Source organism: Aquarana catesbeiana, linkage group LG02, assembly GCF_042186555.1.
Source record: "Aquarana catesbeiana isolate 2022-GZ linkage group LG02, ASM4218655v1, whole genome shotgun sequence".
In the NCBI taxonomy this organism is placed as follows: domain Eukaryota; kingdom Metazoa; phylum Chordata; class Amphibia; order Anura; family Ranidae; genus Aquarana; species Aquarana catesbeiana.
Window position 1 is genome coordinate 566,899,251 of NC_133325.1, and position 72,089 is coordinate 566,971,339.

Consider the following 72,089-nt stretch of genomic DNA (forward strand, 5'->3'; position numbering starts at 1 on the left):
CGTGGGGTTCCCCCTAAATTCCATACCAGACCCTTCAGGTCTGGTATGGATTTTAAGGGGAACCCCGCGCCAAAAAAAAAAAAAAACAGCGTGGGGTCCTCCCAAAAATCCATACCAGACCCTTATCCGAGCACGCAACCTGGCAGGCCGCAGGAAAAGAGGGGGGGACGAGAGTGCGGCCCCCCCCCTCCTGAACCGTACCAGGCCACATGCCCTCAACATTGGGAGGGTGCTTTGGGGTAGCCCCCCAAAACACCTTGTCCCCATGTTGATGAGGACAAGGGCCTCATCCCCACAACCCTGGCCGGTGGTTGTGGGGGTCTGCGGGCGGGGGGCTTATCGGAATCTGGAAGCCCCCTTTAACAAGGGGACCCCCAGATCCCGGCCCCCCCCCTGTGTGAAATGGTAAGGGGGTACAAAAGTACCCCTACCATTTCACTAAAAAACTGTCAAAAATGTTAAAAATGACAAGAGACAGTTTTTGACAATTCCTTTATTTAAATACTTCTTCTTTCTTCTATCTTCCTTCATCTTCTGGTTCTACTGGTTCTTCTGGCTCTTCTGGTTCTTCCTCCGGCGTTCTCATCCAGCATCTCCTCCGCGGCGTCTTCTAGCTTCTTCTCCTCGGGCCGCTCCGCACCCATGGCATGGGGGGAGGCTCCCGCTCCCCCTTACCATTTCACACAGGGGGGGGCCGGGATCTGGGGGTCCCCTTGTTAAAGGGGGCTTCCAGATTCCGATAAGCCCCCCGCCCGCAGACCCCCACAACCACCGGCCAGGGTTGTGAAGATGAGGCCCTTGTCCTCATCAACATGGGGACAAGGTGTTTTGGGGGGCTACCCCAAAGCACCCTCCCAATGTTGAGGGCATGTGGCCTGGTACGGTTCAGGAGGGGGGGCCGCACTCTCGTCCCCCCCTCTTTTCCTGCGGCCTGCCAGGTTGCGTGCTCGGATAAGGGTCTGGTATGGATTTTTGGGGGGACCCCACGTCGTTTTTTTTTTTTGTTTTTTTTTGGCACGGGGTTCCCCTTAAAATCCATACCAGACCTGAAGGGTCTGGTATGGAATTTAGGGGGAACCCCACGTCATTTTTTTTTTTTTTTTTTTGGCCGGGGTTCCCCTTAATATCCATACCAGACCTGAAGGGCCTGGTATGGAATTTAGGGGGACTCCCACGTCATTTTTTTTAAATTTTGGTTCGGGGTTCCCCTTTGGGGAATTCCCATGACGTTTTTATCAATGAACTTCTGTGTATTGTCGGCAATGCAATAGCCGCGGGTAGTTTTAAATGAGTTTTTTCCTTCAAAATGTCATTTTGCTGTCAGACTGTTCTAAACACAGGAAACATGCGCCCCTTTACAGGCATACTATAGACACCCCCCAGGTACGAAATTTAAAGGGATATTACACTTTTATTGTTTGACTTTAAGCATTATTAAAATCACTGCTCCTGAAAAAACGGCCGTTTTTAAAACTTTTTTTTGCATTGATCCATGTCCCCTGGGGCAGGACCCAGGTCCCCAAACACTTTTTATGACAATAACTTGCATATTAGCCTTTAAAATTAGCACTTTTGATTATTCATGTTCGTGTCCCATAGACTTTAACGGTGTTCACATGTTCGAACAAACTTTTTTCCTGTTCGCATGTTCTGGTGCGAACCGAACAGGGGGGTGTTCGGCTCATCCCTAATCCCTAGTAAAGAACCTGACCATTTCCCCATCCACCACCAGTTTGTCCAGGTATAGGATACTGTATTTGATGCCTTTTTTCAATCATGGCAGCCTTGACTGAGTCAAATGATTGGTGCATCCTCTGGGTCTCCACAGTGTAATCCAGAACCACGGGAATCTTCCATTTTGATAGTTGAGTTCATGGGGTCACCGGGTGGCCCCGCCCTCCATTATTTAAGAACCGTCAGAAGACGAGAAATGTCACACAGCGGGAGCCTCCCATCATGGTGGATGTGGAGCGGCCCAAGAGGAAGGCGGCAAGAAGACGCCGCAGAGGAAGATGCCGGATGAGAACACTGGAGGAAGAACCAGAAGAACCAGAAGAAGAAGTAGATGGAAGAAGAAACCGAAGGAAGATAGAAGATAGAAGAAAAAAGATAGAAGAAAGAAGAAGCATTTAAATAAAGGAATTGTCAAAAACTGTCTCGTCATTTTTAAAATTTTTGACACTTTTTTTGTGAAATGGTAGGGGTACCATTTCACACAGGGGGAGGGCCGGGATCTGGGGGTCCCCTTGTTAAAGGGGGCTTCCAGATTCCAATAAGCCCCCCGCCCGCAGACCCCCACAACCACCGGGCAAGGGTTGTGGGGATGAGGCCCTTGTCCCCATCAACATGGGGACAAGGTGTTTTGGGGGCCAATGTTGAGGGCATATGGCCTGGTAAGGTTCAGGAGGGGGGCCGCTCTTGTCCCCCCTCTTTTCCTGCAGCCTGCCAGGTTACGTGCTCAGATAAGGGTCTGGTATGGATTTTTGGGGGGACCCCGCGCCATTAAAAAAAAAAATTTTGGTCGGGGTTCCCCTTAATATCCATGCAAGACCTGAAGGGTCTGGTATGGAATTTAGGGGGACCCTCCACGCCATTTTTTAAAAAAAATTCTGGTTCGGGGTTCCCCTGTGGGGAATTCCCATGCCGTTTTTATCAATGAACTTTTATGTGTATTGTCGGAACGGCAATTCATTAATAGCCGCGAGTAGTTTTAAATGACTTTTTTTCCTTTGAAATGTCATTTTGCTGTCAGACTGTTCTTAACACGGGAAACATGCACCCCATTACAGGCATACTATAGACACCCCCCAGGTACGAAATTTAAAGGAATATTACACTTTTATTGTTTCACTTTAAGCATTATTAAAATCACTGCTCTTGAAAAAATGGCCGTTTTTAAAACTTTTTTTGCATTGATTCTTGTCTCCTGGGGCAGGACCCAGGTCCCCAAACACTTTTTATGACAATACCATGCATATAAGCCTTTAAAATTAGCACTTTTGATTTATCCCATAGACTTTTAAAAGGTGTTCCGCGGCTTTCGAATTTGCCGCGAACACCCCAAATTGTTCGCTGTTCAGTGAACTGGCGAACAGCTGATGTTCGAGTCGAACATGAGTTTGACTCGAACTCGAAGCTCATCCCTAATGTCAAATCTTTTCTCTCTATGTCAAATCTTTCTCTCTATGTCGAATCTTTTCTCTCTATGTAGAATAATCTTGGACTAATAGAGCTAAGGTTAGGCACATTCGACCACAGGTTCGATGGACACAGATTGCTATTGTCAGTGTCATGTTGAATCTCCTATCTATATCGAACTGTTGTCGCAATGAAAATGAAAATAAAGCATTTGTTTATGTTGGATCTTTCGGTTTTCGGATTCTGCACGTTCGTTACTGTTTGTTAAAACGATAACGAAAATACCTGAAATTCGGACGAAAATGCATTCGGACAAAAACAAATGCACATGTCTAAGAGGTACTCTTGAAAAAAGCAAGAATTGCCCTTGCTGTCAAAAATTGCGATGATATGCACCTGTCAAACAGGTGTGAAAAAAATGGTCTTTGGGTGTTAATTGTGCCCATGAAACCTACACCAAAAAAATTCTTCCAGATGAGGTCAACACCCACAACGCCAGGCAGCCTAGAAGTCCTGCAGAGATTCCACATCCCAAAAACACTTAAAGTGGGGTTCCACCCAAAAAACAAAATACCTGGAAAAATTCTAAAAAAAAAAAAACAAGAAAACATTTGGATATTTTTTTTTTTCACTTACCTCTAAATGCCTGTTGCTAGGTGGTCCCTCGTAGTCTGCCTGTTCCTTTGCCTGGGCTGGTGACATCACTTCCCCCCAGGCACAGGAAGGGCTCCGCTCTGCACCCTCCCTCCTGTCAATCATCTGGGACCCATTACAGGTCCCAGGTGATTGAGCGGCCAATCACGGCGCACGGCGCCGCTCGCGCATGCGCAGTGGGTGCCAGGCTGTGAAGCCACAGCCCGGTGCCCACAGTTGAAATGCCGGCACCGACGAGCGGGGCTTCGATCCCCCGCATCGCTGGACCCAGGGACAGGTGAGTGCCCAATTAAAAGTCAGCAGCTGCAGTATTTGTAGCTGCTGACTTTTAATTTTTTTTTTTTTTTGACGGCCCCCCTGGGTGGAACTCCTCTTTAATAAGCGACATCGGCATCAGGGGCTTCATAGCTGCCAGTAATCCAGGACTGATTCATTTTGATAAATGTCAGACAGTCCACAGAGTTTATGGACAGTCGTGTTCTACTATTAGTAACAAAACCTCCAGCACCACTGAATGCCTGTTCGGAAAGCACACTGGATGCAGGACAGGCCAGCAGCTCAGTTGCATACTGTCAAATTTTGGCCAGTGTCTATTTTCATGACCCAGTAAACCAATGGATCATCGACTGGAAAGCTCTCCATATCTCTTTTCCCCCTAGATAATCATCCACCATGTGATGCAGACACTGCAGATGGGATGTGGAAGCTGACAGCCCTGGGTGGCGAGGACTAAAAAAATTGTGAAACGCATCACTTAGGTGGTTGCCTTCTCCACCGCTCCTCTTTTGACCAACAGAAGCCTCAAAACTACATTTTCCATGACATTGTAACCTACCAGAGTCAGGAAAAGCATTAGATAAACTCCTCTTTAAGGTGTCCTCAAGAGATTTCATCTTCTGCACTCTCTGCGGGGACGGGACGAGTTCTGAGACTTTCCCCTTGTAACGGTGGTCAAGGAGGATTGCCAACCTATAGTGATCCTTCTCCTTTACGCCACACATTCTCTGGCCCTATAGTGCATTAAACGGAAGGTAATGCACATTAATATACTGCTTTAAACGGCACATAACGCGCTGAAATATAGGCTGTTAAAATTGCATTAACGCACTAAACTATACTGCGTTAAACAGCACATAATGCACTGAAATATACAGTGTTAAAGTTGCAATAATGCACTGAACTATACATTAAACAGCACATAATGCACTGAAATGTACGGCATTAAACTTGCACTAACGCACAGAAATATACTGCATTAAACGGCATGTAATGCACTAAAATATACAGCGATAAACTTACAGTAATGCACTGAATATTACTGCTTTAAACTTTCAGTAACACACTGAAATATACAGCATTAAACTTGCAGCAAAGCACTGAACTATACTGTGTTAAATGGAAGGTAATGCACAGAAACATACTGCATTAAATGTGCACTAACGTACTGAAATATACAGCTTTAAACTTGCAGTAATGCACTGAAATATACTCCGTTAAACGTGCAATAACGCAGCAGAAATATAATGCATTAAACGGCATGTAATGCACTGAAATAAACTGTGTTATTCTCTCCCATTTCCGCCTTGGAACGGTTGCCTCCTCGGCAAGGAACATCTCTGACAACACAGTGGGGAACAAGATGTAGCTGACACAACATGAGGAGGATTTCAGTGAGGACTCCCAGTCAGCTTCTGAGGATGCAAGTAGGGGAATGTCCCATACAGATCCCATACAGATCATCCCCTTACATATGCTGCAGACATTAACATCCCTGGCGGTATTCCCGAGTCTGGCTCGGGGTGAGATTTCAGTACCAAAATCGGTAACTCCGAGCCAGACTCGGGATTGCATCGCAGAATCCAAAGTAACTTACCTTGTCCCCTGAATCCTGCGATGTCTCCCCGCTGTGTCTGCAAGCTGTTATCTCACTCGATTCACAGTGCTGAGCTCCGTTCCCTGCGAGCGCTGCAATGCATGGGGACGGAGTTCGGTGCCAAATTAAAAAAATTAAAACCACACAATACATACAGTACACTGTAATCTTACAGATTACAGTACTGTATAAAATAATTACACATCCCCTTTTTCCCTAGTTGTTTGTCCAGTGCCCTGCATGCACTTTTATATTATAAGTACTGTACTTTCTGCCTGGAAACTGGAGATTGTCCATAGCAACCAAAAAGTGTCCCTTTACGTCAAAAGTGGTTTTAGACCAGCAAGAAAATAGCAATAATAAAATAGAATCACTTGCAGAATTGAGCGATAGTGATTTGTGGGGAAATTCATCATCAAACACTGAAAATAATGACAGTGACAATTCTGCAACTGAGCAAATTTCAGTGTTTTTGATTTGATTACATTATTGAATAATTTTTAATATTATTATTTGTTATAATTATTTATAGTTATTTATTATATTATAATTTATGATTTTGTGATTCAAACTTTATCATACCCGGGATGTCTACTAGACTCCTGTTTGGACAGATTTAAGTGTGTTATTCCTAAGAATTACAGGCCTGCAATATAAAATGCCAAATTTCCATGCAAAATAATTGTACCACTTTCAGCACCTAAAATCTGAAATGATCATACCGCCAGGGAGGTTAAGGCTACATTATCAGCGGCCATTACAGATTTAAAAACTAACTTTATAAGATCTTTCTCAAATCACATTGAAAAATTGCAGGGCACTACGCCCCCCCTCCTGGATAAGCTGAGAGAAAAAGATATAAAATACATGTGGCATTTCCCATTTGCGCTGATTGTCACTCATAACTCAACATTCTACGCACCCCAGCAGACCTGCCAGACTTCTGCAATGCTTTAAAACCTGGGCCCTGTGGATCTCCCGGAGTGGTACAATGAATTTACACTGCTCCCAATGGAGAAGAGTCCCTCAAGGTCCCCTTTTGCCTTGCCTGAGAAACGACATTCAAAAAAGTTGAAACACAACCGTAATGGAGGTTAAAAAGCTGGGACCCCCAATCCGAGACCCGCTTCTTCGAGGGATACGGAGGACAGGTAACTACATGACTTACACCTCCACATTCATCACTCACACTATATTTTATCCTGTGTGCATTAGACAACCTCATAGACATTTGCTTAACTCGAGAAATCAGGGATGATGACTGTTCTACGTTCTACTCCTACTGATTTTTAATTTCCCAGTGGCAGAGTTTAGTTCTCACTGACTGAGGTTCCTAAGATCTATATAGAGGCCCAAGCATTACTATAAAGTAGAAGTTATTTTTCAGAAAATTCAGGAGATCCATCAACGGTTATTGCTGCCACCTCTCTGTATAGTGACAAGACTGGCTTGTTTTAACCACAAATCCATTGAATAAGTGCACAACTTTGAGATCCTTCCTACTCACCTATATAATAGATCATGCTGAGGCCTAGTCATGTCTATAGCCTGTTCCTCTGGTAGCCGCCACGGCTCTCTGTCCTTAAGGGTGCCGAGACAGTGGCGGTTATGGAGACGGACATGAGTGCTTCAGCAAGTCTGTGTTAGCACCCCCTTGCCCACATACAAGTTATATCATTTCAATATTTCTTTGGGTTATTTTAGTTATGAATCACTTAAGATTGCCTTCTGTGCTGTGTGTATTGTTGTTATGTTTCTCTGAATTGTATATATATTTTCTCATTTAATATACTGATTACAGCTGGTAATCATTGGTTCAGGGCGCACTAACTCCAAACTTTTAAGATAATGTTTACTATCTAAAAGTGTATCATTATATCTCCCCTCCTTTCTGACTACCTTCTCTCCTTTTTATTTCACGTGTGTCTCTGATTAGCAGCACTATCTTCTTACCAGTCTATTTCTACCTAATTGGATATCAATAAGAGCTTGAAAATTTATTTTGTAGAGTGAATATCAGTGCCTGTCCTCCTGAGTCTTCCAGATGGCCTACTCCTCCTTGGGACGTTGCCCTACTGTGATTTAACACAATGTAAGGGAACTGAATATTCCCGAAAAGTGCTCCACTCTCTTGAGGGAACTCAAGAAAAGTAGGTCTCACTTTGTGTTCCTACAGGAAACCCATTTCAAAACTCACCACATGCCTAAACGTACCGGTTTATTCTTCACCAGGGCTTACCATGCTACTAATGACACCTCTAAGTCAAAAGGTGTTTCAATCTTAGTGAACAAAGAGGCCCCCTCCTTTGAAGTGACAGACCAATTGATAGATACAGGTGGGGGATTTTTTTTTTCTAAAGGGAACGTACGCTGGCTCCCGATCACTTTGGCGAACGTCTACTTCCCAAACACGACTCACTTAATGTTCTGTAAGTGTATTGTACAGGAATTACAGGGATTTGCGTCAAGGTGCCTTATTCTAGGTGGGGACTTTAACATCCCCTTGAATCCACTGGTTGAAACCTTGACCAGTAAAACAAGCATAACATATAAAGTAAAAAAACTCAAAACCCTCTTAAATCCCTTCAGCTGATAGATTCTTGGCTTTTTATCAACCCAGAGGGTCGTGATTTTACATTCTACTCTAATCCGCACAACCACTACTCACACATCTCTTCATCACTCAGAGAGACCTACGTGTACTATCAGGAGCTCACATAGGAATTCAATCAATCTCAGATCACTCCTCCATTTCATTGACAAAAGATTTGACAGCTGCCACATCCAGGCCACCAACCTGTAGACTCAATTCCGCCTTGCTAACTGACCCATCTTTGCTCCCAAAAATCACTACGCCACACAGACTTTTTTCAATACAACGTCACCCCTGACATGGACCCCTCAATGATTTGGGAAGCACATAAATGCTCTCTCAGGGGAGAGCTAATCAAATTAGGATTCCCCCGTAAAAAAAATGAAATGTCTCTATCTCTAGCTTAGAAACCCTTCTCAAACATTAATTGACCATACAAATTGCAAAAGATCTCCTAGAAACTAGGAAAATGTTACAACAGACACTAAGCTAAACCAAAATGTTTATTGTTCTCTAAGAAGAAAATATATTACAAATCTGGAGATAAGACAGGTAGACTACTAGCTAGGGCCTTTAAAGATCCCACCTCCAACGGGAATGTTATGGGCATCAAGAAGCAAGATGGTACTTTAGATGTTACCACCGAGACGATTGTGAAACATTTTCACAGATTTTACACTAATCTATACAACCTGACACCACAACACAGACCAGCAGTGAAGCAGGGGGATAGAGCACAAATTATTTGGGAATATCTAGATAGGAGTGGTTTCCCCACCTTAAAAGATCTAGATGCAACCCTCTTAGAGGGACTGGTCGAGGCTTCAGAAATCAGACAAGCAATTAAAGACTTAAAATCAGGGAAAAGTCCTGGCCCAGACAGGTTCACCTCCATTTATTATAAAACATTTCTGAATATCTTCACAGACCCATTTGCTAAAGCTTTGAACTCTCTGTCTCAACCAAGAGAGGTAACGCCAGATTTCCTCTCAGCATTCATTACAGTAATTCCTAAACCCAACAAAGATCCAACAGACTTCTAGCTATCGCCCTATATCCTTTCTGAATCTGGACATAAAATTGTTTGTGAAGATCCTGGCCACGAGATTGAGAACTCTCCTGCAGGGAATTATCAGTTCTGAACAAGCAGGGTTCATACCAGGAAGAGAAGCAAAAGACAATGTAACCAAGTCGCTTATTGTGATCCATACAGCCTGCTCACAGAGTATCAAGGGCCTTCTCCTGTCCACGGATGCAGAGAAGGCCTTTGCTTGTGTAGCATGGGATGCATGCTGGCTATATGTGAATATATTGGACTAGGATCTCATATGCTGACCTGGATCTTGGCCCTTTACCGAAATCCGTTGGCGAGATTAAAGATCAACGGTTCCCCGTCTGAGAAGGTACTTATAACTAATGGTAACAGACAAGGATGTCCACTATCCCCCCTGCTGTTCATTCTCTTTGGAACCATTTATTAGAACAGTTAATGCTGATTCCGCAATCAGTGGCTATAAGGTGTTGGACAGAGAGTTCAAAACAGCCACCTATGTGGAGGATTTATTATTTTTTCTGACAAATCCACAAATTACACTACCCAACCTAATAAAAGCATTCACACGCTATGGCTATGTGTCAAATTTAAAGATATACTACTCTAAGTCAGAAGCACTGAATGTATCCCTACCTGACAATATCCTCAATATGATCAAAAGAGAGAAAAGTGGGATCCTTTAAGTGGGATCCCCGGGCGCTCAAATATTTAGGAGTTTGGTTAACCCCCCTTACCTTTTTCACGCCCAGAACTGCCCACTGTTGATCAAAATAATTGAGACGGATTTGAAGAACTGGCACTCAGGATATTTTTCCTGGTTTGGCTGAGCAGCCATAATTAAAATGACAATCCTACCCAAGCTGCTTTACCTTTTGCGTACATTTCTAATTAAGATACCTCAAAACTTTTTCAAATCACTACATTCCATTCTACTGAAATTTCTTTGTAGTCACAAAAAATCCAGAATTAAATTCTCACTCTTGACCAGACCTAAAGAACATGGTGGGATGGGCTTACTTCAAGAATTACTACTTTGTCTTGCATCTCACAAGAATGATTGACTGACACTGTCATGAGGACCTTAAAGACTGGGTTTCTTTGAAGTCAGGTTTGAGACCTATCCCCCTGCGCTTCTCCCCATGGATTCCTTGGGTTAGTTACCGCCCGGCCTAAAATGTCATCCTCTGACAGGGACCACCCTAGATGTTTTCCACATGATAGCAAGGTGAAAACCGGTTACCTCCTCACTCGGCCCTATCACACCATTAAAAGACAACCCTGATTTCATGCCTGGAATTGGGAACCCATCATTTCAACCATCGCACTCTAATAAGCCACTTCTAGCAGGAGAGTGCTTTCAGAAGGGCAGAATCAAAGAACTCTCCATTTTAAAAAAAGACAACAACCTTATTCAACTGCCTTATTGGTCCTACTTTCAGGTCCGTAGCTATCTCCCAGGCAGTGGCGGCTGGTGAAGTTTTAGGATGGGGGGGCGCCAGACCCCGCCCTTCCTTTTTGACCCCTCACACTTGGTGAAAATGGGCGTGGTTTCAGCGAAATAGTGGGCGTGGCTCTAAGGTGGTGTGGTTAGCGTCTGAGATGAATGAGGGATGGAGGGAGAGGGAGAGGGAGAGGGAGAGGGAGAGAGGGACAGCAGGCCTAGATCCTACACAACAAAAGAAATGTGTATTCTACAAAGTTTAACAATCAGAAGATAAAGATACTCCAAAAACCTGGTGTTAGCACTTCAATCATTACGGCACCATGGTTGTTATGGTGTCAGGATGATTGAAGCTCATTATTACTATTATTACATTGTAATATAAAATGAAATTGTTCAACTCACCATAATGCAGAATCAGTGGGAGCCCCGAGTGTGTCACTAGCCACGCCGCCTACAACCAGATGCCATCAGGTGTCCCCAGCAGTCCCTTCTTACATGCAGCCTCTGTCACATCAAATGCAGCCTCTGTCACATAAAATGCAGCCTCTGTCTCCCCCCCAAATCCAAATGCAGCCTCTGTCCCCCCCAAAATGCAGCCTCTGCCCCCCCCAAATACAGCCTCTGTCCCCTTACATCAGAGTTGCCATCCATCAGTGTCCCCCCGCAGCATGTGTCCCCATTAGAGCCCCCCACAGCAGGTGTCCCCCACAGCAGGGTGTCTCCATCAGAGCCCCCCCACAGCATGTGTCCCCATCAGAGCCCCCACAGCAGGGTGTCTCCATCAGAGCCCCCCCACAGCAGGTGTCTCCATCAGAGTCCCCCCACAGCAGGTGTCTCCATCAGAGTCCCCCCACAGCAGGCGTCCCCATCAGAGTCCCCCCACAGCAGGTGTCCCCATCAGAGTCCCCCCACAGCACGTGTCCCCATCAGAGTCCCCGCACAGCAGGTGTCTCCATCAGAGTCCCCCCACAGCAGGTGTCCCCATCAGAGTCCCCCCACAGCAGGTGTCCCCATCAGAGTCCCCCATCAGAGCCCCCCACCAGAGCCTCCCACAGCAGGTGTCCCCTATCAAAGCCCCCACAGCAGGTGTCCCCATCAGAGTCCCCCCACAGCACGTGTCCCCATCAGAGTCCCTGCACAGCAGGTGTCTCCATCAGAGTCCCCCCACAGCAGGTGTCCCCATCAGAGTCCCCCCACAGCAGGTGTCCCCATCAGAGTCCCCCATCAGAGCCCCCCACCAGAGCCCCCCACAGCAGGTGTCCCCTATCAAAGCCCCCACAGCAGGTGTCCCCTATCAAAGCCCCCCACAGCAGGTGTCCCCATCAGAGTCCCCCCACAGCAGGTGTCCCCCATCAGAGCCCCCCCACAGCAGGTGTCCCCCATCAGAGCCCCCCCACAGCAGGTGTCCCCCATCAAAGCCCCCCACAGCAGGTGTCCCCCACCAGAGTCCCCCCACAGCAGGTGTCCCCCATCAGAGCCCCCCCACAGCAGGTGTCCCCCATCAGAGCCCCCCACAGCAGGTGTCCCCATCAGAGCCCCCCACAGCAGGTGTCCCCTATCAAAGCCCCCCCCACAGCAGGTGTCCCCTATCAAAGCCCCCCACAGCAGGTGTCCCCTATCAAAGCCCCCCACAGCAGGTGTCCCCCATCAGAGCCCCCCACAGCAGGTGTCCCCCATCAGAGTCCCCCCACAGCAGGTGTCCCCCATTAGAGTCCCCCCACAGCAGGTGTCCCCCATCAGAGCCCCCCACAGCAGGTGTCCCCCACAGCAGGTGTCCCCATCAGAGTCCCCCCAAAACAGGAGTCGCCCATCAGAGCCCCCCACAGCAGGTGTCCCCCATCAGAGCCCCCCAACAGCAGGTGTCCCCATCAGGGTCCCCCAACAGCAGGTGTCCCCCATCCGAGCCCCCCAACAGCAGTTGTCCCCCATCAGAGTCCCCCATCAGAGCCCCCCACCAGAGCCCCCCACAGCAGGTGTCCCCTATCAAAGCCCCCCACAGCAGGTGTCCCCCATCAGAGTCCCCGCACAGCAGGTGTCCCCATCAGAGTCCCCCATCAGAGCCCCCCACAGCAGGTGTCCCCATCAGAGCCCCCAACAGCAGGTGTCACCTTTAGAGCCCCCACAGCAGGTGTCCCCTTTAGAGCCCCCCACAGCAGGTGTCCCCATAAGAGTCCCCCCACAGCAGGTGTCCCCATCAAAGTCCCCCCACAGCAGGTGTCCCCCATCAGAGCCCCCCACAGCAGGTGTCCCCTATTAAAGCCCCCCACAGCAGGTGTCCCCCATCAGAGCCCCCCACAGCAGGTGTCCCCCATAAGAGCCCCCCACATCAGGTGTCCCCCATCAGAGTCCCCCCACAGCAGGTGTCCCCCATTAGAGTCCCCCCACAGCAGGTGTCCCCCATCAGAGCCCCCCAACAGCAGGTGTCCCCCATCAGAGTCCCCCATCAGAGCCCCCCACCAGAGCCCCCCACAGCAGGTGTCCCCATCAGAGTCCCCCCAAAAGAGGAGTCGCCCATCAGAGCCCCCCACAGCAGGTGTCCCCCATCAGAGCCCCCCAACAGCAAGTGTCCCCATCAGGGTCCCCCAACAGCAGGTGTCCCCCATCAGAGCCCCCCCAACAGCAGGTGTCCCCCATCAGAGTCCCCCATCAGAGCCCCCCACCAGAGCCCCCCACAGCAGGTGTCCCCTATCAAAGCCCCCCACAGCAGGTGTCCCCCATCAGAGTCCCCCCACAGCAGGTGTCCCCATCAAAGCCCCCCACAGCAGGTGTCCCCATCAGAGTCCCCCATCAGAGCCCCCCACAGCAGGTGTCCCCCATCAAAGCCCCCCACAGCAGGTGTCCCCCATCAGAGTCCCCCCACAGCAGGTGTCCCCCATCAGAGTCCCCCCACAGCAGGTGTCCCCCATCAGAGCCCCCCCACAGCAGGTGTCCCCCCATCAGAGCCCCCCACAGCAGGTGTCCCCATCAGAGCCCCCCACAGCAGGTGTCCCCATCAGAGCCCCCCAACAGGTGTCCCCATCAGAGTCCCCCCACAGCAGGTGTCCCCTTTAGAGCCCCCCACAGCAGGTGTCCCCTTTAGAGCCCCCCACAGCAGGTGTCCCCTTTAGAGCCCCCCACAGCAGGTGTCCCCCACAGCAGGGAGTCTCCATCAGAGTCCCCCCAAAGCAGGTGTCCCCATCAGAGTCCACCCACAGCAGGTGTCCCCATCAAAGTCCCCCCACAGCAGGTGTCCCCCATCAGAGCCCCCCACAGCAGGTGTCCCCCATCAGAGCCCCCCACAGCAGGTGTCCCCCATCAGAGCCCCCCACAGCAGGTGTCCCCCATCAGAGCCCCCCACAGCAGGTGTCCCCCATCAGAGCCCCCCACAGCAGGTGTCCCCCATCAGAGCCCCCCACAGCAGTTGTCCCCATCAGAGCCCCCACAGCAGGTGTCCCCCATCAGAGCCCCCCACAGCAGGTGTCCCCCATCAGAGCCCCCCACAGCAGTTGTCCCCATCAGAGCCCCCCACAGCAGTTGTCCCCATCAGACACCCCCACAGCAGGTGTCCCCCCATTCTCCACACAGAGGTACTTACCTTGGGTCTCCTGCGGTGTCCTCCTCACACTGGCACCAGCATTCTTCCTGCTTCCTCTCTCGGGCGCAATGAGAGAGAACCAGGAAGTGACATCTGACTCAGGGCAGATGTCAATCAAATCTGAAGTGCCAAGTAGCTTCCGCCCGGCGCCTGTAGTATGTATTACTATGGCCGGGCGGAAGCTACTTGGCGCTTCAGAAAACGCCCCAAGGCGGGCTAAACGCCCGCAAATGCAGCGCTACGTCTGCAATCTCGTGATTGCATAGACGTGGCGCTTCCTATAAGTGCACTGTGTCCGGCGTTGCACTGTATCCGGCGTCTGAACACAGTGCACTTAAGGACCTTTTTTTTCCTTTTTTTTTTTTTTTAAAGGGCCAGTATTAAAATTTTTTTTTTTTTTTTGACTTTTTTTTTTGCTGCCTGGAGGGGGGGGGGGGGGGGCGGCGCCCAGGCACCCCCTATGGACGGGCCGCCACTGCTCCCTGGCAAATCATGGAAAGAGGACTTCATTAGACTTTTAACAGACTCAGGAGGAAATGGTTGGAGGCCTTGCAGATGAGCATAAAGGTAAACAATGGAGGAATGCATGCATCCTGTCACATAAATGTTGTATTAACACTAAACTACAGGAAACTACCTACAAGCTCCTAACTCACTGGTATGTCACTCCACAGATGGAGTCCACAAATGTTGGATACCTACTGGAGATGCCAGAGAGAGATAGGTACTCTGATACAAGAAAGCTGAAGAGAATTAAAGTGCACTTACACAATGCAAGTGGGTATCCAGCTCAGTATATGGAGGGTCAGTGGAGGGGAGATCTGTCCCAGTCAGTCCATCGATGTATCCCTCCGTGGGGATGTATCATCCAATATTCGGCCACATCAATGGACTGACTGGGACAAATCTCCCCTCCACTGACCCTCCATCTACTGAGCTGGATACCCACTTGCATTGTGTAAGTGCACTTTAATTTACAAATAAATGGATTGCTAAACCTCTGCACTGAGCTGGTGCTTCCTTCTCTTCCACGTTCTTGTTTCCTACCCAGAGCTGGCTTACTCTGAGGATAGCTGCCACTTAAATCTACAGTCATCAACTTCTCCACATGAACATCTATCATTGGAGTGTCCTTATATAGTATCTCACAAAAGTGAGTACACCCCTCACATTTTTGTAAATATTTTATTATATCTTTTTATGTGACAACACTGAAGAAATGACACTTTGCTACAATGTAAAGTAGGGAGTGTACAGCTTGTATAACAGTGTAAATTTGCTGTCCCCTCAAAATAACTCAACACACAGCCGTTAATGTCTAAAACGCTGGCAACAAAGGTGAGTACACCCTTAAGTGAAAATGTCCAAATTGGGCCCCAAGTGTCAATATTTTGTTTAGCCACCATTATTTTTTTAGCACTGCCTTAACCCTCTTGGGTATGGAGTTCACCAAAGCTTCACAGGTTGCTGCTGGAGTCCTCTTCCACTCCTCCATGATGACATCACAGAGCTGGTGGATGTTAGAGACCTTGTGCTCCTCCACCTTCCATTTGAGAATGCCCCACAGATGCTCAATAGGGTTTAGGTCTGGAGACATGCTTGGCCAGTCCATCACCTTTACCCTCAGCTTCTTTAGCAAGGCAGTGGTTGTCTTGGAGGTGTGTTTGGGGTCATTATGTTGTAATACTGCCCTGCGGCCCAGTCTCCGAAGAGAGAGGGGATCATGCTCTGCTTCAGTATGTCACAGTACATGTTGGCATTCATGGTTCCCTCAATGAACCGTAGCTCCCCAGTGCCGGCAGCACTCATGCAGCCCCAGACCATGACACTCCCACCACCATGCTTGACTATAGGCAAGACACACTTGTCTTTGTACTCCTCACCGGGTTGCTGACACACATGCTTGACACCATCTGAACCAAATATATTTATCTTGGTCTCATCAGACCACAGGGCATGGTTCCAGTAATCCATGTCCTTAGTCTGTTTGTCTTCAGCAAACTGTTTGCAGGCTTTCTTGTGCATCATCTTTAGAAGAGACTTCTTTCTGGGACAACAGCCATGCAGATCAATTTGATGCAGTGTGTGGCACAGGGTTTGAGCACTGACAGGCTGACCCCCCACCCCTTCAACCTCTGCAGTAATGCTGGCAACACTCATAGGTCTATTTTCCAAAGACAACCTCTGGATATAATGCTGAGCATGTGCTCTAAAACTTCTTTGGTCGACCATGGCGAGGCCAGTTCTGAGTGGAACCCGTCCTGTTAAACCGCTGTATGGTCTTGGCCACCATGCTGCAGCTCAGTTTCAGGGTCTTGGCAATCTTCTTATAGCCTAGGCCATCTTTATGTAGAGCAACAATTAATTTTTTTGGATCCTCAGAGTTCTTTGCCATGAGGTGCCATGTTGAACTTCTAGTGATCAGTATGTGAGAGTGAGAGTGATAACACCAAATTTAACACACCTGACTAATGAGTCACATGACACCTGGGAGGGAAAATGGCCAATTGGGTCATTTTCACTTAGGGGTGTACTCACTTTTGTTGCCAGCGGTTTATACATTGATGGCTGTGTGTTGAGTTATTTTGAGGGGAGAGCAAATTTACACTGTCATACAAGCTGTACACTCCCTATTTTACATTGTAGCAAAGTGTCATTTTTTCAGTGTTGTCACATAAAAAGATATAATAAAATATTTACAAAAATGTGAAGGGTGTACTCACTTTTGTGAGATACTGTGTGTGTATATATATATATATATATATATATATATATATATATATATATATATATATATATATATATATATATATATATATATATATATATTAAAATATATACATATATATACACCACATAAACTAAGTGTCATTTTTTATTCGTCATTTGTCATTTTTTTAATGGGACTTCCTGTATGTTCACACAGCTACTGATCTTGCGCCAGAATACTACCTCTTTTTTTCCTAGGTACTCTGATACACATATGGTGGCATTGTCCATTACTAGCGCTCTTCTGGAATAAGGTTAGGGAAACAATTATTCAAATCACAGAAACCAAACTCACTCTCAATGCAGCATGCTGCTTACTTCACATAACACATTTTCCACTCAAAAAATATAAAAACTTCCTGTCCTTTTTAATGCAGCCAAATCCTTGATTCCAACCCTCTGGAACTGTCCTAGGGTTCCATTAATACAAGACTGACTGCAAAGTAACTGACATGTTGGAAATGGAAGAAACCTTAGCACAATCCTGTGAGAAGATTGAAAAATCCATAAAACATGGCAACCATGGTTTACTTTCAAATTCTCACAGGACTACATGTCCATAAAAGCCTGCCAAATCTGAAACTGTTCAGGTTGAAATATGAATCCCCTAAGCTAGATATATTCTGTATATATGCAGTAATTTGGTGACATTTATGCTCCACCTTGTGAAACTACACAATTATATCCAACCCTCATTGCATTATATTAATTATGCCATTTACTGAATACTCCTACTTCCTTCTTCTCAATCATACTATCCCTTTTTCTTCCTGATAAGGTGGATGACCCTTCTCATTTTAACTATGGTATTGTATAAAGTTCGTAAGATACAATTGTTCTGCATAGAGATTCTGATCAACACATATGAATCACGGAATTATTTCCAATAGAGCAGAATGATATCCTGGTTTACTATTTGAATTATCTTTGACATCAGGATATACCATACTCAGGTTTTATCTCTGTTAGCCACATTACCATCATCTGATGTTATATCTGCCTTTACTCTGACTTGTACTTATTTTTTTGTTTACAATAAACAGTAATATTTAAAAAAATATTTTTAAAACCTTTTCACTGAATATAGGGGGAGATTTAGCTCCTGGGTTTTATTGTCAAAGCCTAATTGAACAAGCTGAAGCTGATTGGCTACAATGCACAGCTGCACCAGATTTTTCACTCTCCAGTTTTAGCAAATCCCCCCATAGCTTACTTATATAAGTAATAGCGTGTAGTTTTTAACATTACGGCTGATTGTCAATGTACATAGTTGTCTTATACATTTGTGATTACATGCTATATCACAAATGAAGACTATGTTCATGATAGCTTTGTTTTGTTTTTTTTCTAGATACCTACCTGTGACAGACTCACCCAGGACAGAGGCTTTTGGAGGGGACTGAACGCTAGCTTCTTGCCAGTGGAAGCGCTGGCACCCGGACAGAGGGTCCAGGGCCTCTGCCCCACATGTGTGGCAGTTCCAGAGGCTCAGGGTGAGCAGGTGGTGGTCACATCGTCAACTTTTGATGGGGGAGAAATGCGACAGACTCACCCGGGACAGAGGCTTTTGGAGGGGACTGAATGCTAGCCTCTTGCCTACCGACTATGGGCCCTGGCATTTGAGGGAGCTACAAGCATTTAGGAAGTTATTCTGTTATGTAATGCAAAAGCACATTATTAAGGAGGCCATGATGGTCTCTGCATGCTTGGGACTCATATAGCAGATGTATGTGAAAGGAATGCTGATTAATGAGATCTGGAAAGCCCTGGGTTTTCTGTTGTCTACTAGTGCGGCTTCCAAGAGTATTTCACCCATTGTTTATGCTAATAAACCTTGCTATTGTGAGAAGGTGTCCTGTGTTTATACTTATGATAATGTAGTGAAATCCTGATTAATCATAACAATGCTCAGGAGGGCACGGAGTCACATCGGCTGCTTTAAGGGATTAGTTAATTAGTTCATGTTAATTAGGTTTCTGGTTACAGGTGTATTGTTAGAGTAATATGAGCAGGAGGGGGGACCTCCTCTTCTACTGTATATAAGACTTGTATTTTGCTTCTAATAAACAGTCCATGTTCAGCAACTAAACAAGTATTGTCTTGTTTTGTGCTTGTGAGCGGTTGGAATATCTGATATCTATATTCAGACTGGGAGGAAGCAGTATACGACAAAAGCACTCAAGAGGAGTGTGGGATGTTTTGTTGCATTGGTAGGACGCTTCCTGCAGTCTGGGACTTCCAAACTTCTACCTGGATCCAAGGTCCGCATAGCAGGAGAGGAGAGGTACAGATACCAGCTACCATGGAAGAGGAATTTAGAAGGAGGTTGCAGATACAGCACAGAGGGCCAGTATCAGAGCAGGTCCTGCTGGGATGGTTTGATTCTATCCGCTGCCAACTCTGGAAGGAAGTGCTAGCCCATGAGCAGCAACACTAGGGAAAAGTTCTCCCCTCCATCCAGGAAAGGTACTGGTCACGGTATGGATTGCGGGTGCTGTTTTTGGGAGAAAAACCACAAAAAGAGTAGACAGCTGAATTAAACAGGCTGGTCTGGGCAGAGATGCAGCTGGATGAGAGCTACAGAGCCCTCTGGTGGCATGTATCCCAAGCATGCCCTTGGATAGCAGGTGACAGCCCAACGGAAGGCTTTGGCTACGGTGGCCTGGGACAGTTGTATGTGAAGCTGACAGGGAACCCTAACTTTAGGAGTGATTTGGTGTGGCGGTTGGATGAAATCAAGGATTTCAGAGAAGGGCTACTGAATGTCTCGGGAGTGCACTGGGCACTGGAAGATATAGAGTTTCTGGCCATTCAGGAATGGGAGCTCCCTTTGCCTTCGGACTATCAGGAAATACCAGTTGACAACTCTGAAATCCTGGCTGAAGAGTCAGCAATGTGGCAGAGTAACAGTGTGCTTTGCCAACCTGCCCCCGCAGCTATGGATGCGGAGGTCTTATGGCGGATGCAGCAAGTGCTGACTGACCTTGATGGTCCTGTTTCTGCATGGGATGATCTTGGATGGAGGAATGTGCCTGTCCAACAGCATGCCAGAGAATCGGCAGAGGAAAATCTGAAGATCACCATCCCCAAAGCTGAAGTGCTGACAACAGGGCAGAGCTCTGCTAACCTCTGCCCAGCACCAATAGCATCTTCTTGGTTCCATGGACAGGAGATGGTGAACCTCTATCCCCAGGCACCAGTTGCAGAGACAGGGGATTTGATAGACTATTCTGCTGAGGAAGAACAATCTGGTGAGCCCCCAGCAGAAGGGGGTAGCAGTTGGTATTAGGGCCAAACTTCACTGTGCTCTGCCCAGCACCAACAGCAGTATTTGTGGAGTTACAAGGAACTTCCCCAGTGGAAGCGCTGGCACCCAGACAGAGGGTCCAGGGACTCTGCCCCACATCTGTGGCAGTTCCAGAGGCTCAGGGTGAGCAGGTGGTGGTCACATCGTCAACTTTTGATGGGGGAGAAATGTGACAGACTCACCCGGGACAGAGGCTTTTGGAGGGGACTGAATGCTAGCCTCTTGCCTACCGACTATGGGCCCTGGCATTTGAGAGAGCTACAAGCATTTAGGAAGATATTCTGTTATGTAATGCAAAAGGACATTATTAAGGAGGCCATGATGGTCTCTGCATGCTTGGGACTCATATAGCAGATGTATGTGAGAGGAATGCTGATTAATGAGATCTGGAAAGCCCTGGGTCTCCTGTTGTCTACTAGTGTGGCTTCTAAGAGTATTTCACCCATTGTTGTTTGTGCTAATTAACCTTGCTATTGTGAGAAGGTGTCCTGTGTTTATACTTATGATAATGTATAATCTGCTGTGTGAAGCTTGGTGACAACAAGTCTGACCTGTAGTGAAATCCTGATTAATCATAGCAATGCTCAGGAGGGCACGGAGTCACATCAGCTTTAAGGAATTAGTTAATTAGCTCATGTTAATTAGGTTTCTGGTTACAGGTGTATTGTTAAAGTAATATGAGCAGGAGGGGGGCCTCCTTTTCTACTGTATATAAGACTTGTATTTTGGTTCTAATAAACAGTCCATGTTCAGCAACTAATCAAGTATTGTCTTGTTTTGTGCTTGTGAGCAGTTGGAATATCTGATATCTATATTCAGACTGGGAGGAAGTAGTATATGACGAAAGCACTCAAGAGGAGTGTGGGACGTTTCATTACACTACAATATACTTACACTTTTATGAAGGAGTGAATGCTTTTCATGCAACATGTAGACAGTTGCCACATTTCTAGTAAATGAATACACAATGCATGCAGTTTGAAATGTCATTAGCATGTTGAATATTAGATGTGTGGTAAATAGTATGCAATCCATTTTCTGTGACAGATATTACCAGACTTACAATGTATCTATGTTTTTATATGGATCATTTTTATTCAAGATAAATAATAGATTTTTGATTTTACAAGATTAGAATGTGTAAATCTCTAGCCCAACAATCTGCAAATATATATTTGTTAAAGTAGCAGAAGTAATGGTAAAACCCCATGACAGGAATTGGCCATGAGCCCCATTTATTAAATCTATGTTATTTTGTATGTAAATCTTGTAAGTTAAGTTTTCAAGGCTAGTTAGAATTTTTCATCAGACATACTATTCAATTAGCACGTAAAGGTTGAATCCAGTCTTATTCACTCAGCCAAGATATCAAATGAATGCCAGCAATCAATTCAACCTGTCTCCTTTAATCAATAGCTAACATATCTAAACTCTCTAACACACATGCTGCACATTTTAAACATTTAGTAGTTTTTTTAACTCTATTGTAGTCTATAATCAAATTTTGAGGTTGAAAATGCAAAAACTTGTAATTTGATATGTTTACCAAAGTTCTTATGGTAATGGGTTTGGTAATTTTGTAATCTTCGCAATCCTAAACAAAACACCCATGCAATCCAACACTCTCTCACGCTGTATGTTCATGTCTTTCATGTCTTATTTGCACTTATCACAGCTATAGGACTTTATAATTGTAAACTCTCATTTTCTAATGTCCTACACTGTATGTGTTTATCAAATCTAAACACAAATGATAGGTTTAAATCAGAAATATTTTATTTGATTCTGTTAGGTGGCCAGTATGGAAAATAATTTTTTTAAGTACACTCTTATGCCCTGTACACACGATCGGACATTGATCAGACATTCCGACAACAAAATCCTTGGATTTTTTCTGACGGATGTTGGCTCAAACTTGTTTTGCATACACATGTTCGCACAAAGTTGTCGGAATTTCCGAATGACAAGAACGCGGTGACGTACACCACGTACGACAAGACTATAAAAGGGCAGTTCAGTACCAAGTGCGGCACCCTTTGGGCTCCTTTTGCTAATCTCGTGTTAGTAAAAGTTTAATGAGAGACGATTTGCGCTTTATCAGACTTGTGGTTTTCAGTTTGTTTTTCTGGTGTTCAGTTTGTGGTTGTGGGTTTGTATCTGTTCCTCAGTGAGTGCAGCGAGTTACCATTGTGTTCTTGTTCGTTCGTTACTGATTTTCAGGTCGCTCTTCACAGGCCTTGCTGTTCTTCAGTGCGTTCTGTTACTTCGTTCTGAGCAGCTGACCGTTTTCTAGCCATGTTGCTTGTACGTACTCATTGTAGAGTTTGTGCTGTGATGGGGGCTTGGTGTTGGGGTTCTTACTTTGACACAAGCCTAGTCCATGAACAGGGCAAGGAGGAGTTCATGGACCAAGAATTGGTTGCTCCAGCGTGACCAGTTCTGTCACATGCCTTTGCTCCGTAAGGTCCGTGAGAATAATCCTGACGATTTCAGGAACTTTCTCAGGATGATGGACCCCGTTTTTCACCATTTGTTGGCTTTGCTGACCCCTTATATCAGCAGGCAGGATACCTGCATGAGGCAAGCCATCACTCCGGAGCAGAGGCTAGTCGCCACCCTGTTATTTTATTGTCCTTCATACATATTTGCCTTTACTTACCTCCCCACCATGCTCTCCTGGGCCTATATTCACCTTGTGCAGTCACTTAACAATGTATTTTGTCAGCTCCATAGAAGTGCTTCACCCTAAACACCCCCTAAAATGTGTAAAATTGTGATTTGTGCTTTAAATTCTGGCAGAGTGCCAGAGGTTTTTTTTGGGTCCCAAAATCATTTGGAACACTCCCTCCCCCCAACTGCTAACTCAGCTGATACCAGTCCTCTATCCTCAATCCTCTATCTGCTGACTTTGCCAAACCCATACACACTATAGAAAATATAAATGACACTGCGCTAACCCAATGTGAAAAGCAGCTACATAAAACATGACCAATATTGTAAACAGAAGTAAAAGTGAAATGCAGCACTAAAAATGATAACCAATGGTAAAAGGCACATCAGACATGGTGACCATTACCAATATATACATAGCTGAAACACATGAAGCATAATACCAAAAAATTCAATATTAGACGGGATATAGTAAAGTCCCAATGTATGGCTATGAATCTGATACAAGAGAGTCCCAAACATAGGCTAAATACGAATGTTGGACTGATGTAGAAATCTTCTCTTGTATATCATGAGTTGTACGATCATGGGAAGTGAATAGATGGAATACGCTTACCAGCAGGAGTGGATTCGGATGCCGGTGACACTGAATCAAACAGGCTCTGAGATCCTTAATGGACGATGGTTGGACGATGGTTGGTCCTGGAAATCCCGGATCTCGAGGGGGATCTATCCTCTATGGTCCACATCACGACTGTCCATTCAGAAGCCCGAGGGGGAATTCTCCGCCACAAACAAATCTCCAGAGCATGGATGGTTCCCAAAAAGATAGATAGGACGCCAATAGTGCAGATCAAATGACGTATTTTATTGGATATAACCAATAATCAACAAACGATATAAAAACGGGATCACGTGTAAAACAATAAAATCAAGTGTAGGAAAGAGTAAGGCTCACCCGACGCGTTTGGTCCACATGGACTTCAACAGGGGCATCAAACTCCTCTCCTACACTGTACAAATTTATATAAAAGCTATGACAATCATATGGCCAATCAAACGCCAGCAATGGAGTCATGTGACAAATCGACCCCTGATAGGCCAAAGAGGAATCAGCTGACTGCCTGGGACTGTCCAATGAGGCCCCCCACTAATGGGGAAGGAAGGTATCACTTGACCAATGGGGAATTAATAAGAATAAAGATAATAACAATCAAGATGATAGGGAGAGAACCCAAATGATCATGATTTCCGCAGTGCTGTAATCATCTGTGCCCACTCAGAGAGTTCTACAATGCATCAGTACATTTGTCATAAAAGCATATACATAATGCCTAAATCCAGATTGTAAATGTGGGTATCCCGGGAAACATTATGCAGGTTATTAATGAAAGCCCCCTGTGGGTCACATGACTGCATCATTCCTAGCATGGCCAATCGTATTGCATACTGCACGATCCTTCTTATTGGATCTGTGTAGTAAACAGGAAGAACCACAGGGAAATGATCACGTGACATGTCTGCTGACATAGTCACATGATCTCAAGAGACGAATCACGTCTCAATCACTAGAAGCCTGAGAGTCATGTGGCAACAAAGGAAGTCACATGCTCTCCTGTGGCCAATAGAACAGTCTTATATCTCCCACTCGTCCGGACTGTAAGCAGGGAAGGTAATTCCATCCACTACAGCCCTGAAGTGTGGGTCACATGACCGCATCATTCCTAGCATGGCCAATCGTATTGCATACTGCACGATCCTTCTTATTGGATCTGTGCAGTAAACAGGAAGAACCGTAGAATGGGATATTAAACGTAGAATTGGATATTAATTCCTTCATTAACCAAGCCTGATTGTTCTGTACACTGTAAGGGGTTAATATTTATCTTATTGGTCTTTAAAACTATTCTCACGGCAGTCCAGTTCCCTTTATTTATCCATAATGTTCTGTCAAGTTTTAGTTGTATTCACTTACATTCACCTATTCACATTGCATATTTTCATTATCATTTTTTAAGATTATAGGTCCATAGATTTAAATATTACTGGATGGACACACATTTCCATATCATTTTTTATTTTTATTTTTTCACTTTCTCACATTATTATTATTTTTTAGTCATGTCCCTATGGGATAGTGACCATGTACGAGGGGAAATTTTCTCCTTCTTTCTAGCGCATTTGGGGATTTAAGCCCCCACGCTTTTTCAGAATTTTATTCAATTCCATCCTCACTTATTTATGCAGTGGGGAGGATGCTATTTTCCCTGTCTGCTGCTTTTGAGCTTTGTTTATTGCACATTTACATTTGCTGACTAAATAGTCTTACACATTATGCACTCACATTTTTACATTGCTACATATCCTAAATTTAACATATCATTTATTATTTTATTACGGCACACGTATATATATCTACACATGTTAGTGGAAGCACATACACTTCTCATCCTTATTGTTCAACATATTGTTCAGCCATTTACATTTAACATGGAGCAGCTCTTCGGAGCATGACACCAGGAGATAGAGAGATTTTTCTCTCTTCTGTCTTTCTGGTTGTCCCCACCACTACATCCGTCATTTCCGGGCTGTAGTGGATGGAATTACCTTCCCTGCTTACAGCTCGGATGAGTGGGAGATATAAGACTGTTCTATTGGCCACAGACGAGCATGTGACTTCCTTTGTTGCCACATGACTCTCAGGCTTCTAGTGATTGAGACGTGATTCGTCTCCCGAGATCATGTGACTATGTCAGCAGACATGTCACATGACCATTTCCCTGTGGTTCTTCCTGTTTACTGCACAGATCCAATAAGAAGGATCGTGCAGTATGCAATACGATTGGCCATGCTAGGAATGATGCGGTCATGTGACCCACACTTCCGGGCTGTAGTGGATGGAATTACCTTCCCTGCTTACAGTCCGGACGAGTGGGAGATATAAGACTGTTATATCGGCCACGGTAGAGCATGTGACTTCCTTTGTTGCCACATGACTCTCAGGCTTCTAGTGATTGAGACGTGATTTGTCTCTTGAGATCATGTGACTATGTCAGCAGACATGTCACGTGATCATTTCCCTGTGGTTCTTCCTGTTTACCACACAGATCCAATAAGAAGGATCGTGCAGTATGCAATACGATTGGCCATGCTAGGAATGATGCGGTCATGTGACCCACAGGGGGCTTTCATTAATAACCTGCATAATGTTTCCCAGGATACCCATATTTACAATCTGGATTTAGGCATTATGTATATGCTTTTATGACAAATGTACTGATGCATTGTAGAACTCTCTGAGTGGGCACAGATGATTACAGCACTGTGGAAATCATGATCATTTGGGTTCTCTCCCTATCGTCTTGATTGTTATTATCTTTATTCTTATTAATTCCCCATTGGTCAAGGGATACGTTCCTTCCCCATTAGTGGGTGGCCTCATTGGACAGTCCCAGGCAGTCAGCTGATTCCTCTTTGGCCTATCAGGGGTCGATTTGTCACATGACTCTATTGCTGGCATTTGATTGGCCATATGATTGGCATAGTTTTTATATAAATTTGTACAGTGTAGGAGAGGAGTTTGATGCCCCTGTTGAAGTCCATGTGGACGAAATGCGTCGGGTGAGCCTTTACTCTTTCCTACACTTGATTTTATTGTTTTACACGTGATCACGTTTTTATATCGTTTGTTGATTATTGGTTATATCCAATAAAATACGTCATTTGATCTGCACTATTGGCATCCTATCTATCTTTTTGGGAACAATCCATGCTCTGGAGACTTGTTTGTGGCGGAGAATTCCCCCTCGGACTTCTGAATGGACACTCGTGACATGGACCATAGAGGATAGATCCCCCTCGAGATCCGGGATTTCCAGGACCAACCATCGTCCATTAAGGATCTCAGAGCCTGTTTGATTCGGTGTCACCGGCATCCGAATCCACTCCTGCTGGTAAGCGTATTCCATCTATTCACTTCCCATGATCGTACAACTCATGATATACAAGAGAAGATTTCTACATCAGTCCAACATTCGTATTTAGCCTATGTTTGGGACTCTCTTGTATCAGATTCATAGCCATACATTGGGACTTTACTATATCCCGTCTAATATTGAATTTTTTGGTATTATGCTTCATGTGTTTCAGCTATGTATATATTGGTAATGGTCACCATGTCTGATGTGCCTTTTACCATTGGTTATCATTTTTAGCGCTGCATTTCACTTTTACTTCTCCATACACACTATACCCACCTCTTTTGTGGTCAGATTTATGGATGAATTCCCCAAAGCATGTAGTGCAAGGGCCTGCCTGAATACTTTCAAATGGTAATGTTCAAAGTTTTTGTATCCTATTATTATCTTGATAGGTAATAGCAGAATGTAAAAATGTGCTAAAATGTGTACAGTGTGTATTTATATCTTTGTATTATGATACTTCTTACCTGTCCAGTGGGCTGCCAATAGTGTAAGTAAGGAGGGCCTGGCCAAAGTAATACACATTATATATGCATTCAGCTCTCAATGAAGTGGAGAGGGTTACCTGTCCAAAACATCTCCCCCCCCATAAAATTTCTAAAATGGCCCATGAGAGGGGGGAGGAATCTGATATGTGGACCTTATACCTTTGTCTTTAAATACTCCCTAAAATAAATGTTATACTGATGTTGGCCAAGAATGTTTGTGTCTAATCTGCTTTCCATTTTTATGTGCAAAATGATTAATTTTTTTTTCTTGTTTGACTCCACAGCTTTCATACAACCCACAGGAATGGCAGACTGTGGCCTCCCACTTTGCCCAGCGGTGAGACTTTCCTAACTGCGGAGGGACAATTGATGGGAAACACGTCCACATCGTCCCACCACCCAGCTCGGGGTCATACTACCCTGTTTCCCCGAAAATAAGACCTAGCGTGATTGTCAGTGATGGCTGAAATATAAGCCCTAACCCCCAAATAAGCCCTTCCCTGTTTCCCCCGAAAATAAGCCCTACCCTGAAAATAAGACCTACAAGGACTTTAAATAGGGCTTATTTGGGGGGTAGGGCTTATATTGCAGCCATCACCGACAATCACGCTAGGTCTTATTTTCGGGGAAACAGGGTATTACAACTACAAGGGGTTCAATAGTATTGTGATGTTGGTGGTGGTGTCGGCTACTTACAAGTTCCTGTATATGGACATGGGGAAGAATGGCCGGATGTCAGATGGTGGTGTCATCGCCCACACGGAGTTCTACAGGCGTCTCCAGAATGGCAGCTTGGACAATGCGGAAGGACTCCCATTTGTCTTCGTTGCAGATGAAGCGTTTGCGCTGGGGGACCATCTTATGAGGCCATTCCCTATGAGGACCCTTACCCCGGACCAGAGGGTTTTTAATTACCGGCTGGCCAGAGCCAGAAGAGTGGTGGAGAACACGTTTGGAATATTGGCCAGCCATTTCCGCCTATTTCTTACACCGATACACATGGCGGAATATACACTCAATCACATCATCCTGGCTTGCTGTGTTCTCCACAACTTTTTAAGGAGAAATTTTGTGAACTATGCTGGATCAGTTGGGCCAGAAGCCAGAATTAATCTCAATGAACCAACCCTGATGGCGCTTAAAGCTGGCCGTCCTGCCTTGCCCCCCCAGAGTGCCCGCGAGGTCCGTCTAAGATACATGGAATACCTTGCGGGTAGGGGGGCCATCAATATGCCAGACAATGTCTGAGACATTTTTTAAATAAAATTTTTTTTTAAACTGAACAAATATTTGCTTAGATTTACTGCTTGTCTTTCTTTTAGCTGACCCTGACTGAAATTTGGGGAGTCCTGAAAATGGCGTGATTGTGTAAAATTAAAAAGCACTGTTGGGTGTTATTTACTAAAGGCAAAGACACTTTGCACTACAAGTGCACTTGAGACTGCACAGAAACTGCACTTGTAGTGCAAAGTGGATTTGCCTTTAGTAAATAACCCCCATTGTCACTGAAAACACCAACTTTACTACCCAAAAATGCTTTTGAGCATTGAAAGAAGAAGCCACACATTGTGCTTTGATTAAAAAGATTGAGAATCAACAATCACATGTGCATTTATAAAAGGTTTTTAAAACAAACCAACATGTTTGTTGTATAACAATTTTTTAGGTGACATTAAAAGTAGAAATGTCTTTTTAAGGTAAAACAGGCATGTTTAAAACCAACAAGAAATACACAACTCTGGAACTTACAAAGATCAACTTTTGTAGAAATTGAAGGCAATATCAGACATGAGTATTTATAAACTGTTTGATATTGTGTTCAGATGGGGTGAAGTCACCCCTGGAAAAGCCAAATTTTAAATTTGCACACAAATTGCTGAATGTCAACATGCGCTAGCTGCCATCAAGGGGGATCAATGGACATGTTTTGTGGGTGAAACCCCTTCCTCTCAGCTACTTTATTATTGAGGAAGGGGTTGCACCCCCAAAACGCGTACATTGATCTCCTATGATGGCAGATAGCACATGTTGACACACCGCGTGCATCTTCAAAATTTGGCTTTTCTAGAATATGTCAAAAAAAGTGCAAAAAGATTGTCAAAAAAATAAAGCAGAAAGAAGTAAGGGATTTTGAGGGGTTTTAAATTCTCCTTAAAACATCAATGATGTTCTTCATATTGTTTTGAACATCATTGATGTTTTGCTTGCAAAAGTTCAGAATCTGGGCACTTTCACTGGTGAAATTACCTTCTTCCACAACATCATGATCACCTAAAAATATAGGAAAAAAAACACACCATGTATTATAAATATGCCGGCATCCATCTCTTACCTGAGCCTGTGGTCGCAGACACTCACCTGTTGTGGTGACAATTTCCACCACATCTCCCTCCTCTTCCTCTGCTTGGCTTTGGGGGATTTCCACTTCTTCCTGAGGTGGGGGGTCTGTGGTCTCCTCTGATGAGTGGTGTCCTCCGAGTCTTTTCTCCCCTATTTAAAAAAAAAATAGATATACTTAGCACACAGATATTTGATGGCAGAAATAGGAATATGAAACATTGATTGGAAGTAGGGTACAATTGTCTATTTTGGCAGAGTTCCAAGATGAAGAAATATTGTTTTCCTTTGTCAAGCTTGAATACTTACCTGTTTTGTACAAGCTTCACAGATGAAGACATCCCTATAGTATACACTGGTGCACCTGTGTGGGACCCCCTAATAAAAAGGGTGTTCTGGTGTCCCACACTAGTGCTCCAGCGTCCAGATGTGTAAACAGCTGCTGAGTGCCCTCTCCTTACACAGAATCTAGTTTGCAGTTAATTCTAGCTACAAACCCATCTAGACACCAAAATTATTTTAAGAGAAGTAGGCCAGAAAAAATGTATTGAAATGCATCTGGACAAAACATGGTGTTTTATTGGCCGAATGAACAATGTTTCCTACGAACAAATAATGTGTCCATGAACATGAAAGATGCCATTTTAAACTGTACAACAGTAAAGAAAAGCACATGGAGCAGCACGAACATTATAAAAATAATGAATAGGAACACAGGACAACTACTTACTTTTTTGAAGCACTCTCCTGATCCTTCTATACTGATTGTGCTCCCTTAATTTGAGGTCCGACCACCGCTTCCTGAGTTGATCCTTGGATCGCCCTACCCGAAAATTTCGGTGCAGACTCTTCACAACTTTCGCCATGATCTTGGCCTTTCTCACATTTGGGTTGGGGTAAGGTGGTAAGGTCCATACTTCCTGTCAGTCAGCCCTCTTCAGTATGTCGACCATCTCAACAAAGGATATATTTGATGCCTTTAATCATCTCCTCCTGCATTGTGATGTTTCTGGCTCCGGCCTTTCCTCCTCCTCCTGGTTGTTGTAATTAGCACGCACCTGCTCTGTCTCCGCCATGTGCTCTTACCCACTGCGCCAAACGAGAAGGGGTGAGGAATAGACTAGAAAGAACATCAGGGGCGGGCGGAGTTTCACGCATGCGCAGTGTATATAAAGCGTAACATGCGTGCGTAGTACGTACGATCTGTGAGCGGAGGAAGGAGTATCGGAAGCGCCGATCGTGATAACGAAGGTAACATTTAAACTTGGGCCTATACTGCTTATAGATTGAGGCCTATATTGGGACAACATTAGGAGACTTTAGCCTGACATTAAGGTTTGTCTTGTGTATTGCAGATAAAATGGATGGCTTCAATGACCACAACTTCCTCCCCCTGTTCATAGAAAAGTACAGGGAGCTGCCCTGTCTGTGGCAAGTCAAACACCCACAATATAATCATAAACAAAAGAGGCAGGCAGCGCTGGAGAAACTGCTGGAGTTGGTGAAGCCGGTGGTCCCTACAGCAACCATCCCCTATTTAAAAGCCAAAACTGGTGGCCTGGGGAGCACTTATCTTAGGGAGCACAAGAAGGTCCAGGATTCCCAGAGATCTGGAGCTGCAGCAGATGACGTTTATGTCCCCAGGCTCTGGTACTATGAGAGACTGCGATTTCTGACAGACTAGACTGAAGTCAGGGAATCCCTCTCAACCCTTCCTTCGACCCTTCCTTCCATCCTATCTTCCACCCCAGCTGAGGCTTCCGATGTCCAACCTGGAACTTCCAGCCAGGAAGAAGTGGAGGAGCCCAGCTGGAGTCAGGTATAGCATTGTTCTACAGATTTCTTGTCAATAAATGATGTTTACTAGATTTTATTATTGATCACTAATTGCTGATTTAATAAAGTGTTTTACATATCAATAGACAGTAGTGGGCAAAAATAATTGGGACAAGAATGAAAAATGCTGGGCTCAGAATGATAGTCTGTTATATTTGTTAACATTCAATTTGCAACAGTCATGAGATGTAAGAGTAAATTGTGTGTGATTGAAGAAAAAACTAAAACTAAGTCCCTTTTTCATACACAAGAAGACCTCAGCCAGGAGGAGGCTGTGGAATGTGGCACACAGGAGGAGGCTGTGGAATATGGCAGCCAGGAGGAGGCGGGGGTTAGTGGCAACCAGGAGGAGGCGGGGGTTAGTGGCAGCCAGGAGGAGGCCTTGGTTAGTGGCAGCCAGGAGAAAGCCAGGCCCAGTAGGAGCCTCACAAAATCCCAGGTCCCTCCCCTCTGCCTTCCAAACAAAAGACCCAGGAAGCGGAGTAACGTGGAGGATTCAGCACTCAGGCAGATTCAGGAGGCTTCTGTGTCCCTCAGAGCCACCCCCACTCGTGAAGTGGCCTTTGCCTCCATGGCTGCCACAAAACTGCAGGACATGCAGGAGGGCCAACACCTCATGTGTGAGGAAAGCATTTATAAAACATTAAATAAGGGGTTGAGGGGCGAAATCACACCCAATACCCACCTGAGTGAGTTGCATCATCCTCCTCCTCCTCCTGACACAACTCCACCACCACAGACACAGCGTGGAAGGAAGCGTGGAAGGAAGACAAGAGAGTGAAGGCCTGGGTTCAGTCTGGTCTGACGAAAGATGCAGGCTCTTGTATGACCACAGCCTGGAGACATGTATGTCATCTGCTGCTGTTCATTATCTCTTGGACTTCAGAACCAAATTGTACTCCCTTATATATGGACTCCTCAGGCAACCAATTTTGCTTGGAAATAATTGATGTGTGCCCTGGGGGGCCAAAGGCTTCGCCAATTTCTGCTGTTTCTCCAGCGTTGCCTCCCTCTTTGTTTGGTTATGACCCCTTAATAAATTTTTGGTTTGATTTATTATACTCACCTATGTGTGTTTTCCTTCAAAAAGGACAGTTTGTTTGTGAGGAGGCAGGTACATTTCAAAAATACAATGTGAAATTAACAAGAGACACCAACAACAACCAACCTCCTTGAGATTAAATAATACAAGATAATAATGGTGTAGTGGTAACTTGACACACAAAACACACACAAAACTATTCTGGAGTAAAAAAAAATAAAAATAAAACACAAGATCAGGCTTTAAAAAAATCCAAAAAAACACATTTAATATAAAAACATCCAAAAAATAATATTTTTTCGGTAGATGTGACAAATAAAAATATATTGATGAAATCACGATAAATAATAAAGAAAGAAGTTTGTGAGAAGTCTGTGTGAATATGAGCAGCAAAACAACTTCATTCTTCTAGCATTATAAAGAAGAAGAGAGTGCGCTGCATTAAACATTTTAAAACATTGCAGCGTGACGAAAGTGCTATATACATTCCGAATGCTAATTTTACCAGACCGAGCAGTTCCATCTCAGAATTTATTCTGAGCATGCGTGGCACTTTGTGCGTTGGAATGGTCTACATACGGTCGGAATTCAAGAGATCAGATTTTGTTGTCGGAAAATTTTATAGCCTGCTCTCAAACTTTGTGTGTCGGAAAATCCGATGGAAAAAAGTCAGATGGAGCCCACACATGGTTGGAATTTCCGATAACATGCTCCGATCGCACATTTTCCGTCTGAAAATCCGACCGTGTGTACAGGGCATTATACTTTTTAGGCCCTGGTTTCTGTGTTATCTGGGAGAAATCCAGTATCCCAATAAATCCAGAATCCAGAAATCCAGAATCCCAATAGGCAAAGCTACTGCCCAAAAAGGCCATCTGCGTTCCCAGCTACAATTGTAAACTCCATTAAATTTATCTTGGACAGTGGTACAAGTACACTTGCAATCCTACATTTATAATAATATCCAACCTTTAATGTCCTTATTGCAGCAGAAAACTAAGCAATGGATAGATATCCCTCTACATCTCATGGGTAGGGTAAATTTGACAAAAATTATTTTCTTACCTAAACTGTTATACATCCTAGCCAATACTCCTTGTAAAGTTCCTATACACACACTTTAACATTTGTCTGTTCTACCTTTCTTTGACAGAAGCAAAACTTTAGTCTGCATTTGCCATAACAACTTTGGGTAATTTGTAGGTCATACAAGAATTTAAGTAGCTCCCACAACCGGAGGAAGAATTCAAACTCCCCTCCGATTTTTTTATTTCACTATTATCAACTTTGTTACACAATTACAACTTGGAACCTATAGGGACTTCTAATACCGCTGCAATCATTACCTCCTTTGAACAACTCTTGAGAAGACCAGATACCACCAAACTAATCTCTACTTTTTTTTTGATGCTGCTTGCAGGACTTTTTCTAACTCCCCGCAAGCTCGCCGTCCCAGTGTGAAAGAACACACTGCAGAGAATGGGAGGCAGTTTTCAGGTGCTTTTTAGAAGCTATTTATAGCGCTAAAATGCCTGAAAACTGACTCAGTGTGAAAGGGGTCTTACTCAAGTGGTCTTTGCCTGCTCTTCAGATCACTGACCAAGGCTGGTTGGAACTTTAGGATACATATAAGGGCTCAGGGACTAAGTAATACAGCTGAAACTGTTCCATTGCAGCCACTTTAACTTACTAGATGGCACAAAATGAGTCTATGCCCTTCTGTAGTTTGCTTCCAGGGATGTGGAGATACTCCTGATTTTTCCATTGCCTCTGGATGTGTCAATATGTCCAAAACTTGTGGATAAAGGTCAATGACTATCTCCTCAGCTCTGGAACTTCCCAATATTTACCATCCCAAAAATTGTTTATGGGTATTATTAGAGACTTGGCCATTTCTAAATAAGCAAAAGTACTACTATGTACATACTTACAAACTCAGAAACAAGCCACATATCTTTGATCATAGGTGGGTTTTAACCACACATACACTTGTTTCTCTGGATTCAGAGTCCTGATTAGCCCTTTTTATGATACTGACTTTAAATGCTTGCAATTGTGACCTTTGCCCTGTATTTACCTTGATATACTTATAACAGTTTGATTTTAAGAGAGATATGAGGGACTAGTATGACTGTTGTACTACTTGTTGTACTTTGTATACGTTTTATTGACAAAAATCAATAAATATAATTTGTCAGGATCAGAGGGGATTTTGTCAGGCAGTTCCGTAAGCTTAAAGTCAACTTTATTTGTCAGCCAACAGAAGTAACAGGCTTTGTCTTCAAATTCATCTCAAACAAGACAGTTGCAGCCATCAGTGCAAAATACAGTCCTAATACATAAGTCCAAGTGTGCTTAGATTCAGTACAGACAGTATTCAAAGTCCCACTGAAAAGAAAGCTCACCGAGCAGGTAAATCTCAAACAATCAAGTTTTTCCAGGCTTCATGCAGGTCTCCTTTCGGCTGACAGCAAACAAAGAACAACTACACTCTTTGTTCAGCTGATTAATAAATGGGGCTAAAAGGGAAGTACACGCCCTCTGCAATTAAGCCCCTTCGGACCTTGTCCCAGGCTGACTCTCCAAAATCTTGTTCCTTATATCAGTAAGGGTCCCTTCACACAAGCTTTCCGATCAGGTCCGCCTGTCAGTTTTTCAGGCAAATTTGATCAGACACTCCAATCAACCCTAAGGGGCAGCGGATTTCAGTGGTGACATGTCCGCTGACACCCGGTGCTATCCGATCCGATCCTGCCTGTCAAATCCAGACGGATGGTGACCTTATTTGCCATCCGTCTGTTGGATTGGATGAAAATGGACAGGTGGTCCGTTTTCATCCGATCTCCCCATAGAGGAGAGTAGGACTCTGACAGGTCCGTCTCAGCACAGTAAGCAGAAACGGACCTGTCATCTGCCTGCTCAGCAGGGAGCAACAGAGCGATCCTCCGATGAGCAAGCAGAGTCAGTCAAACAGACGAGCCCATGTAAAGCATAATCCAAGCAATATAATACTATTGATCAACCTTTGCCATACTTAAACATCTAGGCAAAATACATCAGACCCCTGTTAACTAGTGAACCAACAGAACATATTCATACAACTATAGTTAAAGTGGCATTAATCTCCAAAGCAAACCTTTACTATATTGCAGCTTACAAATTCTTAGATGTGATGGATGCTTTCTTTCTTCTATTTTCATATGGTGATCCAGCCAGTAAGTCTGTTGTTTTTCAAAACAACAAGCTCTCTTGAAGATGTATCAGTTACAGAGATGAGACAAAGTATTTATCACATTAGTAGGGATGCATACAATGATCAGCTTTTATTCTTTTATGTAAAACCTTCATCCCAAAAGGAAAAAAAACAGTTTGCTCTAACTGCTTATAAAGTTAACTGGAGTTTGGTTTCATATTGTTAGTGTTATTAAATTTGTTAGTACAACTAACACTTTGCTCCCCTAAGACTAAATATGCTGCTGTTTAAAGGTGCACCTGTGCTCCTTTATCCAGAGTGGAGGCATTCTGATACAGGAGGTGGGTTACTGGCCAGACCACTAATTGAAAACAGAGTGAAAAAGGCTAAAAAAGACAACTAATGCAGCCACCACATCTAATGATTGGTAAGCTGCAATACATTACTTTAAAAGTGGTAATAAACCCAAAACCAAAAATGTAAATATCAAAACAGCAATATGAAAAGCATTTCGCAGATGTATGATAAGGACATTTCTTTACTGTTTTGAAGAGAGTGGGTTGGGGTAATTGAGGATCTGGGCTATGCTGTCGGATGGTGCAATTCCAGTAGATTTGTAAAAGTGGGAAGGACTAAAAAATATGAAGCACTGTTCCATACTCTTTTTTTTGCATCTCCCACACAACAGGGTAAGGGAAATGTTTGTATTTGTTTTAAAAACTAGTGTCGGCCACTAGTAAAACGGTCAGGATATATTTAGATCAGGCCAGTGTGTTGTATTCAGAACTTTATAGATGTTATCTTTAGCTTCTTTGCCTGGCATATAGGTCTCTGTTAATGATTCGCTTTATGTGTGAGTCCCATGGGTAGCAAGAATTTTGGCAAGGATCTTATTGATCAGATTTAGAAGGAAGATTGGTCCGTAGTTCCAACATTGCATTGGGTCTTCTCCTTCTTTGGGTATTACTGTTATATGTGAGCATATACTAAATATAATATAGTAAATACTTTGATGAACTGTGATAGTAAGATTTGAAAGAATGTTCTATAATAAATTAAGTTAAGTGAGTTTGCCTGGGCCTGATGTCTTTCCTGCTTGTATGGATTTGAGGACCAGGTTCTAATTGTCAGGGCTGGGCTCAGCCCTTCCTGCTCTGAGCTGGCCGCTTAGCTGTTGGCTAATTGCCAGCTCCCATCTCTCTCCACAGTTTACCTACCCAGCTGTTGTTGATTCTGCGCGTCAGTCCTGCCTACTTAAAGTCATCCAGCTCACTTGATCTCTGCCTTCGCCTTTGTCAACTTCACAGAGACTTTCTCCTGCGTTCCTGTCGAAGACTTGCTCGGCTGACGTTCCTTCTGGCTCCTGATCCTGCTTGCTGTACTCCTACATCTATCTCTGGCTCTCTGACATTTTCTTGGTTGACTACCCGATCCGGTTACTGAACTCTGGCTTGTTTTGACTATGCTTCCTCTGTTTACCTTATTTTTATTATTATTAAACAAGTGGAATTTAACTATACTTCTGTCTCAGTCTGATTAATGGCTCCTGATAGTAGGCGAAGGCCATGAATTCAGAATATACAGTCAATCCACTTGTTGGTAATATTTTTTCCAGATTGGATGAGCAAGATCACCGCATTGATCAGTTTGCCATAGCTTTACAAACGCTCCTGAGTTGCACGGCTCACCTGGAAACCCCCACTGTGGCTGCTCCGGTACAACCTGAGTTGCAGGCCGTCTCTGCTGCTGCGCCAGTCTCTGTGCAGGCACCCGCCTTGAGTATTACCTCTATAAGAGGTATGTCTGGTTCTGCTCCGCTTCCCCAGTGATTTGGGAGTGATCCAGTTCAATGCAGAGGGTTTCTCAACCAGGTTGAGACTTACTTTGAGATGCTGCCCCAGGCATTTCCCACGGACAGAAGAAAAGTAGGTTTCGTGATATCTTTGCTTTCTGAGAGAGCCTTGGCCTGGGCAAACCCTCTATGGGAGACGCAAAAACCTGTTGTCTTGAGTTACCCTGACTTCGTGACCTCCTTTAAAAGGGTATTTGACATTCCTGCACACTCCGCTTCTGCTGCCAAGTGCCTCATGTCCATCAAACAGAGTACGAGAACTGTTGCCGACTACGCCATTGAATTCCGTACTCTGGCAGCAGAGGTTGCTTGGAACAATGAGGCCCTCGTGGCTGCTTTTTCTCATAGTCTCTCAGATTCCATCAAGAATGAGATAGCAGCCAGAGATATACCCACTGAGCTGGAGAGGTTGATCACGTTTGCCATCCTCATTGACTCCAGACTCAGAGAAAGACTCTCTTTTAAGGAGCGCTTGTGGAAGCCTCCTGTACGTTTGCCTACGAGCTTTGTAGTCCCACCCATGCCTCCCTCACCTCCCATGCCTCCTGGTACTGAGTCGGTCAGTGAAGATGAACCCATGCACTTGGGCTTCACGCGTCTCTCTGCCGATGAGAGAGAGATTGTGCCTTTATTGTGGCCAGGCAGGTCACTTTTTGGAGTCTTGTCCTACCCGTCCAGGGAATGCCCGAACCTTGAGGTCCTGGACAGACCTTAGGTGGCGTTGTTTCGTCCCCAGTTATTCAGAAGGATAAGCTCCTGGTATTGGTCGCCCTTTCTTGGGCTGAGTCGTCCATTGAGTTACAGGCTCTAATCGACTCTGGAGCTGCAGGCCTGTTCATTGATGCTGCCTTTGTATTGAAGCACTCGATTCCGCTGCAGCTGCGTGACACTCCACTTGCCATTGAGGCTCTTGACGGAAGACCTCTACAGCCTGCCCATGTGACTCATGAGACGGTTCCATTGTCCATGGCCGTAGGGGCTCTTCACCATGAGATAATCCAATTCCAAGTTATTTTCTCACCTAGATTTCCACTGGTTATTGGTTATCCTTGGTTACAGAGGCAAAACCCCTCTTTTGATTGGCTCCGTGCTGAGGTTCTCTCCTGGTCACCATAATGCAGTGAGACATGCTTCCAGAAGGTAGCCAAGGTCCTGTGCACCTCTTCACTTTCCTCCCTGCCGGAGGAGTACCGCAATTTTAGCAATGTCTTTGACAAAGGTCAAGCCGGTAGTTTGCCTCCACACCAGCCTTATGATTGTGCAATTGACCTTCAACCTGGCGCCATACCCCCTTGTGGCCGGGTTTACCCTTTGTCGGTCTTGGATGGATAAGGCCATGGAGGAGTATGTTGCAGACACACTTTCTCAAGGTTTCACCTGCAAATCCTCGTCTCCCGCTGGTGCTGGTTTCTTCTTTGTGAAGAAGAAGAAGAGCAGTGAACTGAGATCTTGTATTGATTATAGGGGTCTCAATCATTTCACGATTAAGAATGCCTACCCGATTCCGTTGATTACAGAGTTATTTGACTGCCTCAAGGGAGCAACGGTTTTCACAAAGCTTGATTTGAGAGGGGCATACCATCTCGTGTGGATTAAGGAGGGTGATGAGTGGAAAACTGCATTTAATACCAGAACAGGCCATTATGAGTACCTCGTAATGCCTTTTGGCCTTTGTAGCGCCCCGGCAGTTTTCCAGGAAATTATTAATGATGTCCTCCAAGATTTGTTTAAGATACATGTGGTGGTTTATCATGATGATATCCTTATATTTTCCAAGTCCCTGGAGAGCCACCACACAAGATGTCTATCATGTGCTTCAGAAACTAAGAGAAAATAATCTCTATTGTAAATTGGAGAAGTGCGAGTTCCATCATGAACAGGTTAAATTCCTGGACTATGTAATTTCCACTGCTGGTTTTTCGATGGACCCAGAGAAACTTTCAGCAGTCCTACAGTGGCCCCGACCCATGGGTTTACATCCTCTGCAGCGTTTCCTGGGCTTTGCCAACTATCATCGGAAGTTTATTTGTAACTTCTCGTCTCTGGTCAAGCCCCTGACTAATATGACCAGAAAGGACGGTAACCCACAGAGTTGGTCTCCGGAGTCCATTAAGGCCTTTGAGAGTCTCAAGGCTGCCTTTGTTTCTGCTGTGTTGGCACATCCTGATCCTACGTTGCCTTTTATCCTAGAAGTTGATGCTTCTGAGACTGGAGTTGGCACCCTTCTGTCTCAACATCCTAACTCAGAGCACTATGCATCTGTGTGGCTACGTTTCCAAGAAATTGTCACCTACAGAGTGCAATTACGAGATTGGTGACAGAGAGCTGTTGGCAATCATTTTAGCCCTGAAAGAATGGAGACATCTCCTTCAAGGTACCATGACTGAGCTAAGCGCCTCTCTCCCAGAATGGCGCGATGGGCTCTTTTCTTGTCTTAAGTATTAATTACGTTGTCTCATTTTTACGGTACTAAGAATATAAGGGCTGACGCCTTGTCACAACAATTTTCCTCCACTTCCAAGTTGGAGTCGGTTCCGGTTCCGGTTCCTGTGATTCCTCCTGATCATATTCTGGCTACGGTTCGCACCAGTCTTATTTCTCCTTTGGGTGACAAAATTCTTACTGCTCAGGTCCATGCTCCTCCTGAGAAACCTTGTGACCGCTGCTTAGTCCCAGAGAGTCTCCATACTGCCATGCTCCAGACTTACCATTCTCCCAAGGCAGCTGGCCACCCTGGGAAGAATCAACTCGTTTGGGTCAATTCCCAACAATTCTGGTGGCCTAGTCTAAAGGCTGATGTAACTGCCTTCGTAGCTGCCTGTTCCATGTGTGCTCAGAGTAAGACTCCACGACACCTTCCAGTGGGGCTTCTACAACCCATACTCAATGGAGAGAGGTCTTGGATCCCCCTGTCTATGGATTTCATTGTGAAGTTACCCAACCTTATGGTGGTTGACTGGTTCTCAAAGATGTGTCATTGTATTCCACCTAAGAAGCTGCCCACTTCTAAGGAACTGGCTTCCATTTTTGTTTGGGAGATCTTTCGCTTACATGGGCTACCCAAGGTGATTGTCTCGGACAGGGTTAGTCAGTTTGTCTCCCGGTTCTGGTGAGCCTTTTGTGCACAGTTGGGAATTCAGCTTGCTTTCTCCTCTGTGTATCACCCGCAGTCTAATGGGGCCGCAGAATGAGCCAACCAGTCCTTGGAGCAATTCTTAGATTGCTATATTTCTGACCATCATAACAACTGGTTAGACCTATTACCGTGGGCAAAGTTTGCTCACAACAGTGCCTTGAATTCTGCTTCCCGATTGTCCCCGTTTATGGCAAATTATGCTTTCCAACCTTCCATGTTGGCCTGACTCGTTTGTTCCGCAGAGTATTCCTGCATTAGAGGAGCATCTCCGTGGTCTTCGTTCCACTTGGGCACAAGTTCAGGAGGCTTTGCAACATGCTAACGATAGGTACAGACTCCATGCTGACCACAGATGCCTGCCTGCACCTTCCTACCAGGTTGGGGACAGAGTCTGGCTGTCGTCTCACAACCTCCGACTTCGTGTTCCTTCTTTGAAGTTTGCACCTCGTTTTATTGGGCCTTTCCGTATCCTTCACAGGATTAACCCAGTGGCTTATGCCTTGGACCTTCCTCCTAGTATGTGCATCTCAAATGTGTTTCATGTCTCCTTATTGAAACCTTTGGTCTGCAATTGCTTTACCACCTAGGTGACACGTCCTCACCCTATACAGGTTGAGAACCATGAGGAGTATGAAGTACAATCCATTGTTGACTCCCGTAGGTTCCATGGGCGCAAACAGTACCTGGTGCATTGGAAGGGGTACGGTCCAGAGGAACGCTCTTGGTTCTCATCCACGGATGTACATGCCCCTGTCCTCCTCTGGGATTTCCATAAATGTTTTCCCCTCAAGCCCGGTGGTCCTCTGAGGGGCAGGGGTCGTTGAGGAGGGGGTACTGTCAGGTCTGGGTTCAGCCCTTCTTTCTCTGAGCTGGCCATTCAGCCGTCAGCTAATTGCCAGCTCTCATCTCTCTCCACAGTTACCCAGCTGTTGTTGATTCTGCTCGTCAGTCCTGCCTACTTAAAGTTGTTCAGCTCACTTTATCTCTTGGAAGAAGAGCTAGGAGATGGGGAGAGTGATGAAGAAGAATTAGAAGAAGCTGCTAAATCTAATATAAAAACTGATAAGAAATTTAAAAAGAAATCACATAAATTTCCACCGCTAAATCTCAATCCAGCGATAGCGCTTTTCGTTAAACAGACGACTAGAGAAATTGAAAAACTAGATAGACAAACAATCAAAAATAACCTCAGTCCAGAACTGCGACATGCACTTAATACCCTGAAAAATGACATGAACATCACAATCAAAGCATCGGACAAAGATGGAAATATTGTCCTTATGGACAATGAGAATTATGAAAAAATGTGCCTTAGAGTTCTCAATAACACCAAATGCTACAAAAAAATCCCCCCAGCAATAGTTGAGAGATTCAACCAGGAATTTCTATGTCTGGTGGATGAATCGTTCAATGAAGGGGCCATTAATAAAGAGATGTGGGAGTTTATACGAACACAGCACCCTCATTTACCCACATTCTATGCCCTGCCCAAGGTGCATAAAAGATTGGATGACCCGCCAGGGAGGCCGATCATCTCTGGCAACGGGTCAATCACGGAAGGCATCAGTCAGGTAATAGATTACCATCTTAGACCCCACATCATGGATTTACCGTCTTACACCAAAGACACGATCCATCTACTGCAGATAATAGATAATTTGACCATCCCCAACTCTGCTCTCTTGGTCACCATCGTTGTGGTGTGTCTTTACAACAGCATTCCACATGACGCAGGAGTAGCAGCTGTTGAACGGGTACTGAGACAAAGAGCAACCACTGATTGGAAGTTCAATGCCTTCATACTCCAAATGTTGGAATTCATCTTGAAACACAATGTTTTCCTGTTTAAGGGCTCCCACTACCTCCAGGTGCAGGGAGTGGCTATGGGGACATGCTGCGCTCCCTCATATGCCAACCTGTACCTGGGGGAGTGGGAGAAGGCCTTCTTGCTAGGAGAGGGATCGTCTGTGTACTCTGACCACATCTGTGTGTGGCAGAGGTACATAGACGATATCTTTATCATCTGAGATGGCCCTGAAGATAGACTCAAGGAATGCTTGAGTTCTATGAATCAAAGCAGCTTTAATCTCTTTTTTACCATGACATATGATTCCAAGGAAGTTAACTTCTTGGATATCACTATTTCCAAAGATCAAACTGGAGGACTCTTGAGTAATTTGTATAGAAAAGAGACAGCGGGGAATACTCTGCTACATGCAGATAGTTTCCACCCAGAGCCATTGAAGAAATCCATCCCTTTCAGCCAATTTCTAAGACTCAAAAGAAATTGCAGTACACACGAGAACTTCCAGCAGGAATCTGATAAACTGACTGCCAGATTGATGGAGAGAGGATACACAAAAACAGCTCTCAAAAAAGCATTTAATCGTGTAAAAAACATTGACAGACGAAATCTAATCTTCAAAAAGAAAAACTTGATGAAAGAAGACAATTCAACCAGAATCATCATGAAATTCTCCAATGAACATAAACAAATAAGAAAAATCATCATCTCCAAACACTGGTCAATCCTTACAGAGGATCCCATTCTAGGTAGTCTAGTTACTTCCAGACCCTTAATTACCTACAAAAAATCCGGTTCCATAGGAAACATGCTCACACAGAGCGAATATAAAGGAAGCGCAAGAACAGACCCTTGTAGAACCTGGGGCACATATCCATGTGGATTATGCACACAGTGTGGAGTCATAGGCAGGAGAACCATGATTACATTACCCAATGGGGAGAATTTCCAATTACGGCACTTCACAAATTGTAAAACGCGGGGAGTCGTTTATTTAATGCAATATCAATGTGGGGCCTATTATGTGGGGAAAACCCGACAGGAACTCACCAAGAGAGTCGAGAAGCATATCCACAGTATGAGCATTGGTAATCTTTATTTACCACTGGGCAGGCATGTAGAGAACCAGCATAGCTATAGGATGCCCAGGGTAAATTTCACAGTCATGGATAGATTACACATACCTACCAGGGGGGGTGACTGGAACAAGGCCCTGCTCCAGCGCGAAATGCGATGGATCAGGCGCCTTAGGGCCACCACCCCCCCTGGTCTCAACGAAACAGAGAGCTTTAGGCCTTTTCTGGAGGGCTTTAGATCGGGTAAAACCGACTAAGGGCACTCCTTCCATTCCATTTTATCTATAATTCAGACCATGTACTCCCCCGCCCCCCCTTTTTACACCATTTGCCCCCTAGCTGCTATTCAGACACGAGTTGGAGATTGTTTAGCCTTTTGGGGGGGGTTTCTAATTTTACCTTTTACTTATTATATTTGTATAATATATTTGTATAAATTTCAATCTCATGTAACCTACAAAAATTGTTACTACATTACAACAAGGTTGGGGCTCTATAAATGTATTATATATATTTTTTGTTGTCCTCATTCAATGTTTTTATTTCTTTATCATGTTTCCATTAATAGCACTGCATGTTTTGGTTGCTTTATCTCTTGTGTTATGTCGTCCCCACGGGTATCATCCTGGGAGGGTGAGTCATGCGGGGGTTGTTTCAGCTAACATTGGGGCCCTCTTGTTTGTCCTGCCTTGCTCATATGCCAGGCGGGAACTTCTGTGTCGGTGGTTATCAGTCCTCTTTCCCCCCCACCCCCTTTTGCCTTATCCACCTTGGCAAAACTAAAGGGGATCTTATGTGGTTTACTGAACCCCTCAAAAGGCTCTGATTCATTTATTATTATTTTTATCCATATCATTTTTTGTCCCCCCCAGTTTTTAAACCCACCTTACATGGTGGGACATCTTACTAGGGAAGTTACTGGGGGATTTAACAGGATAGGTTCCTATCCAACATCTATCCACCATGGGTACAATATCATACCCTGGACGACAGTTTTACTAATACAGTGTATTCAGTGTGGGCACGGCTCTTCTCCAAGATGGCGGCTGGCTCCCACAGTATTATCCTATGTTTACACAACCAAATATACTGCTGCGGAGGCACGTAACTGAATGCGCGCCACCACGTCGCGCATGCACGGGCCCCAGAGCGGAGTCGGTTGCCTAGGTAGCATTCGGCGTCTTCACGTCGAATGCTCCTGACAGTGGCGATCACTGATAAGCCGCGCCATTGGCCAGCGCAGCGCTCTGTCTCTGCCCACAAGCTGGCCCACACCACATATAGGATGCCAGAGACGGCAAATGGCGCCATTCTTCCTGAGACATTTACCTATGCACATCAGGGCAAATTTATTGTTTTGAGCTCCACGGACCCTCCCTGTTCCAGGCTAAGCGATTCGCAATCTACTTAAAAGTAAGTGCTTCTCACTCCATACCTATAAGGAACGGGATCCATCGGCATTGGGGTGTCTATTTTCTGTGCTGAACCTGGTTTTTAAGGGGGGACTTCTCTCTATGTGGTACTTACTGTGGGGCTAGCCCACAGTTGCTTTAAGGATACCACTCACTTCTACCATTTGCCCCATTACAGACAGCCATCAATTTTCTGAAGCTGAGGACGCCGAATGTTGGGATCATTGATTATATATCCAGCCGTCTTGTAGAGTAATAGGACAGTCCAGGCTATTTGGTGTGGGATGTCTCTGGCCCCTGGCATGCAATGCGCTCAGCCCGGGATGCCTTGGGAGGACGTAAGTCACATGAGAACTTAACCAATGCAGGAGATATGTATGGTGCACATGTGTACAAATTGTAATAGTATGATTTTTTGATTTTTTAGATTGTGATGTATTTTCCCTGAAGAAGACTTCTCTGTTAAGATATAAACGTTGAAACGCGTTGCAAATTCCACTACTCTACACCAGGGTGGTCATCTAGGGTGACCGCATTGGGTAGTGTGATACATCACTTTCTTCCTTATACAATTTTCTATATGCAAATTCTATATCACTACCGTTATTGGATGTACATGTAGAATCATCTTTATGTCTTGAACTTCTATTTATATGTTTATTGATTTAAATGTTTTTTGTGTAAAATTCATATCTTTTAACGTTGAACGATACTAAATAAAATTGATTTTATTTTAAAACAAAACTCCAAATTCATTGCCTTAAAAATCCCCTAAGAGGTATTATATCTTTCTACATATATATATGGGATGATGGCAATGACACATCCATACCACCAAGGTCATACTTACACTTTATCTCTGCCTTCCCCTTTGTCAACTTCACAGAGACTTTCTTCTGCGTTCCTGTTGAAGAACTTCTGGTTCCTGATCCTGCTTGCTGTACTACTACGTTTATCTCTGGCTCTCTGACGTTTGCTTGGCTGACTACCCGATCCAGTTACTCCGGCTTGTTTTGACTACACTTACTCTGTTTACCTTATTTTTATTATTATTAAACAAGTGTGTATTTAACTATACTTCTGTCATTGGTCTAATTCATGGTTCCTCATACTGATATCACCACTTGCATGGAGTCTCTAACTTGTCTAAGTAAATTTGGTAGACCTGAGTAGGTTAAATAGGTCAGGATGGAGGTACAGATGCCCTCTGGACTAATCTCCAGTTCAGATAAGACATTTTATAGATCATTGGCTATGTTTTTTGGTTTACTGTATGTACATTTAAGGCATAAGCAAAATAGATTTGGGGGACATATGAACTCAATTTAGGTTCCTTAACCACTTCAGCCCTGGAAGGATTTACCACCTTCCTGACCAGAACACTTTTTACAATTTGGCACTGCATCGCTTTAACTGCTAATTGCGCGGTCATGCAATGCTGTATCCAAACGAAATTTGCGTCCTTTTGTTCCCACAAATAGAGCTTTCTTTTGATAGTATTTGATCACCTCTGCGGTTTTTATTTTTTGCGCTATAAACGGAAAAAGACCAAAAAGTTTGAAAAAAAAATGATATTTTCGATTTTTTGTTATAAAAAAGATACAATAAACTCAATATTAGTCATACATTTAGTCCAAAATGTATTCAGGCACATGTCTTTGGTAAAAAAAATGTCAATAAGCGTATATTTATTGGTTTGCGCAAAAGTTATAGCGTCTACAAAGTAGGGTACATTTTCTGGAATTTACACAGCTTTTAGTTTATGACTTCCTATCTCATTTCTTGAGCTGCTAAAATGGCAGGGCAGTACAAACCCCCCCCAAATGACCCCATTTTGGAAAGTAGACACCCCAAGCTGTTTGCTGAGAGGCATGGTGAGTATTTTGCAGCTCTCATTTGTTTTTTAAAATGAAGAAAGAAAAGAAAAATGTATTTTTTTTCTTTTTTCAATTTTAAAAATTTTGTGACAAAAAGCGAGGTCTGCAAAATACTGACCATACCTCTCAGCAAATAGCTTGGGGTGTCTACTTTCCAAAATGGGGTCATTTGGGGGGGGGGGGGTTGTGCCATCTGGGCATTCCATGGCCTCCGAAACTGTAATAGGCAGTGAGGAGTGAAATAAAAAATGTACACCCTTAGAAACCCTGAAGGCGGTGCTTGGTTTTTGGGGTCCCGTATGCAGCTAGGCTCCCAAAAAGTCTCACATATGTGCTATCTCCGTACTCAGGAGAAGCAACAGAATGTATTTTGGGGTGTAATTTTACATGTTCCCATGGCATATTTGAGCAATATATCATTTAGTGACAACTTTGTGCAAAAAAAAAAAAATTGTCTTTTTCCTGCAACTTGTGTCACAATATAAAATATTCCATGGACTCGACATGCCTCTCAGCAAATAGCTTGAGGTGTCTACTTTCCAAAATGGGGTCATTTGGGGGGGGTTGAACTGTCCTGGCATTGTATGCACAACATTTAGAAGTCACACATCACCCACACTTCTAACCACTTGAAGACAAAGCCCTTTCTGACACTATTTGTTTACATGAAAAAAAAAATTTTTTGCAAGAAAATTATTTGAACCCCTAAACATTATATATTTTTTTTAAAGGAAATGCCCTACAGATTAAAATGGTGGGTGTTTCATTTTTTTTTTTTCACACAGTATTTGCGCAGCAATTTTTCAAACGCATTTTTTGGGAAAAAACACACTTTTTTTAATTTTAATGCACTAAAACACACTATATTGCCCAAATGTTTGATTAAATAAAAAAATATGATCGTAGGCCGAGTACATGGATACCAAACATGACATACTTTAAAATTGCTCACAAACGTGCAGTGGCGACAAACTACATACATTTTTAAAAGCCTTTAAAAGCCTTTACAGGTTACCACTTTAGATTTACAGAGGAGATCTACTGCTAAAATTACTGCCCTCGATCTGACCTTCATGGTGATACCTCACATGCATGGTGCAATTGCTGTTTACATTTGACGCCAGACCAACGCTTGCGTTCGCCTTTGTGCGAGAGCAGGGGGGGACAGGGGTCCTTTTTTTTTACTTTATTTTTTTTTGCTTTTTTATCTTATTTTTAAACTTTTTATCATTTTTATTGTTATGTTAGGAAATGTAAACATCCCCTATAATAGCAAATGGTAGTGACAGGTATTCTTTTTTGAAAAAAATGGGGTCTATTAGACTCTAGATCTCTCCTCTAGCCTCAAAGCATTTTGCCACACCAAGATCAGTGTGATAAAATGCTTTCCAAATTTCTCAATGGCGTTGTTCACATCCGGCGAAATCTAAGTCATGAAATGCTCGTAGCTTCCGGTTTCTTAGGCCATAGAGATGATTGGAGCCATTCTGGTTTCTGTTCAGCTCTATGGTCAGCTGGCGGAATCACCGGCTGCATTCTCAGGTTCCCTGTTGGGACAGAAGAGCCAGAGAAAAACATGGAAGACGGTGGGAGGGGGGGGGGACATTCCCTCCCACTGCTTGTAAAAGCAGTCTAGAGGCTAATTAGCCACTAGGATTGCTTTTACATGAAAGCTGACCACTGGCTGAAAAGAAAGATACCAAGATAATACCTAAACCTGCAGGCATCATTCTGGTATAACCACTCAAAGTCCAGCAACATACCAGTACGTTGCTGGTTCTTGTTGGGCATATATTGTAATCTTTTTTTTTTCATGCAGCCTGTGGGCTGCATGAAAAAAAGAGATTGATTGGTGGGTATGCCCACCATTAGAATGCCTCCCTTCATCCACCCACTTCTAATGATGGGCATACATGCACCATTTATATATGCCGAAGCATGGGGGCATCCGCCCCAAAAGTTAGGAGCAAATCGCTCCTCCGCCCCTGCTGCCCCCATGCTTCGGCATATATCACCTCCACTGGAGTCACGGCTTTATATATCGTGGGAGCAAATGCTGTTACTATCAAGGTAAATAAATCCGCGCTGCAGCTGAATGGCGTACCTGAAAACAAAAAAATGGTTAACAATAAAACACAGTAAACAGTAAAGTATAAAAAATTTGCATACCCGAAAAGCAAACATGTTAAAACATAACAATAAAACATTGCAGAATAGAATACAGTAAAACAGAGCAGAACAATAGAGAGAGAATAGAGAGAGAGAAAACAATAAAACAACAACTATTTTTGTTTTTTTATTTCATCTATTTTTGTGTTTTTTTTTCTACACTTTTTTTGTAACTAACTTTTATAACTGTAACCGGTTCCAGGTTCAGGTCTCTCAAAATGCGATGGCATCTTGGGAGACCCTGTGAAAGTGTGCCTAGTCTGTGCAATGCTATACCCTACGCTAATAGTCAACTAGTGTATGGTAGCATTCAAAACATTCACCAATGCAAAGACCAGGATTGTCAGGACAGGAGGGACAATAATAGCGGGTGTCACGCCTATATCCGTGCTTGCTGCAGACACACCTTTTTTGGGGGGGTTCATTGGGTAGGGGTACTCGAGAGGACATAAAGAAAATGCCTCTCATGCAGCTGACTGCATTTGGATGGGGATGTGAATGGGGGAAGTACGGGTGCTGCAGAAGTGGTGGGTTCCCAATGAGGATTGGCAAATGCAGCAGGAAGGGCATTGTGGGCAAGACGGGCCTGTGTTTGTCTTCTTCTTGGTGGCAGGGGGACACTACTTGTGCTTGCCACCTCACCAGCTTGAACTGCACTTATGAGACTCGCCACATCACCAAGTGTCACTGCAGTGCTGGTTTGACTATGACCAGGGTGTACTAGGCCGCTGGTGCTTGCCAGTTCACCAAAACGCTACCAAAAAAACTGTTAGCGATCGCAGGGATCAGGCCTGACTCTGCAAATGCTTTAGTTATGCGTTTAGTTGTTTGTAAGTGACAGTGATTGATTGATACTGCACTTGGGTGGGCTGGGCTGGGCTGAGGGGCAAAATGCATGTGCTAACAGGTATCTGGGCTGATCCCGCTAACACTGCGTTTTTGGGAACCCTAAACTGCTGGGGATGCTAGTATAAATCTGATCGGATCAGATATTGATCCGTTCAGATACTATACCACTAAGGGAGGTGTACGGTGTGTGCGTGGGTGTTATCGCTACTGGCACTAACCTGACACTGCCTGGAGCTGGTGCTTGCCAGTTCACCAAAACACTACCAAAAAAACTGTTAGCGATCGCAGGGATCAGGCCTGACTCTGAATGCTGCAGTTATGCGTTTAGTGTTTTGTAAGTGACAGTGAGCGATTGATACTGCACTTGGGTGGGCTGGGCCGGGCGGAGGGGCAAAATGCAGGTGCTAGCAGGTATCTGGGCTTATTCCGCTAACACTGCATTTTTGGGAACCCTTAACTGCTGGGGACGCTAGTATAGATCTGATCGGATCAGATATTGATCCGTTCAGATACTATACCACTAAGGGAGGTGTATGCTGCGTGCGTGGGTGTTAGCGGTACTGGCACTAACATGACGCTGCCTGGGGCGACGCAGACCCTATCTGACCCTAAAACCTAACTTATATCACCGCCGGGCGATCAGGGGGCTAAACCTTTATTAGGTAATAAACGGCGGGTGCCCTGACACTATAAAAAATAAACTAACTAACCAGCGTCACCCGTAACAGTTTTACGGTGATCACTGGTGAAAGGGTTAACTAGGGGGCAATCAAGGGGTTAAAACCTTTATTAGGTAGTATATGGGGGTCCCTGACGCTATAAAAAGCTGACGGTGAACCTATATATTTACCTCCCTAACTAGCGTCACCAGTGACACTAATACAGCGATCAGAAAAATGATCGCTTAGCGACACTGGCGACGGGGGGGTGATCATGGGGTTAAAACTTTATTATTAGGGGGGTTAGGGGGTACCCTAGACCTAAAGGGGGCCTAACACTAGCTGCCCTACCACACTAACTGTCACAAACTGACACCAATGCAGTAATCAGAATAAAAACAAACTGCTTGGTGTCACTGTGACAGGGGGTGTGATTAGGGGGTGATCAGAGGGTGAACGGGGGGGGGATGGCGGGTGTAAAGTATGCCTAGTGTGTTTTACTGTGATGTGTTGTGTTGTGCACTCACTCAGATGTCTTCTCTTCTCGGCGCCGGAATGGAAAATACCGATCCGAGGAGCGATGACATCACTTCCTCTGCCGTTGTTTACTATACAGCAGCAGAGGAAGATTCTCATTCGTTGGGAGCGATCGCGAGGGGGTGGCCACGAATGAGTGGTCTCCCCCTCAGCCTGGATCGCTCCCCTAACAAAGCCGACCGCCTCGGGCACTGGGGGGGGGGGGCGCTGTGCACCCCCCGCCCGCTGGAGGCAGATCACTTACCAGGTATGTGATTTTGCCTGCCCGTGCCATTCTGCCACAGTATATCTGCGTTAGGCGGTCAGCAAGTGGTTAAGGGATTTTGCTATTACTTTACCAGCTTTATTATCAAAGTCATTGTTCAAATATTTGTGTACAGTATCTGTTTTATTTATTTTTAATTTGGTGTACACATCTGAGCATATAATTTTACAATACCATGCTGTAATGACATAGAAGAGAATAATATAAAAAAACAAATGATGGTTGAAGAAAAAAAAAACTAATAACATATTTTAGTCCAATGTACTTTAGAAACCATTTACAGAAATTTTGAAGCCATGAGAAAAAAAAAAAGGAGTGAGTAATCAGTGGGCACTATTAAAGTCTACCATCCTGGAGGCAAGTTAATAAGAATAACCGGAAGAAATAAACAATATGGTTCACTAAAGAGGTAAGTAGGAGAGTAAAGGGAAAACAAATCAGCATGTAGAAGATTCAAGGAAACAGGAGGTGTAGCTAACAGAGAAAAGTATAAAAATAGACAAAAGGAGGCCAAACACATTATTAGTGCTGCCAAAGCACAGAAAGAGGAGGAAATTGCTAAATCTAATTCTAAGAAAGGTGATAAAAACTTTTTTAGGTACATTAGTGATAGAAGGAAAAAATACAATGGGATCATTTATGAAAACTGGGCACAAATCATATGTTGAGGGAGACCTGGATGTAGCAAACCATTTAAACAATTACTTCTGTTCAGTCTTCTCAGAAATAAATTCCACTAACAATAACAAGCTGGGTGATCAAATTGGTTCTAGTAATGACAGTTCATTTTTAGGATTTCTGGAAGTAGCAGAGGAACTGGCTCGGTTAAAGCTTAATAAAGCAATGGGCCCTGATTGTATTAATCCTAGAGTTGTAAGAGAACTTTAAGATATAGTTGTGGGACCATTAATTGATCTTTTTAATCAATCTCTTCTAACAGGAGAAGTTCCCCATGACTGGCGGACAAACTAATATTGTACCCTTCCACAGTAAGGGCAGCAAGGTAGAAGCTGGCACTTACAGGCCAGTGAGTTTAACATTAGTTGTAGTCAAGTGAATGGAATCAGTCCTGAAAAGACTTTGTGTGAATAACAGAAACTTGGTTTGACAGCTCACACGACTGGCTGGCAAATATCAAGGGGTATTCATTGTATTGGAGGGGCAGGGAGGGTAGAAGAGGGGGAGGGGTGTGTCTATATATCAAGAATGATTTACTGGTGGTAGAGAGGAGTGATAATGTAAATGGGGCAAGGGGGGAAGAGGAGTACATGTGAGTGGAGCTCAAAAGCGAAGAAGCAAGTGGGAAATTAATAGTGGGGGTATATTACAGGCCCCTTAACTGAAGGAGGAGTTGGACCTCCTATGACAGTTAGAAATGGCAGCGGGGCAGGGAAATGTCATCATAATGGGGGACTTTAATTATCCCAATATTGACTGGGCAGAGGGCATAGCACACTTATTAAAGGCCCGTCATTTCTTAAACGTCTTACAGGACAACTTCATCTCCTAATTGGTGGATTCCCCAACTAGAAAGAATGCATTACTAGATCTATTAATTATGAATAATCCAAATCTGATCACAGATGTGGAAATATGGGACAAGTTGGGATCTAGCAATCACAGGATGATCCTATTTAGCGTAAACCATAGAAAAAGGAGGCACGAGGGTAGTACAAAAACACTAAATTTCAAACAAGCAAGCTTTTCTGAATTGTGGTCAATACTACAAGACATCAATTGGGACTGAATCCTAGAAACATTGAACACAGAGGAAAAATGGGAATGCTTTAGGAACATATTAAAACAAAGGTATCACACAGTGCAATTCCAATGGGTAATAAATATGGAAGAGCGAAGGTTAAACCTGGGTGGTTAAAACACAACGTCTTATTAAAGAAAAAAAATGGCCCTTAAAAATTATAAAGGGGATGGGTCATCATCAGCATTTCAACACTACAAGGAATGCAATAAAAAGTGTAAGAACGCAATCAAGGTGGCTAAAAGAGACTATGAGAGACACATAGTGGAAGATGGTAAAAAAATCCAAAAAACATTTTTAGATATATTAACAGTAAAAAAGTGAGGTCAGAGCACATGGCCACATAAAAGATGACGAAGAGAGGATGGTTACAGATGACACAGAGAAGGCAACTGTACTAAATGCTTTCTTCTCCTCAGTTTTGGAAAAAGAGGGGTATACTGACCACAAGTGTATTGTTAGTAACACATTGCAGGATGTACGTTTGTGGCTAACAGAAGCCGTTGTCCTTAAAAAGAATAGAAAGGCTTAACACAAATAAATCACCAGGACCGGATGGCTTACACCCGAGAGTCCTCAAAGAAATCAGTCAGGTTATAGCAAGACCATAGTTCCTAATCTTTATGGACAGCATATTGACAGGAATAGTACCAGCTGATTGGAGAAAAGCCAATGTGGTACCAATATTCAAAAAAGGGCAGAGACATATACCAGGAAACTACAGGTCAGTTATCCTAACATCAATAGTATATAAACTGTTGGAGGGGATGATAAGGGACTAGACATGTGCAGAACAAAAAAAAATGTGTTCAGTTTCGATTCGTTATTTACATAAATTTGTTTAGTTAAATTCACATAATCTGTTTGACTACTTCCCGACCGGCGCACGCCGATGAACATCAGCAGAATGACACGACTGGGCAAATGGGCGTACCTGTTAGTCCCATTTGAATTCCCCACCTTGCCATCGTGTGCGCGCCAGCACAGAGGACGGATGGGGAGATGCTGATGTAAAGAAGCATCTCCCCGTTCTGCCTAGTGACAGTTACTGATCTCTGCTCCCTGTCATCGGGAGCAGAGATCAGTGACGTGTCACAGCTAGCCCATCCCCCCTACAGTTAGAAAACACTCTCTAGTACTGACTTAACCCCTCCCCGCCCCCTAGTGGTTAACCCCTTCACTGCCAGTGTCATTTACACAGGAATCAATGCATTTTTATAGCACTGATTGCTGTATAAATGATCCCAAAAATATGTCAAAAATGTCCGATGTGTCCCCCATAATGTCGCAGTCACAATAAAAATCGCTGATCGCCACCATTACTAGTAAAAAAAATGATTAAAAAAATGCCATAAAACTGGGGCGTGGTCTGGTGCTGTTCCAAGATGGACGTGTAATATTGGAGCTCCCGTCCATGAGGTCCAGCTTCTTTAGCTCATCAGCACATAAGGCAACAATATTATGGTGAGAACATCCCGCAGTGATTCAGCGACAAGGTCCCGATCCCCACGGAGAGAAGAAACACAGCCTGACAGATGCATCCCTGAGATCTTCTGCTCTCAGCCTAGAGCAAGGATGCAGGCCGCACATCCAGCCTCCTCAAGTAAGTCATGCTCCCTGAGTGGCAGCCCCCACCGCACCGGAGCCCAGAGTGCATCAAGAACGGGGACAGAATGGAATCACCCGCCCGCTGTGAGCCTGGATGATCTTCACAGCATGGCGGCTGATATTAAGAACACTCTAATGGCGGCCATTACAGACATGAGGTCTGACCTACTGGCCATTTCCCTCAGAGTAGAAGAAGTAGAAGAGACACAGGCAAGCCAGGAATCATCCCTGTGCCATGTACAGCAGATTACCGAGTCTCACGCTGTTCATTTGAGAGACATTAACCGTCATATGGAGGACCTAGATGACCGCAGAAGACGCCGCTACCTCCGGGTAAGGGGAGTCCTGGAATTGATCGACCCCAATCAACTTTCTTAAACGGTCGCATCCATCTTTAATGCCCTACTTGAGAGACCCCTGGACACCCCGAACGCCTTTGAGCGTATTCACAGAGCACTACGCCCACAGGGAAGAGACACAGATCCCCCCAGAGATACGGTCTGCTGCCTAATGGATTTTCCACTAAAGGAAGAAATTCTGCGAGCATTCAGAAATCGCAACCAGCTACTCTTCCAAGGTTCAATGATCAAGATATATCAAGACCTTTCAAATATCACCCTGCAAAGAAAGGCGCAAACTACGGCCATTGCTAGACATCCTAAGGGCCAGGTCTATAATATACAGATGGAAGTTTCCATTCGGCCTTTCAGCGTCACACCAAGGCCGGACAGCTCTTCTGAGGGTCCCAGAAGACTCTGGATATTCCACCTGTCGCTTTGCCCAATTGGTATAGTGACTTCCGTTTACCCATGATGAAAAGAGCCACATCAATGGATGGCATTGCTGAGGCGGGCAACTTCAGCATTGGGCGTCGCCACCCTCATCCAGCACCCCATCACGCTCCACTACGAGACCCAGGTGTACCATGGAACGGTAGCCCCACGGCCTCCCCAGTGCACCGAAGGGCTCATATCACCTAACCAGGCACTCATGCCCCCCTTCCTTCTCATACATGACACAGGATGGTAAAAAACAAGTTTTTACACCACAGATGCCTAAGTGAGACAAATCGAACTGCGGCCGAAAACACCCTAACATAGCCTCAAGGTCCCTGACAATATCTACATATCGCTCAATGGATACATGACCATCTATCCCTTCATCACCGATCCTATAAATCAGCCAGAATGAGACTTTGACATCACATTCTTTTTTTTTTTAAATTGTATTTTTATTGGAATATCAAAGAAGAAGTACACAATTGTAACAAAATGTACATTGCACTATCAATATAAGTGCATTATAAACAAACATAGTAAAAAGGAAAAAACAAAATGGAAAGTAACAAATATAAGTGATAGAAAAATGTTCACAGAAACAAGGTACATATGTGTATTGGATCAGATCCTTATGATGTACTCAATAAGCGTAGTATGGGAAAGAACCTATAACCTTGTGATCAGTTCAGGACATATACACAGGCAGCGTATAATTAATTTAGGTTAAGATTAGGGCGTATTTGGTAGCGTGGGTGTCCGAAAGGTCCCATGGTTCCCATATTTTTGACATCACATTCTTAAGCTGCTCACCCTGCGAAGAGAGAAGCAACAGCCCCCAGCAGTCGTTTTACCTTTCACCTTCATTCCGTCTACAAATTGGAAAATGCACACCCAACAACAAAGTCAGAAGCAACTCAACGATTTTCACTACAGATTGGAACGTATGTGCAGAGACTTATAGGGCGTACACACGGTCGGACTTTGTTCGGACATTCCGACAACAAAATCCTAGGATTTTTTCCGACGGATGTTGGCTCAAACTTGTTTTGCCTACACACGGTCGCACAAAGTTGTTGGAATTTCCAATCGACAACCACGTGGTCACGTACACCACGTACGACGAGACTAGAAAAGGCCGGTTCAGAACCAAGCGCGGCACCCTTTGGGCTCCTTTTGCTAATCTCGTGTTAGTAAAAGTTTGGTGAGAGACGATTCGCGCTTTTTCAGACTTGTGGCTTTCAGATCGTTTTCTGCTGTTCAGTTTGTGCTTGTGGGTTTGTATCTGCTCTTCAGTGCGTGCAGTCAGTTCGTATCGGAGTTTTCTGTGTGATCTTGCCTGCTCATTGCTGTTTTTCAGGTCGCTCTTCACAGGCCTTGCTGTTCTTCAGTGCGTTCTATTACTTCGTTCTGAGCAGCCGACCGTTTTCTAGCCATGTTTCGTATGCGTACTCCTCGTAGAGTTCGTGCTGTGCGGGGGCTTGGTGTTGGGGTCCTGACCTTGACACAAGTCCAGTCCATGAACAGGGTGGGGAGGAGTTCATGGACCAAGAATTGGTTGCTTCAGCGTGACCAGTTCTGTCATATGCCTTTGCTCTGTGAGATCCGTGAGAATAATCCTGATGATTTCAGGAACTTTCTCAGGATGACGGACCCCGTGTTTTACAGTTTGTTGGCTTCGCTGACCCCCTATATCAGCAGGCAGGATACCTGCATGAGGCAAGCCATCACTCCGGAGCAGAGGTTGGTCGCTACCTTGCGGTATTTGGCCACAGGGAGAAGCCTGCAGGACCTCAAGTTCGACAGGCATCTCCCCCCAGGCTCTTCTTTGTGGACATTTACTGCTTGTGTTTGTTTGAGCTGACCCTGACAGAAATGTGTGGAGTGCAGAAAATGTCGTGATTGTGTAACCTTATACAAAGCACTGTTGGCTGTTATTTACTAAATGCAAAGACACTTTTCACTACAAGTGCACATGCAACTGCACTGAAACTGCACTTGTAGTGCAAAGTGGATTTGCCCTTAGGAAATAACCCCCATTTTCTCATAAAACAACAATTACATCACCCCAAAAGTGTTGTAGCGTTGAGACAATAATCCACACATTCTTGATGAACAATCTTTTTAATACCTGCACAATCACATGTGCATTTACCAAAGGTTTTTCTGACAAACCAACATGTTTGTTGTATACCAATTTTTGTGGGGTCATTATCCAAAATCAAAATGTGCATTTTATAGAAAACAGGCCTGTGTAAAACCAACAAGAAAGACACAAATCTTGATCTTACAAAGTTCACATTTGGTAGAACTTGAAGGCAATATCAGACATGAGTATTTAGGAACTGTGTTTGATATTGCGTTCAGATGGGGGGAAATCACCCCAGGAAAAGCCAAATTTTGAAGATGCACACAAATTTCACAATGTCAACATGTGCTATCTGCCATCAGGGGCGATCAAGGGACGTGTTTTGGGGGAGAAAGCCCTTCCTCACAGCTACTTTATTATTGAGGAAGGGGTTGCACCCCCAAAACGCGTCCATTGATCTCCCGTGATGGCAGATAGCACATGTTGACACACTGTGTGCATCCTACAAATTTGGCTTTGGGAAAAATCACAAAAACATTTCGCACATTGTAGCACACAAAAGAAGAAAGTGATTTGGAGGGGTTTTAAACTCGCCCCAAAACATCAATGATGTTTTTATATTTTGGAATAACATCATTGATGTTTTGCTTGATGTTTTCCAATTGTAAATTACACCCCATGATCTCCCCGATCAGGATCTGGGCACTTTCGGATGTGAAAGGATCTTCATCCACAACATCACGATCACCTAAAAAGAGAGGAAACCCAAAATAAATTAGGTCTAAAAAATATGCCCCCATCCATCTCTTATCTGAGCCTGTGGTCGCAGACACTCACCTGTTGTGGTGACTAGTTCCACCACGTCTTCTTCCTCCTGCTCATCTTGTGTTGGGGGGATTTCCCCTTCTAACAGGGGGGGGGGGGCTCTGGTCTCCTCGGATGAGGGGTGTCCTCCGAGTCTTTTCTCCCCTATGTAAAACAAAAATGGTATAATTAGCACACTGATATTTAATGTCAGAACTATAAAGATGAAACATTGCTTGGAAGTGAGGTACAATTGTCTATTTTAGCCGAGTTCCAAGATGTAGCTTTTTTAGTGTCCTTTGTCAAGCTGCAATACTTTACCTGTTTTGTACAAGCTTCACAGATGTAGCCCCCCCTATAGTATACACTGGAGCACCTGTGTGCCCCCCCTAATAAAAATGGTGTTCTGGGGTCCCACACTAGTGCTCCAGTGTCCAGATGTGAAAACAGCTGCTGAGTGTCCTCTCCTTACACACAATCTAGTTTGCATTTCATTCTAGTAACAAAGCCATCTACACAACCCAATTCTTTGAAGACAAGTATAGGGCGTCAAAATGGTGGCCAAATGCATATGGCCTAAACAATGGTATTTTATCGTCCGAAATAAAAATGTGTGATCCGAACGAATAATGTGCCCATGAACATGAAAGTTGACATTTTAAACTGTACAACAGTTCCTAAAAGCACATGGAGCAGCACGAACGTAATAAACACAAAAAAAATAGGAACACAGCACAACTACTTACTTTTTTGCAGCACTCTCCGGATCTTTCTGTACTGCTCATGTTCTCGTAATTTCAGGTCCGACCACCGCTTCCTGTGCTGATCTTTCGATCGTCGTACCCCGAATTTCTGGTGCAGACTCCTGACCACTTTCGCCATGATTTTGGCCTTTCAGATATTGGGGTTGGGGTAAGGCCCATACTTTCCATCATAGTCGGCCTTCTTCAGGATGTCCACCATCTCCAACATCTCCCCAAAGGACATATTTGAGTCCTTTAATCTCCTTCTGGATCGGGACGTTTCAGGCTCCGGCCTTTCCTCCTCCTCCTCCTCCTCGTTGCTGTAATTAGCACGATCCTGCTGTCTATCCGCCATGTGCTCTTCCTCCACTGCGCCGAACGAAAAGGGGCGGGGAATAGAATAGAAAGAACGTCAGGGGCGGGCGGAGTTATACGCATACGCAGTGTGTATAAATCGTAACGCGCGCGTCTTACGTACAATCTGTGAGCGGAGGAAGGAGCATCGGAGACGCCGATCGTGCTAACAAAGGTAGGATCTAAACTTGGGCCTATAGTGCTTCGAAATGGAAGCCTATATTGTAACAAGATTAGGGGAGTTTGGCCTGACATTAGGGTTTGTCTTGTGTTGTGTCTTGCAGAGAAAATGGATGGGTTCAACGACCACAATTTCCTGCCCCTGTTCATTGACAAGTACAGGGAGCTGTCCTGTCTGTGGCAAGTGAGACACCCACACTATAATCACAAACAGAAGAGGCAGGCAGCGCTGGAGAAACTGCTGGAGTTGGTGAAGCCGGTGGTCCCCACAGCAACCATCCCCTATTTAAAAGCAAAAATTGGTGGCCTGAGGAGCACATATCTTAGGGAGCGCAAGAAGGTCACAGATTCCCAGAGGTCCGGAGCTGCAGCAGATGACGTTTATGTCCCCAGGCTGTGGTACTACGAGAGACTGCGATTTCTGTCAGACCACACTGAAGTCAGGGAATCCCTCTCCACTCTTCCTTCCACTCTTCCTTCCACCCCAGCTGAGGCTTCCGATGTCCAACCTGGGCCTTCCAGCCAGGAAGAAGTGGAGGTGCCCAGCTGGAGTCAGGTATAGCATTCTTCTACAGATTTCTGGGCAATAAATAAATTATGTTTACTAGATGTTATTATTGATCATTAATTGCTGATTAAAAAAAGTGTTTTACATATCAATAGACAGTAGTGGGCACCCAAAATTGGGACAAGAATGCAAAATGCTGGGCTCAGAATGATAGTCTGTTATATTTGTTAACATTCAATTTGCAGCAGTCAGGAGGTGAAATTTGTGTGTGATTGATGTAAAAAATACTAAAACTATGTCCCTTTTTCATACACAGGAAGACCTCAGCCAGGAGGAGGCTGTGAAATGTGGCAGTCAGGAGGAGGCGGGGATTAGTGTCAGCCAGGAGGAGGCGGGGATTAGTGTCAGCCAGGAGGAGGCGGGGCTAAGTGGCAGCCAAGAGAAGCCTGGGACAAGTCGCAGCCTGACTGAGTCTCAGGTTCCTCCCCTCCGCCTGCCACATAAACGAGCCAGGAAGATGACTCCCAGTCCTGTGCAGGATTCAGCATACAGGCTGATCCAGGAGGCTTCGGCGTCCCTCAGAGCCTTCCCCAGTCCTGAGGAGGCCTTTGCCTGTATGGCTGCCACCAAATTGCAGGGCATGCAGGAGGGCAAACGCAAGATCTCTGAGGACCTGATTTATAAAGTCCTACGTAAGGGGGAGAGTGGGGAACTGACACACAAGACGGATGTCATTGAGATCGACGATCCTCCTCCTCCTCCTCCTCCTGCTGCCACAACTCCACCACCACAGCCAAAGCCTGGAAGGAAGCATGGAAGGAAGACCAAAGAGTGATGACCCTGGGTCCAGTCTGGTCTGACAGAAGATGCAGTCTCTCGTATGACCACAGCCTGGGGACATAGATGTCATCTGCTGCTTTCCGGATCTCTGGGACTTCTGGACCAGACTGCCCTCCCTTAGATAAGGACTCCTCAGGCCACCAATTTTGCTTTTAAATAATTGATGTCTGCCCTGGGGGTCCAAGGCTTCACCCACTTCTGCAGTTTCTCCAGCGTTGCCTCCCTCTTTGTTTATAGTTGTGACCCCTTAATAAATTTTTTTTAGGTAAATTCTACTCTCCTGTGTGTGTTTTCATCCAAAAAGGACAGTTTGTTGGTGACGATTCAGGTACATTTCTAAAGTACAATGTGAAATTAACAAGGGACAACAACACCAAACAATCTCCTACAGATTAAATAGAACAAAATATCAATGGTGTTGTGGGAACTTGTCACAAAAAACACACAAACATTTTCGGGAGTACAAATCAAAATCACCAAAAAACAAAATTAAAAAAGAGAAACACAAAAAAGAATCTACATTAAAGTCAAAAAAAAAAAAAAAAATATGTTGTCAGATGTGAGAAATCAAAATATATTGAGGGAATCCCGATAAATAGTAACGAAAGAAGTTTGTGAGAAGTGTGTGTGAATATGAGCATCAAAACTACTTAATTCTTGTCACATTATAAAGAAGAAGAGAGTGCGCTGTATTAAACCATTTTGAACATTGCAGCGTGACGAAAGTGCTGTATCCATTGCGAACGCTAAGTTTACCAGAACGAGCTGTCCCGTGTCAGAATTTCTTCTGAGCATGCGTGGCACTTTGTGCGTCGGAACAGGCCACACACGGTCGGAATTGACGCGATCGGATTTTGTTGTCGGAAAATTTTATCTCCTGCTGTCCAACTTTGTGTGTCGGAAAATCCGATGGAAAATGTCCGATGGAGCCCACACACGGTCGGAATTTCCGACAACACACTCCGATCGGACATTGTCCATCGGAAAATCCGACCGTGTGTACGGGGCATTACACCCTTTTCCATACATACTGCCTGAAAATACAATTTGTCTTTCCACCGAACAAACAAGATGATGGACCTAACAGTACCCAACAGTCTTATACCTACTTGTAGCTCTAGACGGCAACAGCAATAAAGAAGAGAGATCTTATACAAAACCATCTCAAGGACATTCAGAGTTCTCAATTACCCAGCTATATTTCTCCCTCCCCCTCCCCTTCTTTTTCTTCCCTTTTCCTTTATCTCTTCTCTTCTTACTGTGCCCCTTCCTTTTTCTTTATGCCTTGAAACATCAATCCATACTTGCTTTTGCTCTTGTCTACATCTTTTTTAATGCCCCCAATGCTTCTCTCAAACAAATTTAGCTTTACCATAGTATGTTCATTCATCATATACTTACCCTCCCTCTTTCTCCAGTTTTAGATTTAATTATCGATTAGAACACTAATACCTTGGACCGAACGGGGCTATCTGGAAACTGAAAGTGACATGCTCAGGTAAGAAATATGCATCATCACTATTCGCCCTTATACACATAATGTCCAGAGGATCAAATTCTTCCTCATACCCAGAATACAGCGCACATCCTCCCGCTTGATTTAGTTGAATCCACACAGAGTGAAATTCACTATACCAAGACTGAGCATGTCCCCCTTGGACCCGGAAAAGACCAGTGTATGCTTTCCTACTTTTCTCACAGGTAGGCATTTCATTCTTAATGTTGCAGTTGATTTTGTAAGTTATGTTACAATATTTATTTCTCACCTTACCCTGTGTCATGTAGACTGTTAACCCTCAGTTAATGTTCTCAATTGTTAAAACACCCAACATATCATTACTTAGTTAAAATGCATTAACCTATCTCCTGAGTTAACTTGGTTTACACAACGCTCCTCAGCCACACACCACTAGTGTACAGATCAAGTAACATGCGGATCTCTCCTTCAGAGATACCATTAGAGCTATTCTCAATATCCTTAATACACCATGTTTTTGGTGGAAACTCCACAGCGGACCTTCTTCCCAAATACAGTGACATGCCCTCTCACCATAGTAAGCTAATACATTCTTATTGTCTGGAATACCCAATGAGGAAACTATCCTCCCTATCGGAACCCAGACAAAATAATCGAAAATAACACATATAGCCCATTTGACCTCATAGGGACACAGGACTTCCTCCTCTGGTCGAACGACACCAACTACCTCCACCCCTGGCGGACTCTGGTAGACACCTCTGATCCATACCAGTTCCCCTAGATTTTGTAAGTGGGACTGCAGGACAATCTCCACAACCGGTTCAACTCCCGAATTCCCCCTCAAATATCCAATACCCACATCCCTCGCCATACACCATCCTATTTATCCTTACCCTCCTCTCTATAACCCTCCTCCTCCCCCCCAGCTCCCTGCCCTCTCCTTAATCGCCCCCCCGTCTCTGACTTCCCCTTTGGAACCCAAGGAATTCAGCAATCAGCTTCCCCATTCAGAGAACATGGCACCCCTCCGAAACACTTTTTTCCCCACAGCTTTCATGCTACTTCTCCAACCTCGAAAACTAAAGGAGTCTCCATATTCCTTTCCAAAAATGTACCCCTGCAAATTAAAGATACCCTTCTGGATGATCAGGGCAGATTCATTTTCCTTAAACACACACTCAGAAACAAACCAATTACCCTTGCAAACATATATAGTCCCAACACTTCTCAAGTTCCCTTCTTCCGTATGGTGACAAGACAACTGACGAACTTCCAAGAAGGACTCTTAGTTTTGGGGGGTGACTTCAATGTCCCCTTAGAACCTGTCCAAGACACCTCCACAGGCAAATCTCACTTGCCCTACCGGGCCCTGAAGCAAATCAAATGCTGCCTTCAAGACCTATCTCTCCATGACTCATGGCGCACTCTCCACCCAACAGACAAAGACTTTACTTTTTCTCTGCCCCTCACAACAAATATTCCCGCATCGACTACTTATTCCTCTCACAACAGGACCTCCCGACTCTGACAGTGACAACCATTGACCCTATGATGCTCTCGGATCATCATCCCATCTCCATGACACTCACCTTTCCGGACAAACTCAACAGAACAAACATATGGAAACTAGATCCTACGCTTTTAACGGACGATAAAAACATGCAAGAGATTAGTTTCTGTTTAAGGGACTATTTCGCCGAAAATGTCACCCCAGACACATCCATCCAGACACAATGGGAGGCCCATAAATGAGTTATACACGAAAAACTGATATCCCTAGCAGCCTCCGTCAGGAAAGAGAAGAAAGCTAAACTAGCTAACTTATTCGCAAAACTGAAAAAACTAGAAGCGTTATACAAACAAACATACTCTAGCTCAACAAACTCACTCTGAACTTACTGAGACCCGCACACTTATTAAAGAAGAACTACATCACAATCTTAAGAAAAAATTAATCTTATCTCAAAAACTCTTTTACGAGTTTGGTAACAAGAGTGGCCGTCTTCTTGCACAGACACTGCGTAAGAAAAAAGCTAATAACATGATCCACCAGTTACAGTCTACTAATGGAAAAACTCTCACACACAATGATGACATAGCAAAGGAATTTGAAAATTATTATTCCTCCCTTTCTGACCTTCATACCTCTGACCCCCCCCTTGTCTCCAGCCTCCCTGAGATCTAGAGAAATTGACTCGTTCCTGGACCAATTTGCTCCAAGGAAAATACCCCACAACACAGCAGCAACCCTCGACTCGCCGATCACCGTTACAGAATAGGAGCAAGCAATTAAACAGCTTAAACCTGGAAAGAGCCCAGGCCCAGACGGCCTTTCCACAATATATTACAAGAAGTTCTCAAAAACTCTCCAAACTCCCTTCCTTAAAACCTTTAACTCTCTCTCCCCCTCAAATCCCCTCACAAGAGGAATGTTGGAAGCCCACATTGTGGTCATTCCCAAAGACGGTAAAGACTCTTCTCAAACAGGAAACTATAGACCAATCTCATTACTAAATGTCGACATTAAGATATTCCCCAAGATACTGGCCAACAGACTCTCACCCCTCCTCCCCTCCATCGTTTTTCAAGACCAAGTGGGATTTATCCCTGGACGCGAAGCCAAGGACAACACCAGTAAAGCAATCAACTTACACCATCTGATTACCCAAACAAAGCAAAAAGGCTTCTACCTGTCACTAGACGCGGAGAAGGCCTTTGACAAAGTGTCCTGGGACTACATGTCGGCAGTTCTACAAGCCATAGGACTTGGTCCTCACATGATTGGACTGATCCTGTCGTTATATGGAAATCCCTCCGCTAAAGTGAGGGTCAACGGCACTCTGTGAGACGCCTTCCCCATCTGCAACGGAACAAGACAGGGATGCCCTCTGTCACCTATCCTTTTTATACTTATTCTTGAACCATTCCTCCGCAAACTCAAACTTAACCCGGACATACGAGGAATCAGATCGCCCAAAAAGGAGTACAAATACGCCGCATACGCAGACGATATACTGTTGTTCCTTGCACACCCATTAACTACAATACCAATATTATTATCCAAATTTAAGCACTTCCAAACCCTCTCTAACTTGAAGATTAACTTTGCTCCTTTGCACTAAACATATCTCTACCCCAACATCTCTACCCCAACACCAAGTAGACCAAAGCAAAAGAGAATTTTCAATGGGAACAAGACTCGATCACATATCTCGGTATTCAAATCCCCTCCAAACTTTCAGACTTATATACAAAGAATCACCTGGCCCTCTTAAATAAACTCATATCTGACCTTAAAACCTGGAGCAAACCGATATTTTCCTGGTTCGGGCGAGCGGCCATCCTGAAGATGAACGCCCTACCAAGACTATTATACCTACTACAGACGATTCCAATACAGATTCCCTCTTCCTTTTTTAAAACATACAGACAGATATGCTCCAAATTCATATGGGGGAACACAGACACAGAATCAGCTACAACCAACTCACCCGTCCGAAAAATCTTGGAGGCATAGGCCTTCCAAACATCCTACATTACCACACCACTACCCACCTTGCCAGGATAGTAGACTGGAATGTTCATAACCAACAGAAAGACTGGGTCTCTTTAGAAACCTCCTTCACGAAATTACCTCTGAGCTCGCTCCCCTGGATTCCCCCAAACCAAATCCCACCAGAAATCCACCTACATCCAACGATAGGGCCCACTATACAATGCTTTCATCACATGTGCAAGAACACCTCCATCTCCTCCAACCCTAGCCCACTGACTCCACTAAAATTAAACCCTGACTTCCCCCCAGGTATGCAGCACCGTTATCTTTCTGATAACTGGCCACAGGAACAAATCAGAGCACACCAATTTTCCACCAGGGCAGCTTACTCACTGCAGCACAAATTGCTGCCTGTACAGAGAAGACACCTATCCCCCCCATGGACGTATTTATTGATTGCCCACTACCTTAAAATTTTAGACAAAAGGCAGACAGTGCTCCAGACCACTAACACCTTTCGAATAATTGTGCACCAAAACATCACCCCAATCACATCTTATCTGCTACATTCACAACCTCATCTTCACTCATCTCAAAGCAAAAGATAACCAATCATAACCAAAAATGGGAGGCTGACCTATCCATACAACTCATGGATGAGAGATGGGAACAAATATTTTTGAACATACACAAGAGCTCAACCAACGTTACCACCCAGGAAAATGGGTATAAAATTCAGGCCAGGTGGTACCATACCCCAGTACTGTTACATAAATTTAAGCCTGACATCCCTGAGACTTGCTGGAGGTGTCATCAAGAAAGGGGTACCCTTCTTCACATTTGGTGGTCCTGCACCCACTTACAGGCTTTCTGGTCAGAGGTCTGCCGTATAATCACTCAAGTCACCACATACAATCTAGACTAAATCACTTATGATGCATATGTTTAATGCAGCTAAACAATGCATCCCCATATATTGGAATTCCAAGCAAATACCCACTCTTAAAGACTGGTTTGTCAGAATACACAAAGTAGCAGAAATGGAGAAGCTTATTCACATCTCATAGGACACTCCGACAAAATTCAGTCGAAAGTGGGCCTGTTGGATACATTACCAAACATTACCTGAATACAAGGCCATACTAAATCAGCCCACATAAAGGAGATCTATATAGGTTGACCTAACCCCCATACAATCTAGCCCTTTATCTACTATTCTTCCTTTAAACAGTAAACATTCCTAAACTTATCTTTTTTTATAATTGTATGTTTATTAGAATTTTTAACATTGTAAAATGAACAAGTACAGCATTATTGTACAATATAGAATATAAAGTTATTGAAAACATCTGGATATCAAAACAAGATGAGTACATAGGAACAGAATTCACAATTACAGAGCACACAGGCTCTCTGCACATTATGTCCAGGATATAGAAAATAAACAATCCTAAAACAGAAGTGCAGGATCAAAACCATAAGTTAATTGCATAAAAAAAGAAGAACATAGATTCCATGGAGGATATGTGGTATGGAATAATAAGTTCTAAATAACATATGTGAAAATGGGACAAATGGAGGGTGGAATCTCATGATCACATGGAAGGCCTATGCCAGTAAAAGTTTAAAAAACGGTATTTGGCATAGGGGTCCGAAATTCCGACCTATCCAAGATTTCCCACAATTTTTCAAATTGGGGGATAGTGTCATGTACTGAGGCCGTTAGATATTCCATCCTTCGGATATCAGCCACTAGTTGTAAAAATTTGGGCCAAGGAGGAGGGGCGTTGGACAGCCAACACAGGGGAATAAGTCGTTTGGCAGCCAGCAGTATGTAAGAAAGAAGCCGGTTTGCTCTTTTGGTTAAGCCAGGAAAAGGAAAGCTCAACAAATAATGTAAGGGGTCGAGTGGGAGGAATTTATCCAACACTTTCTGTATCAGGAGCCTCACCTCACCCCAAAAAGGCTGTATCATTGAACACTGCCAAAATATATGGAATAAGGAACCCGTGTCAGTCCCACAACGCCAACAGCATTGCGAAACTGAAGGATCATATTTATGAATAACATCAGGGGTTCTATACCAAAACATAAGAATTTTCATAGAAGTCTTCCGTTGGGTCACACACTTGGAAGACTTGGAAACAGAAGACCAAATCTTATCCCACATCTGAATTGAAATAGATCTGCCTATCTAATGGGACCACTTTCCCATATAATGATGCATGGTCTCAGTAAGAGGTGTCGACTCATGAAGGATACAATGGATAGAGGATATTAAGTGTAGTTGGCGGGGTCCTTGAGCGCATATGTATTCGAAGGTAGTTGGACTGACGAGAGTTAAAGTTGAAGATTTAGAGTGAAAAAAATGTCTAACCTGCAGGTAGAAGTAGAAAAGTTGGGGAGGAATATTGAATTTCTCACGTAAAGTGTCAAAGGGTTGTAGCCTTCGCGTAACAGGGTGTACTAAATTTCGAAGTTGGAAAAGGGAGGCGTTAAGCCATGGGAAGATCCTGCCCAAGGACAAACTGTCTGGTATAAGTGGGTTAAACAATACATTAGAGAGCGGGGAGCAAGGCAAGGCAAGATGATATTCTTTAAGACATTTACGCCAAATGGTTAAGGTAAAATTCATTGGGGCAGTGCACTGGTGTTTGAAAGTGGGATCCAAAGATAAGAAACCCTCCCAAACCAAGAAACTCGGGTGAACTGGGTAAATCACACCTTTTTCAATAGCGGTCCATTGATTTGGAGCAAATATAGAGGACCAAGAAATAATAGGTCATAAATGTGAAGCATAATAATATTTGATAATGTCCGGTGCACCCATTCCACCCCTGGACCTCGGAGCAAACACCACTGAACTTGCTATACGATGAGCCCTATCACCCCATATAAACTTTAGAAAGTTACGCTGAAGTGTCTTTAATTGGAATGAGGGCAAAGCAACTGGTAACGTTTCAAAATGGTATAGCAGTCTAGTTTAGTAGACATTTTAAAAACATTTATCCTGCCCAACAAGGACAACGGGTACTTAGTTCAAGTCATCAAGGATTTATTAATTTCTAGAACCAAGGGTGGAAAGTTAGCAGAGTAAAGAGAAGAGTAGGATGGGGTAAGAAGAATACCTAAGTATTTGAGGGAAGTTTTGCACCACTTGTAGGGATATGACTCTTTGAGCTTTGATAGTATGGGTAATGGGATATGTATGGGCAGGGCTTCAGTTTTGGACATGTTAACCTTATAGCCTGAGATGGCCCCGAAGGAGGACAACAATTTGTGTAGAGAGGGAGAGAAATCAATGGATTGGTGATCGTGAGCAAGATGTCATCCGCGAAAAGTGATAATTTATATTCCCCCTTCCGCATTACCACCTCCCGAATATCCGGATGAGTGCGGATGGACTCGGCCAAGGGTTCCAAACAGAGAATAAAAAGCAATGGTGATAAGGGACAACCCTGCCGTGTACCATTAGTCATGGGGAAGCTTGGTGACAGGAAAGATGACATCTGTACTTGAGCTGTAATTGTTGAACATATAGCCTCCAAAGCCTTCAGATAAGGACCCCCAAAGCCATACGTCTTTAAAACATTAAACATATAAGGCCAGCTTAACCTATCGAAGGCCTTTTGTGCATCTGGACTTAAGACCAGTGCCTGTCTAGAGGTTCTATCCAAAAGATCTATCAGATCTATTGTACGATGGGTATTGTCTCCCGCATGTCTACCAGGCACAAAACCCACCTGATCCTTATGAATCAATTTAGGAATAATCCTAGATAATCTGGATGCAAGAATTTTTGTAAAAATCTTATAATCCGAATTTAGAAGAGCTATCGGCCTATAATTATCTGGGATAGAGGGGTCCTTACCTGGCTTCAGGATGACAGAGATAAATGAATGAGAGAATTGTGAAAGAGGAGATATACCCTTAAGCAGGGACTTATAGAGGGTTAGCATGTGTGGAGATAGAATATCAAAAAAAGATTTGTAGTAAAAATAGAGTAAACCGTCAGGGCCGGGTGATTTGTGTAATGGGAGTTTCTTAACTATGGACAAAAGTTCTTCAGTCGTTATGTCTATATTCAAACTGTCCAAGTCTTCCGAAGATAGCTGTGGGAGTTTTATATTAGAAAATAATTTTTCAAATTTTTCCTGAGCAAAGTTAAAACCGTGCTCAGGAGTGAGGCAGTTATACAATTTATGGTAAAATTTGCCAAAGGTGCTGGACATTGCACAAGGGCAGTATACTCTAGATCCATCTGTCTGTTGAAGGAAATCAGGAAATGAGTTAAATGGACGCGGGCGTAGTTTATTAACTAGTATTCTATGTGGTTTGTTTGAGTATTCGTAAAACTTTTGCTTTGTGCATAGTAAAGACCTGGCTGCCCTGCCCAGTTGTATTGATTTGATTTGCTCTCTAAGGGAGTTAACCCTGCGTAGTTTTGATACTGTGGGGCCACTCAACAGTCTCCGCTCCGCAGTGACCAAAGTGGAGGTAAGGGACTGTAAAAGACTATTTCTATCTTTCTTTAGCCTGGAGCTTTCGGCTATGCAATCGCCGCGAAAAACTGTTTTATGTGCCTCCCAAAGTGTGGAGAAATCTGAGACTGACCCTATGTTATGTTGAAAATATTCTTCTAGATTTTTGCCAGTATAGTACGTGAGACCTCAGATTGTAGCAAATGGTTGTTTAGGCGCCAATGACATGACTTAGGGTAGGCCTGGGAAAGCGTGAGATGCAACGTGATGGGAGCATGGTCCGACCATGTAATAGGTGATATATCAACCTCAGCAACATAAGATATGAGTGGGGCTGATATAAAGAAGTGGTCAAGGCGTGAGTACATTTTATGGGCTGAGGAATAGAAGGTGAACTGTTTAGAGGAGGGGTGTCTGATCCTCCATGAGTCGAACAGTCGATGGGACCTTATACATTTGCAAAAAGAGTTAGCTTGGGATGAAATCTTTTTAGCGGGCATGGTATTAAAGAGGGTTTGTCTGGCTCTATTGGGGGACATAACCAGATTGAAATCCCTCATAACCAGACATAACCAGACATAACCGGACATAACCAGATTGAAATCCCTCATGAAAGGTTGCGATGGGTAATGAGGAGAGTCAAACAATTTATTAAGGAATTCAATCTGGCCTGTATTAGGAGCATAAAGATTAATGAGGGAAAACGATGCAATCATATATTCACAATCCAGACTGAGGTATCTACCAAGAGGGTCAGCGTGGGATCTTTTAACCTTAATAGGACATGACTTCCTAATCAAAATCGCCACTCCCGCCCTGCCCGAGGGATCCGAGGCAAGGATGGAAGTGAGGAAATACCTTGAGGCAAATTTAAGCGAACCGTCAGACTTAAAATGGGTCTCTTGGACCATCACCACATCTGCGTCTGAGGCCCTGAAGTCCTTCAGGGCCATCTATCACTTGTGGACGGAACCCAGACCTTTAACATTATACGACATAATTTTCAAAGCCATATGTATGAACCAATTAGATTAGCTTTTGTAAGGTTACAGACATCGAGGAACAAAGAAACATACCCACATGTCATCAGACATATCCTGTAATAAAACTGCATTTGGTTAGAAAGGTAGGAATAAGACATTTGCATCCTTAGCACCAGAGTGATATCCATGAACATAAAAAAAAAAAAAAACAAGAACCAACTGGAAAAGAAACAAAAACAAAAACTGAAATTCTATAAGGCCTGAGAGGCAACTGCATCTCAGGAGGCCTTGAACAAATGTCAAGACCAGGTAGGGCGTATACGGACTTCCATTAGGAGACTCTAGGTATAGAACTGAGAAGTACCCGCCGCTCGCCTTATGAGCTCGTTAGCATTAGGAA